The 72,089-nt window shown below is 35.5% G+C and overlaps 1 pseudogene; it reads left to right on the top strand.

Moving 5' to 3' along the window:
- Positions 1-23,430: 23,430 nt before the first annotated feature.
- LOC149214918 (trans-cinnamate:CoA ligase, peroxisomal pseudogene) lies at positions 23,431-25,486 on the top strand (annotated as a pseudogene).
- Positions 25,487-72,089: the final 46,603 nt, after the last annotated feature.

Raw genomic sequence — 72,089 nt, 5'->3', positions numbered from 1 at the left:
GAAAGATGACGTTGGTGATGATTGGCACATTCCATTGTTGTTAGAGGAAAGCACCGAGGATGAAAGAGAGCAGGAGCAGAAAGAAGAGTAGAAAGAAGAGCAAAAAGAAGAACAACAAGAAGGTGATAATGCAAGCCCAGTCATAGCAGAAGAAAACAAATTTGAGGTAAGTCCCCTACCAAGCAGGTCAGGTAGGAAGACTCAATTACCGCTAAAATTGAGAAACTATGCTTTGATGTCAAAGGTTTTGAACATTGTAGAACCCTCTAATTACAAAGAAGCTAGTCAATTTAAGGAATGGAGAGCTGCAATGAATGAAGAAATGGAATCAATTCTTAGAAATGATACTTGGGATTTAGTTGAGCTGCCTAAGAATAAAACACCCATAGGATGCAAATGGTTGTTTAAACCAAAAATGAATGCAGACGGAAGTATAGAAAAGTTAAAAGCTAGGCTGGTTGCAAAAGGATATTCACAGCAGGAAGGTATAGATTTTGATGATACTTTTGCACTTGTAGCAAATTTAAATACAATCAGAATGCTTATTTCTTTAGCTACTAAATGTAATTGGGAATTACACCAGTTTGATGTTAAATCTGCATTTTTAAATGGTGATTTAAAAGAGGAAATTTACTTAGTACAACTAGAAGGATTTGTAAAGCAGGGGCAGGAACATCTTGTTTGCAGATTGAAAAAGGCTTTATATGGTTTAAAGGAAGCACCCAGGTCTTGGTAGGAAAAGGTTGATTCTTTCTTTGTAGAGCATTCTTTCCATAGAAGTTTAAATGACCCAAATTTGTATACCAAGTACAATACTAGGATTAGTTCCTAAAGTTTAGGGGTTTGGGTGCAACTTCCTAATTCCTAGTATTGTATTTAATGATGTAATCTTTCATTGATGAGTAATAGAGTGTATGAGAGTGATCTCTCTGTTTTGGCGAGTGTAGTCTCCAGGTGCAGACCACACCTGAGAGCTACATCTCTTTCTTTTCAATTATGTTCACATTTTATCTTTCCCTTTGCCTCGGAACTGCTCGGGTTATTCTTCATATAAAAACTAAAGTTTTTCCACTCGAAGGAGGGTAGGTATGACGATTTATTTCTGATAACCTTGAAATCCAACTCTTCCAGGACTGATTTCGAAATTTCCTTTAGTATCTTCTATTGTTGTGCGTTGGCGTTTGGCCTCAACTCGATTTCTTTCATTCTGTGAGCCTTCTTGTTGATCCCCAGCTCATAGTTCCAAATCCAACAATCGTTCCAGCTCCTTGCAGGACTCCATAGATACAGTATATGTGCTTCATCAAATTTCAAGCATAAAATGGATAGTGATAGATAGAACATCCTACCCATTGCTGCATCGTCCATAGCCAGCAAGTATGACACTCAAATCACATTAAAATCCTCATACAGAACAATCTATACCTGTGTTTCCATTATAAGGAATAGTTTACATAAGCCGCAATGATAGAAATAACTTATTAAAAAATGAAAGAACAATTTACATCTGTTTTTCCATTATAAGGATTAACTTAATGTAAGCCACAAGGGTAGAAATACTATGGCACTCGTTGTTGCTTCCGTGAAAAACTGTAAGCTTTCCACAGCTGTGTTCTTTCTTTTTCGAGAAAAACGTACACTCTCACATAGAAATCAAAAAGTTAAAACACTATAGCGAAGGAGCATGTTCTTGATAGAAGGAATTCAAAAATAAACTGTTCAAGCAAAATTGCAGGTTTTCCAACCTTGTCCTCGTCTTGAACAGATTCGGCCAGAAATTGCAGGTCCTATGGATGATTATCAACGCACATGTTATGTGCAGGGCAGTGTAGATATATGCATGCCAGTGTACAGTATCGTAGTGGAGGTAGAAGTTGGAGGGACGAATCTTAGGCGGGTAAGGCTGGGATGGTCTGTGGCAGTCATTCGACGTTCAGCCCAATCAATCAAATGTCGTCGAGTACACTTATATTATCGAATCACGACCATCCATCGTTTTTTTTTAGCTTTTAACACATGTATTATCCAAATGCTTAGTCTATTAAGATAAGATTGGGATAAAATTCTGTAGAAATTTTGAGACATTTAGGTACACTTTTAGAGTTTCAAAATTTTTAGTGTCTAGAATTAGTGATTAATGCTAAATCCATTTCAACTATCAAAATAAAATTCAAACATTTTTATTGTCAAACCTTTTAAAGAGATAACCACGAAATTCTAGTAATTTTCTAGAAAATTTGTTGTGCATAAATAAATAACGCCTTATCTAACTCAAACTAATGTCAAACCATGGGAATGTGATAAATGCATCATTTTAGGTCACCGTTTTCTACTCATAAGTCCACCAAAAATACATCAAGATTTGAGTAACGAATCTTTATTGTACCTTTGTATGAGCTCATGAACCATGATCCGGCTGCTGAAGTTTAAAACAAGTCTGTATAATATGCATATTATACAATTATCTAGGTGGTTGCGTGACATTTAATGCGCAACTGATATACATAAGTATTGCAATTATCTAGCCTATGTTCATTGTATAAGTATTGCAATTATCTAGGATAGGTTTATTGTTGAATTTAAGTGAGTACATTTGTTGTAGGACCTAACATTGAGCTTTATTGTTGAATTTAAGTGAGTACATTTGTTGTAGGGACTTAAAATTAAGCTTATTAACTTCCTTATATTGAGCTTATTAACTGCGTTATAACATATTGGATAATTGTTGAGCTTATGTTGGGTCCCTATAATACTAGTGATTACCCCATTACTATTGTAGTTATACTCCTTATTAATATTGTTGTGCCCCTATTGTCCCCATATTGTTATTATTGTGCCCCATATAATCCCTCTATTGTTATTTTTGTGGCTTTATATTATTATTGTTAGGTTGGCTGGATTATATTGTGACTCCTTAGACTCCTATACATAGAAAGGAGGTTTTTTCATTTGAATCATCCAATACTTGTTCATTTATGTAATGTAAAGGAGGTTGCTCCCTCGAAGAGGCTGAATTCTAAGGCGTTGATTTATCTTTTCTTGAGCTAGTTTCATAACATTTGGTATCAGAGCTTTGGATTCTAGGGTTTCGCTGCTCCAAATAGGTCATCGTGGAATTTTCCCTATAAACTTTTTTTTGCGACGTTTCATAAGTTGTAAAAAAACCCATTTGAGAAGAAATCGCGTTGAACCTTGGGTCCGAATTTTAGAGCTTTTCGCACTATATTTGTGGAGATATGATCTGAGGAGATTGGTATTTTTGCGGACTCCTGAATTACATTCCAAACAGTTGACCTAGGGAAAGTCGTCATAACTTTCTTTCTGAGCATCGGATTGAAATTTGGTCAGAAGGTAAAAAATAGGATGGACTGTAGCTTTCTTGTATATATTTTTCAGAGTCAAAGGTCGAAACAGTGACACGTGGCCCTTCATACAAGTTCGCTCTACTGAACTAGTCTATAATCAGGTCACTGTGGGAGATTGTGCATAACTCTTTCTTGGAGAATCCAATTTGGATCAGACTAGTGGCATTAGAAATAGGACACAGAAGGCTACTACAGGTCACAATTTCAGAACTAGATGATTCAAAATTACAAAGATACATCAGATTCAATATCAGGCTTCTACAAAGTGAAAAAAGGTGTGTAGTTTTTTTTATATTTTTGCGTAAGCTTGGTTTGAAGGAATTCAAAGGGCATAGTAAAGCATTATTATCGGTAATTGATGCCCCGAGGAAAGAAAATGCAAACACCTAGTAAGAAACCTGAAAGCTCTAGCATGACTTATGAAGAAGAGGAAGAAATGCAACATGATATAGCAAAATTACGAGACCAAGTGCAACAAGTGTTACTTGCACAAAAAGGAACAGAATCTAAGATGGATGGTTTAAAGAAAGATGTAGAAGCTAATATGGATGGTTTAAAGAAAGGCGTAGAAGCTAAGATGGATTGTTTAAAGAAAGGTGTAGAAGCTAAGATGGGCGATTTGAAGATAGATTTGAAGACAGACATGGAAGAATTGAAGAAGTTGCTACAAGAAAGGGTCACTAATGGTGAAAGTGTAGTAAAGGAAACTCATGATGAGAACAGAAGAAATGTTAATCATGATTCCATAAACTCTAATGTTGGATCGAAGACCCACCATATTCCAAAAATCGATATGAGGAAGTTTGATGGCAAGGATCCCGCAACATGGATATTACAGATGGAGCATTTCTTCGATCTCAACAATGTGAAAAACACACAAAAGGTACGTATGAAAACTTTATATTTGGAACCAAATCAATTTGTATGGTATCAATGGCTTTGCTCTCATAAACAATTTATCACTTGGGCAATTTTTACAGAAGAATTGATAACACATTATGAGGATACAAAGCGCAAAACTTTTTTTAGCCAATTGATAAGTCTCAAACAAAAGGGTTCAATAATGGAGCACATTGAGGAGTTCCAAAAATTGAACATAAGGGTAAAAGATATTCCAGAGGAGCATAGGATTGATGTGTTCATAGGGTCTTTAAAGGATAATATCCAACATGATGTTCGCCTTTGGGAACTTGATTCATTAGAGAAGGCATTCAGGTTAGCAAGAAAAATGGAAAGAAAAATTATGCCAACCAGGAAGCATACCACTCACAACTATAAAGACGGAAGTGTTGTTGCCCCTAGTCTTCCAAAACCTATAAGGTTGACACCAAAACAATTGGAAGAAAAAAGAGCAAAAGGGCTTTGTTACAGTTGTGATAGAAAATACACTAAAGGTCATAATTGTACTAAGAAAAAATTATTCTACATAGATTGTGAAGAGGAAGAAGAGAAGGAGAAAGAAAGGTTAAAAGAAGAGGATATACTCCAGGAACAAAGCCTAGATGAAGAACAAATAAACCCGACCATATCTTGTAATGCATTAGCGGGGATTACCACTCCTCAAACCATCAAGATAGAAAGACAAATCAAGAAAAAAAAGGTAATATTGTTGATTGATTCAGGAAGCACCCACAATTTTATTCATTGTAAGGTAGCAAAAGAATTGAATTGCTTCCTATATCCAGCACCAGAGTGTCAAGTGATGACTGCAAATGGAGGAACAATAAATTGCTCTGGAAAGTGCCATAGTATCAAGCTATCCATGGGAGAATATGTATTGACTAGCCCAATGCTTCCCATTCCAATGGGAGGTGCTGATGTTGTACTAGGAGTCCAATGGCTACAATCCTTGGGTACAATAGCTTTTAATTTTCAAGTACTTTTCATCAAATTTTCTATGGAAGGAAAGGAAGTTGAATTAAGGGGTATTGTAGGGAAACCAGGAAAGATAACCAGCTCTAATGGTATGACAAAGCTTCTAAAAAAGGAGCAAGGAGGTGTAATTGCACAATTATATTCGCTAGATGTTTCCACATTGGAATCATCTATTTCTCCATATCTCCAAAAAGTCCTGGACAATCATTCCAAGGTATTTGAGATTCCCAAAGGTCTCACACCTATGCGTGCTCATGATCATTCTATTCATCTGATTCCAGGAAGTGTTCCTCCAAACATCAGGCCGTACAGATATCCCTATGTCCAAAAGATTGAAATTGAACGTATGGTTGCAGAAATGCTAAAGGTTGGTATAATTCAACCGAGTCAAAGTTGTTTCTCTGCTCCAATAGTATTGGTGCACAAGAAGGATGGATCATAGCGCATGTGTCCGGATTATAGGGAGCTCAACAAGCTCACTATTAAAGATAAGTTCCCCATTCATGTCATTGATGAATTATTTTATGAATTGCATGGATCAATTTACTTCACCAAGTTGGATCTTCGTTCAGGATATCATCAAATCAGAATGAAGACTGAAGACATTCCGAAAACAACATTTAGAACTCATGAGGGTCATTATGAATTTTTGGTCATGCCTTTTGGCCTTACCAATGCACCTTCAACATTTCAAGGTTTGATGAATTCAATTTTCAAACCATTCCTTAGAAAAATTGTGTTAGTATTTTTTGATGATATACTAATCTACGGTAAGTTTTGGAAGGATCATGTTGAAAATGTTAACAGGGTGCTACAACTATTGGAGGAGAAACAATTTTATGCAAAAAAGATCCAAATGTTTCTTTGGAGTCCTGGAGGTGGAATGTCTGGGTCATATTGTATCTCATGAAGGAGTTAAGGTAGACCCTAGCAAAATTAAAGCCATTAAGGAATGGAAAATCCCTACATCCATAAAGCATCTACGAGGATTTCTCGGGTTGACAGGGTATTATCGCAAGTTTTTTAAGAATTATGGGAGAATAGCAGCACCTCTAACAACATTATTGAAGAAAGATGCATTTTCATGGACTCCGGAAGCAACAAAGGCCTTTGAACATCTTAAAGAGGCAATTTTCCAAGCATTAGTCTTAGCTACACCAGACTTCACAAAAACCTTTATTGTGGAATGTGACGCTTCAGGAAATGGAATTGGTGTTGTTCTAATGCAAGATGAAAGACCCATTGCTTTTGAAAGTCGTCTAATCAAGGGAAAGTTTTTAAGAAAATCTATTTATGAGAAGGAAATGTTGTCAATACTCCATGCACTTAAGAAATGGCGACCCTACCTAATGCGAAGACACTTCAAGGTAAAAATGGATCATGATAGCCTTAAATACTTTTTAGAACAAAGATTATCCTCTGAAGAGCAACAAAAGTGGGTCACAAAGATGTTGGGTTATGACTTTGAAATCATCTACAAAAAAGGGAAGAAAAATGTGGTGGTAGATGCACTCTCGAGAAAGGATGAGGATGTGGAAGCATTGTTGTGCGTCATTTCTATTATCCAACCAGATTGGATAAATGAATCAAGGGAGGAATGGAAGTATGACGAAGAAGTGTGGGCACTTATTCGAAAGTTACAACAAGATTCCAGTACATCTGATACATTTAGCTGGCAAAATGATTCGTTATGGTACAAAGATCGCTTATACCTCTGTAAGAATTCCCAGCTAAAACAAAAGATTCTTATGGAATTGCACACTTCTCCCTTAGGAGGCACTCAGGATTTCTAAAAACTTACCACAGGGTTAAGAAGGAATTTTTTTTGGATGGCCTTAAATCAGATATTCAAAAGTTTCTGGCGGAATGTTTGGTTTGCCAACAAAATAAAGTTGGAACAATTAAGACACCAGGTCTATTGCAACCTTTATCCATTCCAATCCAATGCTGGGAGGAGGTTTCAATGGATTTTATCACAGGTTTACCCAAGTTTGAAGGAAAGAGTGTCATCATGGTGGTAGTTGACAAACTTACCAAGTATGCACACTTTTGTGCATTATCACATCCATTTAAAGCCAGTATAGTTTCTACTTCATTTATGGAAACAAATCAAAAGCTACATGGAAACCCAGAGATTATTGTAAGTGATAGAGATCCCATTTTTACTGGAAATTTTTGGACAAAATTATTTTCTTGTCTTGGTACTCATTTAGCTCATAGCTCATCTTATCATCCTCAATCTGATGGGAAAACTGAGATAGTAAACAAATGTTTGGAAGGATATCTTCGTTGCTTTGTATCTGATAAACAAACACAATGGGTCAAATGGTTTCCTTTGGCTGAATGGTGGTATAACACTTCCTTCCATACAGCAACAAAAATGACCCCATTTATGGAACTTTATGGGTATCAACCACCATCCATCACATCATATTTAAGAGAAAACTCTAAGGTTCAGGCAGTGGAACATCACATTGCACATCAACAACAATTCCTCGAACTCTTAAAGGATAACCTCGTGTTGGCACAGAATAGAATGAAACAACAGGCAGATCAACATCGCAGTGAAAGAAGATTTGATGTAGGTGATTGGGTATTCCTACGGCTACAACCATATAAACAAATGTCCCTCAAGCAAGCTAATAAGGATAATAAATTATCACCAAAGTATTATGGTCCGTACAAGGTGTTGCAAAAGATTGGTGCTATGGCATACAAATTGGAGCTTCCTGCAGCTTCTCGATTGCACCTAGTTTTCCATGTTTCATGTTTAAAGAAGGTTATAGGTGACAAGCTCCCAGTTCAAACAATATTGCCAGAACTTGACGAGGAAGGAAAAATTATATTGGAATTGGAAGCAGTCACAGAAACAAGAACTCGACAGCTACGAAATCGATCAATTTCAGAGTATCTTATCAAGTGGAAGAACTTATCCGCTGAAGATTCCACATGGGAGGATGAAAATTTTATGCAGAAGTATCCAGAACTACTCAAGTGTTGAGGACAACACTTTTTTGAAGGAGAGGGGCATGTTGGGTCCCTATAATACTAGTGATTACCCCATTACTATTGTAGTTATACCCCTTATTAATATTGATGTGCCCCTATTGCCCCCATATTGTTATTACTGTGCCCCATAGAATCCCTCTATTGTTATTTTTGTGGCTTTATATTATTATTGTTAGGTTGGTTGGATTATATTGTGACTCCTTAGACTCCTATATATAGAAAGGAGGTTTCTTCATTTGAATCATCCAAGAATTGTTCATTTATGTAATGTAAAGGAGGTTTCCCCCTCGAAGAGGCTGAATTCTAAGGCGTTGATCTATCTTTTCTATCTTTTCTTGAGCTGGTTTCATAACAGCTTATTAGTTGAAGTTTAAAACAATTCGTATAATATACAATTATCTAGCTTGTTGCGTGGCATTTAATGTGAAACTACAGTGTATGCACAAGTATGTCAATTATCTAGCTAATACTCATTGTTGAATTTAAGTGAGTACATTTGTTGTAGGGATCCAACTATGAACTTATTAACTTCCTCACAACACACTTGACAACAGACTCGCTAATGGTTGCCCTATATACATAGCCATTGACTGTCACAAGGGTCTATGCACAAGTATGTCAATTATCTAGCCTATTCTCATTATTGAATTTAAGAAAGTACATTTGTTGTAGGGATCCAAGTATGAGCTTCTTAACTGCCCCACAACTGACTAGATAATTGTTGCCTTATGTACATAGGTGTTGACACAGGGGCCTTTTCCTTAACAAATAGATTCCAAGCAACAAAACTCCAAAGGTCAGAGTTAGTGCTGGGGCTTTTTTTCATTGCTTGAATATCCTATCTATGGGCTTATGGGTGAAGCCTCCAAGCCTCCAAGAGTTGAACACAGGTCTTTTACTTGCAAATCGATTCCAAATAGAAAAACTACAGATGGACTTGGTGATGAGACTTGCTTTCATTGTTGTTATATCCTATCTACGGGCTTATGGGTGAAGCCTCCAAGAGTTGAGCTTGGGTCATTTACTAGAAAATCGATTCCAAACACAAAAACTCCAGAGAGAGGAGTTAGTGATGGGACTTGCTTTAATTTCTTATATATCCTATCTACGCACTTATGGATCTTTCATCTAACATCATCTCATGATGATACAAAGGCGAGTTAGCTATGCGAGGTTTGATGCTAATTGCATTTTCTTTCATTTTGGATAACGTTTGTGTCAGTACATATTTGTGTGTGTGTGTGTGTATATATATATATATATATATATATATATATAATCTTTCTTTGGTTTTGGATAACGTTGATGTGAGTACGTTCTTGTATATATATATATATATATATATATATATATATATATATATATATATATATATATATATATATATGTTTTTTGCTTTTGGATAATGTTTGTGTGAGTAAGTTTTTGTATATATATATAATTTTTGGATAGCACTTGTGTGAGAACCTTTTTGTATATATATATGTGTGTGTGTGTTGAAATTTGACATAATTTTTTCTAGAATTTGAAAATCTAAATTTTTGAAAATTAAATTTATTTTAAAAAAATAGTATTTAAATAATTAAATTTTATTAGAAAAAGATGTTCTCATGGAAAAAAACTTGGAAACAACAATATTTTTAATTTGAATAATATCTATATAGGGGAGAAACACCACTACCTGTGTGCCTTCCCGTCTACCTCACCTGCCAAAAACGTGGAGACACCATAAATGTCGTATGACAGGTGGCCAGTGGGTCCTGCCACGTGTTGCGGTAGGTGCCTAAATTAAATACTCACTGTTAGGTGGGGTTTACAGTTTCATCTGCCATGTCTTCACAACTCCATGTTATCTCACATAGGTCTGGTGTGTGGGAAATCCGTTCCGCTCGCGGTGGCTCCTCTTAGCTCCAGTACTGGTTCGCTTTGTCCACCATTATGGCACTCCTCATCAGGTGAGGTTGTTTGCAAGGGTTCTTTCATCATTTAGGGTTTTCCTATGCTTGCTTGACCATGCCTAACATCGCTGTTTGCAGTGGTTCGTTTGTGGTTTAGGATTGATGTTGTGGTTGCTTGAACTGTTTCGAGGGGGATTTATGGTTGTCGATGTTTTTGTTTGTTCTGCACTGTTGGGGGTTTGCAAATACCTTCCATGTTATTTCATCCTCTCGACCTGTTGTTTGGGAAGGAGCCAATTGGATATTGTATGTAGTTTGTGGTCGACATGCAGGTTTCGAGGTCAATGAAGGTAACTTTGCAAAATCATGGGTTTTTTTCAATTTTTATTAGGTTTTTCCCAAAATTCTAATTTTTCCCTATGTTTGCAAGTTTGTGTTGCTGGTGGCTATTGCAGAAGAAGTGTGGAGAGGTCTGCGGAACATTTGGGAATGCGGGCGGCTTTAGCGGATCTCTCAATAGGATTCTAAATCCTACCAACCACTGTGTTCTTCAATGCTTAAATTTGATGTCTCGAATTTGGGAATTTAGCTATTGTGTTCTTCAACAGTTAAATTTGTTGTCTGTAATTTGTGAAGTTAGCTCTGGTTGCACTGTTTTTGTCTAGAATTTGGGAATTTAACTATTGTGTTCTTCAACACTTAAATTTGTTGTCTGAAATTTGTGAATTTAGCTCTAGTTGCACTATTGTTGTTTGGAATTTGGGAATTTACCTATTGTGTTCTTCAACACTTAAATTTTCTATCTGGAATTTGTGAATTTAGCTTTGGTTGCACTGTTGTTGTCTGGAATTTAGGAATTTGAAAGTTTTCCCTTCTCTGGAATTCAGGAATTTTGGAATTTGAAGGTTTTCCCGGACATTAATTAAGAAACACTTAAATTCACTGTGAATTTCTTCCCTTTACTTAAATTTGCTATGAATTTTTTCCCTTTGTTACGATTTCTCAGCTTTCTTGTAGCTTATAAAGTATTTCTTGTAGGGTTTGGGGTTTGTTCATTTATTCCTTTGCTCCTTAGGGTTTAGAGTTTGCTCCTTCAATATAGTTTATTAAGATGTTTACCTCACATTTCCTCGATACTATACCCTAGCTATTTTCATTTCTAGAAACTCTTTTGTTGTTGTTTCCTGTTTCGTGTAATTGGAGACAGTGTTGTAGATGTATCTCTCTTATTTGGCGCCATGTTGACTTAGAGCCTCTTTATAGCGTGATTTATTTACATGTTCTCTTTGGAGAGAAAAATAAGTTTGAGATAAGTTTTATTACTAATTTTACATGCTTGATATGATAGGCATGGAGATTTCCTCAATACATATCATTATTGGCATCTCTTTATAAAAGTTACATCCAAGCTATCTACATGTTTTCTTTGTAGAGAAAAATATGTTTTAGTTAAGTTTGATTAGTAATTTTACATGCCTTGTATGATAAGCATCTAGATGTCCTTAATACATATATTTATTGATATCTCCTTATAAAGGTTACATTTGACTTATCTACATGTTCTCTTTGCAGAGTAAAAGATGTTTTAGCAACGTTTGATTACTTATTTTACATGCCTAGTAGGATAGGCATGTAGATGTCCATAATACATATATTTATTGGTATCTCTTTATAAAAATTACATCCCTTTCAAAAGGCTTATTCATTTCAAATTATTTATATTTTAATTAGTAATGTTTATGCCCTTTGGTGTGGGCTCTTTGTGGTCTTTTCACTTCTTGAAATTTTGTCCTTGAAATTAACTTAGGGTTGGCAAGTTGTCTCTGCCCCCTTCTTCCTAGGGGAATATTGTAATTTGTTAAGGGGCATTGAGCCCCTTTCTTTGTACCAAGATAGTGGTAGTAGCAAGTGGATCAATGAGCCCGTTGATGATATTTGATGGCTTAGTTTACAAGTTCTAGATTCATGCCTATAGAGTTAATTGTTAAACTTATAGGAATGTGAGAGATGGGTGGAGTTAACAAGTATCTTATAGTGTGACCAATGGGTGAAGTCTTTGATGGAGTGCATACCAAGATAACGGGGGTTATTGTCTATGTTGGTCAAATGTCACAAGCTAAAGATGTAGGATATTTTTTAATGTAATAAAAGTTTTGCATGTATTAAAATATTATATTACTGCATTAAGAGAAGTGAAATTGTCTTGCAATGCAGGGTGGGTAAACCTCCATGTCTGTATGACATATGTCGCTAATCTAATTAAAAAAATAACATTCAAGATGTAATATCTCAAAATAAATAAAGAAATGACCTTCCTTGTTCAGAAAGGCAGTGCGAATGATCTATCGTGTCAACCCCTCATTGATTATTACTATTTGGTTTTCTTAAAATATTGTTTATCTCCTTGGAATTAACATAGGTTGTTTCAATCAATAAGTGAACTAACAGTCATGTCTTTTATATTATTGAGAAAAAAAATCATTTATCAGGTTTCTTTTATGTTATTGAGAAATACCATCATTTATCAGGCTTAAGTAATCCTCTAAAAACATTGTTTCAAGAATGAACCAGCTCATATTATCAAGTAAGTTATGTCATTTTGCAATCCTCTAATTGATTTCTCACATACCTAGAGCATTCCTTGGCCATTGGGTCACTCTACTTTGTTTACAATCAAATTTAATCACAAGCATTACTGAGGAGAATGTCATCAATCATATCTACATAACTATTTTATAAACATGATTTATTCATTATCAATTTAATTCATGGATCACACAATAGATTACAAGTGTGAAGAATTACATACAAAGATGAATAAGAGTACCATTTAAAACCAAAAGATGTCTTCTAAACTAGTTACTGAGTGTTTCATTGCCCAATTGTTAGAATCAGCAATGAGTTGCACCTCTAATTAGGACTTTGATGTACAAGTGCAAAGGAAAGCTACTATACATCTTTAGCCTCATTATTCGTTGCAATAGATCTTTAAGCTCATTACTCAGTGCAATTCATTTCTCATGATTTAGCCAATCTGCTCTACATAAATTCTTTTAGCCCTTATCCAACCATCTAATAGATATGACACTCTTTTCCCCTTACTCTACAAAACAAGAACTATTCTCTCTATTTAAAGGTTCCTTAGGAATCTTCTTACCTTCTAGTGTTCTCAGCCATATCAACAAGAAGCATCATCCACAGTGCTTTCATAATGTTTCATCAACTCCAAGTCATGGGGGAAAATTTCCTTACCTTCTAGATTTGGAGATTTGGCATGTCACAGTCAAGGTTTATACACGATTTGGTTAACAATGATGCAAGCACAATTTATACAAATTTTAACATTTAAAGCTTTAAAGGAGAAAGAAACAAGAAGCATATGCACTATGTTTTTCTTCTAAGTTAACTTGCAGTAAATGAGCTTTCATATGTGGTGTGAGGTTAGGTACTTTTTCAGTTCACTATTTTATGCAATTTTCATATTTAAATAAGTGATTTTTTCAAGATTTCATTGTTCATTTGTTTGTCATCATTTTACAACTCATTTATAATTATTTTGTAAATCATTTGGTGTGTAGAGGTAATACAAAGCTTTATAGAAGCAATATTTGTTAGCTCTTATTTGTTTTTTTTTTTTTAACATGCAAAGCTTTAAAGAAGCAAGAAGTGAGAAGCGCATGCACTATGTTTGTCTTCTAAGTTAACTTGGAGTAAATGAGGTTTCATATGTGGTGTGAGGTTAGGTACTTTTATAGTTCACTGTTTTATGGAATTTTCATATTTAAATAAGTGACTTGTTAAAGATTTCATTGTTCATTTGTTTGTCATCATATTTACAACTCAGTTATAAATGTGTTGCAAATCATTTGGTGTGTAGAGGTAATACAAATCTTTAAAGAAGAAATATTTGTTAGCTTTTTTTTTTTTTAACATGCAAAGCTTTAAAGAAGAAAGAAGCAAGAAGCACATGCACTTTGTCTGTCTACTAAGTTAACTTGCAGTGAATGAGGTTTCATATGTGGTGTGAGGTTAGGTACTTTTATAGTTCATTCTTTTATGGATTTTTCATGTGTGACCTGTTCAAGATTTCATTGTTCATTTGTTTGTCATTATATTTACAACTCAATGATAAATGTGTTGTAAATCATTTGGCGTGTAAAGGTAATACAAAGCTTTAAATAAGCAATATTTGTTAACTCCTATTTGCTTTTTTTTAACATTCAAAGTTTTGAAGAAGTGGGAAGCAAGAAGCACATGCACTCTGTTTGTGTTCTAAGTTCACTTGCAGTAAATGAGGTTTCATATGTGGTGTGACATTAGGTAGTTTTACAATTCACAGTTTTATGGAATTTTCATATTCAAATAAGTGACTTTTTCAAGATTTTATTATTCATTTGTTTTTCATCATATTTACAACTCAAATATAAACATGTTGTAAATGAGTTGGTGTGTAGAGGTAATACAAAGCTTTAAAGAGGCGATATTTGTTAGCTCTTATTTGCTCTTTTTTTTAACATTCAACTCTTTAAAGAAGAAAGAATCAAGAAGAACATGCACTCTGTTTACCTTCTAAGTTAACTTGCAATAAATGAGGTTTCATATGTGGTGTGAGGTTAGGTAATTTTGCAGTTCACTGTTTTATGGAATTTTCATGTTTAAATAAGTGACTTGTTCAATATTTCATTACTCATTTGTTTTTCATCATATTTACAACTCAATTATAAATGTGTTGCAAATCATTTGGTGTGTAGAGGTGATACAAAGCTTTAAAGAAGCAATATTTGTTATCTCTTATTTGCGTTTCTTTTAACATTCAAAGCTTTAAAGAAGCAAGAAGCAAGAAGCACATGCACCCTATTTCTCTTCTAATTTATCTTGCATTAAATTAGGCTTCATATGTCGTGTGAGGTTAATTACTTTTACAGTTCACTCTTCTATGAAATTTTCATATTTAAATAAGTTACTTGTTCAAGATTTCATTATTCATTTGTTTGTCATCATATTCACAACTCAATTATAAATGTGTTTTACATAATTTGGTATGTAGAGGCATAACAGAAAATCCCATTTGCATTCTGAGGTAAGATTTCTACATTATAATAGACTATATATGTTCCCTGTAAAATGGATTTTGGTTACAATTCCACAAACAATATGAAATAAAACAACCTAGGTTATAAGCCAAAATCTTGTTATGACAAGAAAAAGAGATAATTCATCCAAACTCCACATCATAATGTGGTTACAACCAAAAACATATGACACCCCTATTATTTATGGCCTCGAGAATCTTCAGTGCCAAAACTCCCTCAGTTACCTACTTGAGCCAAGTAGGTTGGCCTACCTAAAAAGGGTTGATTAGGAAATGCTTGATCGCTGTCATATGATTAAGTCCAATTTTGGCCTTCCAACGACGGAGGAATTGAGTACCCATACCTCACACTTTCACTACTAACCCCTGCATTACGTGGAGGTGTGTGATGAGCATACATAGAATTGACACCTCCTCTGGTAGGAATAAAGCAAATGGGTAAACCGTCATTTTGATAGTGAGGCACTTGAATGTTTATGACGTCTTGGAAAAATGGCGTATTATCTACAATATTGTCCAATGTGATTGACATAATCCTGGTGTCATCAGCTATGCTTACATCATTTTCATCCATATTGATCATCCCTTGTTCCTTTTCAAGCATTTGTTGTACCTTTCCCGATTCCTTTTCTTGTCTTGCCATTTGCTTTTGTTGGTCCATCTCTTGCCTTTATTTATCTATTTCAAGCCTTTCATCTACTCAACGTTGTGATGCAACAATCCTTGCAACCTTCTTCTCCTCGGTTAGATCCTTCTTTTTCTGGTTTAATTCCTTCATTTCAAATTTATTTCTTTCAGACAGAGTTAAAAGGTTTATATAGTCTTTTGAGGTGAGTAATTGTGAACTTCGGCTGAAACGAAGAGTACCCAGTCTACCTTGTTTTTTTTCATTGATACTCTCTCTACTAGTAGCTTTAGGAACCGACCAAGTATATTCTCCACCCATCCCACCTGCATGTCATTGCTTGGTACTTGCATTTTAGTATCTAATACAACTGATTGAACTATATTTTTTTCTTCATTTGACGCCTCATTATGTGCTTCATCTTCTTCCATTGATATATTTTCCAAAAAAATTGAACAATTTCACTGTTCAATTATGTTCGTTGTCAAGGCATGTTCATGCTTTTTTCATTGGTTGTTGAGACACTATGTTCGTTCAAATTAATCATGGCTTCTGCCAGCCATGATGGTGGGGTTACCTGGCTTGGCAATGTCAATTAGTCATTCTCAACTACATGTTCAACAATGCCATTAACATTATCAACAACATACGTTTCATGTTCTTGAGTTGGTAGAATGACCTCCATGTTACTGTGAATTTGTTCATGATTAGACTGTGTTTCACATACAGATTCATCATCTTCACCATATAAGTGTCATTGAGAGAGGGAAATCATTACCAGTTGCAACCACATCATCCTATTCATCTACTTCTTGCAATTCATCACCTGTTTGGACATGGCCTTCTTCCTGACCATCCACAGAAAATGTCTGGGTACAAGTAGTATCATGCATAAGAGCATCATAATTCAGTGGTGAGATTTCTATCCTCCTCAAGCCAGTCTTGATATTTGATGGTGTCGGCGCCCTTTTAAATGCTTTACTTACAAGCTTTGGTAGCTGAAACTTTTCACCTCAACCCTTGGATTATTTTCCATCCATGAAACACGATATAACTTGAAATAGTTATTGAAAGGTCCAAACAAATTGGCATCAAGGGGTTGCAATCTGTGAGTGGTATGAGAGGGCAGTGTCAACAAGTTGATGCCAAAATTATTTTCTTCTTCAATTGTTTGTACAACCATGTGGCTTCCATGGCCATCTAATATCAATAAGTGTTTGTTGTTAGGTGAGGCACCACTTGGTACAAATGCAACAAAGTGATGTAGCCAATTTAAAAATAGTTCTTTAGTCATCAATAGATGGGGAGGTGTAGGCATGCATGCACCTAGTTCACAGTTTTGTATATAGTTTTTCAATCTATTTTTACCTTTGAATAGATAAAATCCTTGGATTGACGTACCAATTGCATTGAAACAACATAAAATAGTTATCCACTCCTTGCTCTTAGGCAAAATATTTGTCACATTTCGGCTCCCTCTCTTGGCAATTACCCACATGCCACAATTGCTCCCTGCCTATAACTTGTTTCATCAGAGTTCCATATATGGTTTGCACCATGATAATGTTTATCGTAAGCACTAGAAAGAGTGTCAGATAACTTACATACAACTATAGGGTTCAAATTTAATCTTTGTCTCTGTCAAGGCCCTTGGTTGTACACAATACAAGATCGGGATGCCTTTTTTTAAACCCAAACCACCATGATTTACTAGGAAACCCATCTTTGAATGGGTTTGGCCTCCCTTGACAAATTTGAGCAACTAAGGATTTGAGTTGTATCAAGTCTAGCCCATGTCCCAATTGGGACATCTCTTTACACCACTAAACCACCTCAGCCTCCTCCTCTTTAGTTGTAACTATAAGAGGCCCTCTACATTTTGTATGAGTCAGTCCATGTATCCAATAATGTATTGATGAGGGAAGAATACCATGTCTTTTTTGTATATGCCCGAATTGAGTTTCCATTAAACTCTATGTCGTCAATTGTAACTAACATTTCTTCCCTTTTCCATCCTCTTATAGCACTGATATTTTTAGTGGAACTTTCCCTTGGACTATTGCTGATGGTTTATTAGTGAGTGATGGTGTGACAACATCAACTTCTGTCACATGTTCATCCTCAATAACGTCTCTTGAGGAATTTGTGACATTGACATCACCTGTCGCGTCCTCATCTAATGATGGGCATCGAAGATGGGCACCCCTTGTCACTCTCTTGCAACTTCTCCCTGTACGAAAAACATAACTAACTCTTGCCAAAAATGCAATAGCCTGCAAAATTATTGCATGGATTCAGTTAAGAATATTTGAAAATTATGCTTTCATACAAGGAAAGAATACTTCTGCTTTATTACAATAAATTATCAACATGTATGTTAGTATCCTTGAAAAATCAAATCTACAGAATGAATTTGTTGTATGTCTTCAAAATTATCAGTGTTCATTGTTTTGATAAATTTTTGTTACACTTAAAATACCATGATTGTATTTGTACCTAGAAAACTACTACCAGTTTCCAGCTTCTTCCGACACTATGAGAAGACCCCTCTAATTATTGTTGACTCTAATTCTTCATAAACTTCTGAGTGATGCTTGTTATCTATTAGTGCTATCCGGGTTCCTTTTGTGGTTAAGATGTTTATCTGGTAATTACTATTGTTTGAATTAATTTGTTTAGCCTCATGTTTTTGTTTATTGTTATTCATAGTGACCACAAACATCCTAGGTTTGGATTGGGAAGACATGATAATTCTGGAAGCTGTTTGGCTACAGAGGGTAGCCTTAGCTATGTTCTTGGACCTAGTTATAAAGTGCACTGGCTTACTATATTTTCAATTAAAGGTAATCCTTAAATGTTGAAAACTATAAAGTCTGACACTTTTGGAGACACTCATAAACATCCTAGGAATTTCAAATGTTATTTTATAAACAATTAGTTTAGTTCTTTTGTACAAATTGTTATTTAAATTAAATTGTTTAGCCTCATGTTTGTCAATATTTTTTTGTTTCATTAGGTCTCTAAGTACAATTTCTGCCTATACTCACATATTTTCATGCTTTCAGTATTCAATTTTCCCAAAATATCATTTGGGTTTCTACATTCTTGTCATATGAGCAGAGCCATCTAGTTATTGTTGATTGTAAATCTTCATAAACTTCTGCATTGCTTGTTTTCCCTAGTTTTCCACCTTTTGGTACTATGAGTAGACCCCTATACTTATTGTTGACTGTAATGCTTTAGGTACTTCTACTTTGCTTCTTTTCTTTGGGGCTATCCTTGAATTCTCATTTGTGTTCTTTGGTAACTTAGAGACCTAATGTAAATACTGTTTTTGTTCTTATAGCTAACACTCTTCAGACATGAAGGAAGATATAAGAGGAATTTCAAATATAAAAGTTGTCACTTGGTTCCTTTTCTAGTTAAGATGTTGATCTGGTAGTTACTTTTGTTTGACTTAATTTATTTAGACTCATGTTTTTCATTATTGTTATTCATAGTGACTACATACATCCAAGGTTTAGATCGGGAAGAGATGGTAATTTTGCAAGTTGTTTGGCTGTTGAGGGTAACCTTAGCTATGTTCTTGGACCTAGTTATAAAGTGAATTGGCTTACCATTTTTTCAATTAAATTTAAACCTTAAATATTGAAAACTGTAAAGTCTAACACTCTTGGAGACACTCACAGATATCCTAGGAATTTCAACTAAACAAAGTGATCTTTTTGGTTAAGATGTTGATTGGTTTAGTTTAGTTCTTTTTTATAAACTCCTTTTCTTTTTCCTTGCATATTTGTAAAGGTAAACTACATAAACATTTGTTTCTTTGAAATGAAGTAGCATTGAAAGTGTCAAAATATGTTCCTAGGGGGATTCTTCCATAGAGTTCATTAAATGGAACATCTAAATAACCAACACTTAAAAATCTTAATTCATACAAAGTTACAAGGTATCTAGGTAGCTGACCGATTAATATATTTTTTAAGTTAGGTACATTGGACCAATGAAGTTATTAGAATAAGAAGAGAGGACTTCCATAGAAATTGGAAATCTTATTTCTAGATTTCCACTCAGTTTGCTTTCTGACACCTTTAGCCTTTGTAAAATACAACATTTACTTAAAGTTCATGGTAACGTCCTAGACAAGTTGTTTACAATTCCCTAAAGATGAAGGAATATTTCCATTCAACCTGTTTTTGGACAAATCTAACATTTGTAATCCCACACATTCGTCAATATGATCCGAGATTGGTCCCTCTAGATTTTTTTCAAATATATCTAATTGTTGAAGTGAAACCTCACAAATACTTTCAGGAATGCTCCCAAATATATTGTTTGAATTCAAAAATAATTTTGTAACATAATGAATTTTTCCTATGCCTTTTGGAATTGTAGATGTAAAATGATTGTCATTTAGAAAAGGTTGTTGAAGATGCTTTAAACTTTTTTTTTATATTTTTTTGCACATGAATTTAATTGGTTGCAAGGATTGACATGGATTGCAATGACTTCTTTTTGAATGTGTGATCTGGATTTAATTGGATGTGATCCAATGGTTGGAAATTTGTTTTTTGTTGATCCATGTTCTTTGATCTATTTTAATAAGAAATAGAATGGGTTGGATGTCATTTATTGAACATAATGGGTTTAAATGTTATTATTTTGGTTGTCATTTATTGAACAGAGTGGGTTTCAATGTTGAATAACACAACATTTATAGCTGACATGCATTCACTTTTATTAAGTGCAGGTATGGATATTTATTTTGGATACATAGCTTCAGTTATGATGAGTAGGGGTTCACTTTTATGAGTGGTTATAAATGTTGAATAACACAACATTTATGGCTGACACGAATTCACTTTTATTATGTGCAGGTATGGATATTTATTTTGGATACATAACACTTTTATTATGTGCAGGTCTGAATATTTATTTTGGATACATAGCTTTAGTTCTGATGAGTGGGGGTTAACTTTTATTATGTGCACGTATGAGCGGGGGTTCACTTTTATTATCTGCACGTATGGATATTTATTTCGGATACAATGCTTCAATTCTCATGAGTGGGGGTTGAAGTGACTGCTACTTTGTACTTCTCGAATAGACCATTTTGGAAGGATTTATGGCTTTATATGTGTTCTAGTTGGTTCAATATGATTTGTACTCTTAAGTATTAAGATATTATCTATGGTTAGTTGTGGGCCGAGCGAATGTTTAGGGAAATTTTCCACATAAATTAAAACATATTTACACTTAATGTTATTTATTTTTGTTTGAATATTAGTTGCACAAGTCTCAACTTTTGGTGGTTTGGTGGGACCAGTACTATATCAATTACGGACTTGCACAACATTAAACATCTCTCCCATACCAAACAACAAAATTTGATAGACTGTTGTTAGATAATGTGAAGTATACCTGATACGTTTGATCTGATTCTAATTGTGGACCGCTTGGCTCAATAACCAAGAAGTTCCAAGGAAAAAAGATTAATTTGACTATTCATGTGAAAAACTGGTTTTGCTAAAGTACATGGTAGAAATAGGATTTAACCAGAAATTTTTGTGTTATTATGTTTTTTTCCTTTTGATATTTCTTTCTATTTATTAATTTTGATTAGTTTAGTTAAAATTTAGTATGATTTATTATTATTTATTTATTTTGTTATTATTATTATTATTGTTTGTAAAGTAATTTTTAGTTTTAATTTTATAATGGCTAAAAATGAAATGTTTCAATTTTTTTTAGATATTAAAATTATTTATACATTAAAAATAAATTTAAGATTACTATTAATAATTAAAAAATAAAAATTCTTAGATTTGGATAATATTGGTATACCAAACAACAAAGTTTTGATTGGCCGTGGTTAGATAATACAAGTATCCGATACGTTGATGCGATTGTGGAGCGTAGATTTTTTTATAAGGTAAGAAAATTTATTATAGTTTAGTTGGAAAGATAATTATTTTTAATTATTATTCACAAATACATATTGACTCATCATTAGTATTAAAAAATACATATTGACTCATCATTGTTATTAAAAAACCATGCCATTTAGAATAATTAACTAATAATTTTTTCAGTGGGGGAGAGATCCCCGCTTAAGAATCAACATACAACATATGAGGCCGATTTTTTCAATGGGGGAGAGATCCCCTCTTAAGAATCAACATACAACATATGAGGCCGAAGCCAGCAGATATACATATCGCCGAAGCGTGAAGAGCATCATCAACATACAACATATGCCGAAACAAATGACCTCCGGCAGGAATCGAACTTGGCTGGGGTGCTAAAACCAACCGCCCCAACCACCACATCCACTCACGTGCGAATAATTAACTAATAATACGTAAGATGCAACCTTCACTTTTCTCAAATACTTCTAAATGTTAATAGATAATTACATTTTCCATCAAAAATATTTGATGCAATATTTTTAACAAACAAAATAAACTCGCTCAATTATTAAACTGCTCTTAATTTTATTTTGTTTTACGTGCCTGTACCAGTTATTATTATTCCCGTCACACAAGTAACGTGTTTGATATTTTGTTGCAAGTGCCTGTACCAGTTAATATTCCCACCACAAATGTAACGTGCTTGACACTTTGCGCAGTAGAGATGTTGACATTGATAACAGCATAAATAACGTGTTTGACAACATGGCCCAGAAAGACGATAACATTGTGGACAGTGTAAAATCCCGTGTTTAACAACATGGCCCAGAAAGACGATAACATTGTTTTTTCCAAGAAGGAGCAGATTATAATATCAGTGCATTGCGAGCGTCCTATCCAAATCAAATCAAAATGTCCGGAAAAAGAAAAACATATAGCGAGACAAAATAGAGTACCAATATAAAAAATTGGTCAAGCTCTCCATTTCTGGAAACATTTCCTGGTCAATCTTTCCGATTATTTTCCATAAAGGTCCCTACTCAATCTCTCCATTTCCGATTATTTTCCATAAAGGTCCCTCGTCAATCTTTCCACTTCTGTAAATTTTCCTTGACTTTGCCATTCTTTTTAGCTTTCCCAAAATTTTACAACGCCAAACGTGGCCCCATGTATCCGCTGGAGCAGTTGCAAGTTGTAAAAGTGGTTAATCACTCCACAACAATATTCCACATGAAATGACATTTGGAGATAAGTGCTGTCTCATTTCTATATTACAGAAAAAAAAAGTCGGAGCTGGCAGCTTCACAATGCCAGCGCAGGTTAACGCAAGGCGGCTTCCACTGTAGACCGTTTATTGCCTTATTTTATATCGGTGTTCCGTGAAGTCACTGACAGGGCTTTTGCAGCGTTTTTTTCGCTCGCACTTGCCAAGCGTTGCGTGCTTGAAAATTGTCCCCCATTCTTCTATATAAGTCAAGTTTTCCATGCACTCGTACAACCAAAACAAGAGCGTCTCTTTCATTCTTCACGCGCTCATCTCATACTCTCTCCTCTCTCTGTGTTTTCTTTAGGCTTTGCTTCGAGCACCTAGAGGGCTGTCCCTGTTCTATTCCTGACAAAGGTCGGGCCCAAGTTTCTTTAGGCTTTGCTTCGAGCACCTAGAGGGCTGTCCCTGCTCTATTCCTTACAAAGCTCGGGCCCAAGTGGAGTAGTAGTTAGTGTTAGCTATGGAGAATCTGGCAAAGTGCGGGGCGAATTACGCGCCTCTCTCACCTTTGACCTTTCTCCACAGAGCAGCAGTGGTGTATCCAAACCGGCCGTCCATGATCTATGATCAAGGAGGTGTTCGCTTCACATGGGCCGAGACCTCGGAGCGTTGCACACGAGTGGCGTCGTCTCTCGTTAATCGTTTCGAGATACAGAAAGGGGACGTGGTCTCAGTTTTGGCGCCCAATGTTCCTGCTCTTTATGAGGCGCATTTCGCCGTTCCAATGGCCGCTGCTGTTCTCAACACCATCAATTCTCGCCTCGACGCCCGCAACGTGGCCACCATTCTTTCCCACTGCCGCGCTAAGCTTTTGCTGGTCGACTACCAATTGCTGCCCCTCGCTAAGGACGCCCTCGCCCTTCTCGAATCGTCTCTCGTCATTCCTCGTTTGATTCTCATACATGATCTCGATGATGGCCTTGCAGCTGCACACATTGCTCAACTGGTGAGTCAAGTTGGGGTTGTAATCAGCAGCACCTACGAAGAACTGGTTCGAGGCGGGGATCCACGTTTCGACTCTGTAAAGCCGGCGAACGAATGGGAGGCGATCGCCCTGAACTACACGTCTGGAACGACATCGGCACCGAAAGGAGTTGTATACAGCCATAGAGGAGCATACCTGAGCTGCATGTCTATGCTGCTTCTGTGGGAAATGGGAAGAGAGCCGGTTTACCTGTGGACGCTTCCCATGTTCCACTGCAATGGCTGGACATTCACTTGGGCCATCGCAGCCAGAGGCGGAACCAACGTCTGTATTCGCAACACCACTGCGGAAGAGATATACGGAGCCATAAAAGAGCATCATGTCACTCATTTCTGCTGCGCGCCTATTATCTTCAACATCCTCCTCGAACATCCGCAACAGCAGCCCTTGCCCGGAAGAGTTGAAGTTCTCACAGGAGGGGCACCTCCAGCCCCCGCAATTCTGTCTAAGGTTGAAGACATGGGCTTCATCGTAACACATGCTTACGGCCTCACGGAAGCCACCGGTCCCGCTCTCGCCTGCGAGTGGAAGAGCGAATGGGACAATGCTCAACTCTCCCCAGCCCAACGAGGTGCCCTCAAAGGACGTCAAGGAGTTGGCGTGTTGAGCCTCGACCAGATGGACGTAAAGGATCCGGTTACCATGTCGAGCGTGCCAAGGGATGGGCAAACCATGGGCGAAATCATGTTGAGAGGCAGCAGCATAATGAAGGGGTATCTCTACGACGCCCGGGCCACCGCCGAAGCCTTTGCGGGTGGGTGGTTCCACACTGGCGATGTTGGCGTGGTACATCCAGACGGGTACGTGGAGATAAAGGATCGTTCCAAGGACGTGATAATCTCAGGAGGAGAAAACATCAGCAGTGTGGAGGTCGAGTCTGTTCTTTACACTCACCCTCTCGTTTCCGAGGCCGCCGTGGTTGCCAGGCCGCATTCCCGGTGGGGCGAGACGCCCTGCGCCTTTATCAAGACGAAGGATAACGGTGACACTATCATAAAAGAAGAGGAGTTTGTCTCGTTCTGCAGAGGTAAGCTGCCGCACTACATGGTTCCCAAGACTGTGGTATTCATGCCAGATCTTCCCAAGACATCCACAGGCAAAATACAGAAAAACCTGCTGAGAGAAAGGGCCAAAAGTCTCTCCCCGACTTCGACAGCGGGAGCGCCTGCCCGAGCTGCTGGCCGGAGCAAGCCGGCGACATCGAAACAGCAGAATCGGCCACGGGTTGACGACCATGGCAAGCACTACATTGTTGCTCAAGCCCGGCTTTAATTACAGGTCGCTCGCTGGCCACATAGATACATAATTTCGTATGGGCAGTCAATCCCAAGAATAATACAGGCCGCCACTGCGATCACCCTGAATATTATGCAAGTTTGGCCATGTGAAAGATTTTTTTATAATTAGAATATATGATTATTCCAATGGGCATTCAATACCAAGAATAATACAGTCAGCCACCGCGATCAGCCTGAATATTATTCAATTTGTTATGTGAATATTACTCAGTTGGTCAATGTGAAAGGGTTTTTACATTAGAATATAACAAAAATCATATATAATATTTAAAGAAACAAAAATTAATAATAATATTTAATTAATTTTATTCCATTTTATAAATTTTGATTTTTTTTATTTAAATATAATATCATATACATGTTTATCACTCTTGAATACCTCTAGTAAAGATTATTTGGTTTTTTTATTTAAATATAATATCATACACATGTTTATTATTTATTACTCTTAAATACCTTTGGTAAAGATTACTACAATTGATTTTTTTTTTGCATATGGTTTAGATCATGTGTTTATTCTTAAAAGGTTACAATTTTAAAGTTAAAAGAGGTAGAGTATGTATGCTTTTCTAGATTTTAGTAGTCAAACCATTGCACTAAGGTGAGTCTCTTGTCCCATAAACAGAAAAATCATACACCAATTTAGTCTCTAGCTTAACTATAAATACTTGTTTCATAAACAAAAAAATCTTATACACTAAAAATTAATTTAGTATTATTAACTAATACAAATTTATTTAAAAAAATTTAAAAAATTTCTCAATACAATAAAACTAAAATTAAACTATTAGATTGAAATCATATACAGAAGATGTCATTTGAAATTGGTTGTTTCGCTGAAACTCATATGTATTCATGTGTATACTTGGCAGGCCAATTGCTTGAATAGAACTGCTTTTTTGTTTTTTTTTTATTATTATTTTAGTTTAGAGTAAAATTTAATTATTAAATATTTTTTTGGTAATATAATTTTAATAAAAATATAAATTTTAATTATTTAAAATTTATTTTTTTAAATAAATAAATAAATAAATGTAGTATTATTGAAAATTTGTAAATCAAATTTTATGATTTAAAAAAATTTATTAAATTTTAAACCAATTTTAATTAAAAATTTCAAAGCAAACCCATCTAATATTTAAATTATATAAATTAACATGTCTAGCACCAGAAGCTGATCAATGATGGGGTAAGCCTCTTTCATAATGACATGTCCTTTATGTATATATCCATTCTACTGCAGTTTGTATTCTGAATGTGATAACGATAAACGGGCAAGTTGCAATTTATAATATAATCTGACCATTATTGGACAAGAGGAGCCAAAATATTTAGCATGCATGCGTATTTCGAACGAGTGGTGAACGAGGGTGAGGCGAATATTGCAACAATTTTCTGTAGCACCTGAATGTACATGCCATATAAGAAAGAGATCAGTGGAAAGAAAGGGAGTGTGAGCCATGCATACATCAGAAAATATCCAGCTTGGTTTTCATTGTGGATCCAGAGCCAATGTTCCAAGACAAATTGTCTCGAAGAACCAATATTTTGTTGCAACCAGGCTTCTCCAGGAATCTTAAATAATAATTGATAAATATATTAATTATTATTTAAAAAGAGTATACTTTTTGTTAGGTTACTTATTAAATCTTGAATGATTTTAGTTGGGTTGATTTTTAATAGTAATATATTTGTTGAATTTAAGATTCTATGACACAGATCAAATTTTTTGAGAAGAATTTTTAGATTATGTTAAATAGATAAAGTAGAACACCTAATGACTATGACTATATTGAACTGGTAAGTTAGATTGGATAACAACTATATTTGATTGGGAATGACTAGTTGGACTTGACCAAGGGACAGGAATAAGAGAACATAACTATATTTAAATAAAAATTAATCAATAGGATTTAATTAGTTACAGAAATTACCTATATTTAAGTAATATAGGTAAATATTTAGTTAGTTAATTGAAAGTTAGTTTAATACCAAATATAAACTAGTTAATATATGAACCAAAAGTATTAATATTAAATATATAAGTAAGCTATATAATTAAAATTAAATAATTAGTAAACTAATAGTAAATTAGTTTTACTATTAAATTAAAAGGGGTTAATATTAAATTTACATATAATTAAATAATTAATAGAAAATTAGTTTAAAACCTATATAAATAAGGTAACATATTTAATTAATATGAATCAAAACTGGTTTATATTAAATATATATAAGATTTATATAATTAAATATTTCATACTATATTAAAATTATATAATTAAATATTTAGTTATTTAATTGTAAGTTAGTTTTAAATTTATATTTAATAAAAAATATTAATAAAAAATAAAAAATCTAATTGTAAATTAATATTTTTATATTTATTACCATAACCATTAATTATTATTAAATCTATTAATCGATTTTATGAATAAAACTATAAAATAAACTTAATCCTTATCTAAAAAATAATAAAAATAATTCTTTATAAACTTAAGCATTGACAAATGCATTAGGAAATAACACATTTATTCATAATTTTAATATAGCTACCTCTCATATAATTGTAAACATAATAATAACAACAGGTATCATTGTATATCTTAATACAAAGAATTAGCATCTACCAACTATTCATGTGAAATGTATAGGTTATCGTGCCCTTTCTTTGAATTTCCACACTTGTTTGAATGGCTTCCCTTCACAACTCATATTTCAAAAAGTTCTATGCAAAATGCAAGGGTTTACATGCTACTCTCTTTCTATGCATTTCCCTCATTTTTCATTTCCAATATTTGCATTCCATATAAAAACTTATTGACAACTCATATTTCAAAATGTTCTATGCAAAGTGCAAGGGTATACCTGCTACTATCTTTCTTTGTACGCATTTACCTCATTTTCATTTCCACTATTTGCATTCGATATAAAAAATTCTGTTGTGGAATATGGAGGTTCCCAGGCTACAACATCTAACATTCCAAAAGGTTTTATGTACAAACTGGAGGCTCTAATGTGGCTTCCTTTCCTCTACATCCATCTTTCCATACAACTTCCACTATTTGCATTCCATATAAAAACTTATTCACAACTCATATTTCAAAATGTTCTATGCAAACTGCAAGGGTATACTTGCTACTCTCTTTATTTGTACGCATTTACCTAATTTTCATCTCCACTATTTGCATTCGACATAAAAAATTCTGTTGTGGAATACGGAGGTTCCCAGGCTACAACGTCTAACATTCCAAAAGGTTTTATGTACAAACTGGAGGCTCTAATGTGGCTTCCTTTCCTCTACATCCATCTTTCCATACAACTTCTCTATGGATGTTGTATCCAAAAACGTTTTTTTCAAAATGTAAAAGAGATCATATGGCCCCATTTCTGGGGTATCCATCACCTCTTTGTCTCCTTTGCCTCCCCATCTTGCGTTAAGGAACGTTCTATGTAAAATGAGAAGGATATCATGTTTCTATATTTGCTTCACATCCTTCACTTTTGCACATTGTTAGCTTTTGCATCTTTCAATCCATCATATTAATTTTTTTTTATAAGCTAATTAATCAAATAATCTCCATTATATTGGAATTATTTACTAGTAAAATTTGTTTTGTATTGATATAGATAATTGATTTAAAATATCTTAAACTTCAATAATAATTTAATTAAATACTCTTTATATTGATATACATAATTGATTTAAAATATCCTAAATTACAATAATTTTTTAATTAAAAATCATTATATTAATTTGTATATTTTGTAAAAATAACTCTAAGTGCAACATTTTAGGTAGAGGGGGTGAGTTAGTGTTATGGGAATTTTTTTTATAGAAGTATAAGGGAAAGTCATCTTTCATGAGTGTGGGATATGAGGATATATAATAGTCAGGGTTGGAATTTTGGAGTTATTATGATTTTATTTTGATGTATTAAACTTGGGGAAATTTTTCTTCACCCGAGGCAAACCTTCACCATTGAAATGAAGATATATCATGACATGTATATAATAGAATTTATGATTTCATACAATAGGAGAATGAAAACACATGTTAGGAATTGGGATAGGGAAATTGTTGGAATAACTTTTTTATGTGAAGATGTTGGTAGGTTGATATGTTTGGAGTTGTTATTAAGAGAAAACTGTTTGTTTGGTGGGGATGATAAGAAATAGGAGGTGAAAACGAGGGTATTTTAGTCAAGAAGTCCATAAATAACAGTTAAGAAATTGTAGAGAAGACTTTTTCAGTCCTCAAAATCAAACAAGAAATGTAGTGATTTCTTCCATAATGGAGGTAGTCATAGTCTCGAATAGTAAAATTTTCAAAGAGGTGAATAAGAAGGTAAATGAAATTGAATGTGATATTAGTGAAGTAAAGGGGTATGACATCCACTGTTGAAGTAGATGAGGATATATTCCTATGGGTTCAACAAAATATTTTTTCTCATTATAAAGACATGGGCTATCAATATATCGGGATAGAAATTGCTTATGTGGAATGCATAGTTATAACAACATTTTTGATATTTTGATATATGTAAGAATGGAATACTAGGATATCCTACATATAGATCATATCAAGATATTAGGGCCCTGACCATATCTAGATATCAAACAATTGGCCATATTTGGATGTCGAAGCATTGACCATATTGGGATATTCCAATATGTAACAAAGGAATACTGGGATATCATACATATCGACCATATTGAGATATCTAGGTAGTAACTATAGCAAGATATAATCTAATTAGCCATATCGACCTATCAAAGCATTGAACATATTGGGATATCATCCAAACAACCATGTTGAGATATTGGAGGATTGACCATATTAGGATATCAACCAACTAAATATATTTGGGTATCAGAGCACTGGCCATATTAAGATCTCTTCCAGCCAAAAATATTGGGATATTGGAGCATTGATTATATTGGGATATCAATATTTTTTATGGCTTATGAAGAGTTATGATATACCCATATCAAAATATCAAGACACCGATGGTCATTTACTAATGTGAAAACAATTGTTAATTGATATGTATCCTTGTCAAAATATCAAATATCAATACTTCATGGTTTTTATAGGAAATCATGTTGTAAAAAGTATTGGTATTCTAATATACACCAAATGTAGACATTATGGTGTAGATTTGCAACTTTTGATGAAGTTGTAATCAAAATCACAAGACACAAACCTACTCTACTGCTCTGCAAAATTTAGTTCACAATTTAGAACAAAAATATCAGACATGCAATAAAAAATCACACATATGCAAATAATGTTTTATCTGGGGAAAGAAAACTTCTAAAAAATCCTTCTTTCATTAATATGATGAATAGAGATGTATTACAATTTCTTTGCTCAACTAAGCACAACTTGCAAGTGAATAACCTATCTCTCTACTCAGTGAGAAGCTCTGAACCAGACTTAGTTAATTTGTCCCTCTACTTGGGCCCCTATTTCCTTGTAAAATTCCTTGAGAACTTAGGTCACTATTATTTAGGAATTCCTCGAAAACGGATTTCACAATTCCCAATGTTGATCATTTGAATGCAGGAAGCATATGTACACTTAAGAATAGTCTACAAATGATGTTACACTCCCTTGGAATCTCCACCAAGTCCGGGGAACTTGAATTCCTTGCATGAACTAGCTAATTTTGGGTTATTGATCAATTAACTCAATGATCATTGAGTTTGAATGAAGTCCCACTTCACAAATAACCTTCCACTACTTCTTCCAAAAAGTGGAATCAATTTAACTAGAAACAAATTGAGATAACTCACATTGATTGCTACAAATTATCAATCACACATTCTTAACTGAACTCTAAATTATCCAACTTAAATCTACTAAGTAAACTAGGTGACACAATCTGTGGCACACAAATTAACTACATCTTAGTTGTCTGTTGATTTGGAAATCCAAATTTTCTCAATTTAATCAACGCAAAGTCGAATTGAGAAATTCTTGCTACATTTTTCAACACTCCCTCTCAGCAAGAAAGGGATTATCAACCACCCTTTTCTTACACCTGTGGAACTTGAACTTTTCTCTCGATAAAGATTTTGTCAAAATTTGAGCATCTTGTTCCTCTATAAGAATGTATTGAAGCAACTTTATCTGCTTCTACAAATAGTCTCGTAAATGGTGATATAAGATATCTATATGCTTGGATCGATCATGAAAAACATGATTCTTAGAGAGCTTGATGCAACTTTGATTGTCATAGTAGATTACAATTGGATCCATCATGTGACCAAAAAATCCAACAAGTATCTTTCTCATCCATATTGCCTCACATGTTGCTTGAATTGCAACCATGTATTCTCCTTCTACTAACCTAAGCGCCAAAAATCTTTTCTTCCTGCTGTACCAAAAAACCACTAGGGACCCAACACTGAAAATTCCACTTGAGGTACTCTTTTAGTCTAATGGAATTCCCCCAATATTTTCACCTGTGAAGCTACATAGAGTCACTCCCTCTATCCATATGTACCATAGTCCTAACTGGGTGGTTCCTTTGAGGTACCATAAAACATACTTAGATTCCTTCCAAAATAATTTGGTTGGCCTAACCAAAACTTGGCTCAATTGGTTGAATGCATAGCAAATATTTGGTCATGTGTTCACAAGATACATGAGTGAACCCACTAGCTACTCATTAATGGTAGCATCCACTTCCTCACCCGAAATGGCATCCTCCTTCCTCTAGTTGGTCGCTAAAGGTGTCTTCATTGGTTTAAAATTATCCATGCATAATCTATGAAGTATCTTGTTCACATACATTCCTTGAGAGACAAACAGTTCCCCATCACCTTTCCATACTTCCAATCCAAGGAAGTAATGCATGAGGCCCATGTCCTTCATTCCAAATTCCCTTTCAAGGTCCTCCTTGCAAGATCTCATCAGCTATTCATCGCCAGTTAAATTCAAGTTATCAACATATAATACAATAACCAACAATTTATCTTCTATAGAGATATGATAGAGGTTTTCATCGCAACTCTTTTTGGTGAAGCCCAAACCAATGAGATATATATCAATCCTAGTGTACTAAGCACTCAGTGCTTGTTTAAGACTTTACAATTCTTGCTTGAGTCTATATACATGAGACTCTAGATCAAATGTCTCAACACCTTATGGTTTCTTGATGTACACCTCCTCCTCAATAGCACACTGAGAAATGTTATTTTTACATCCATCTCATGGATCTTCCACCCAATCTGTGTAATCAAAGCAAGAATTGATCTAATGGACGAGTACCTTGATACAAGAGAAAAGGTCTCCTCATATTCAATTCCCTCAACTTGATAGTACCCCTTAGCAACAAATCTAGCCTTATACTTCTCTATCCTTCCATTTTTTTGTCTTCTTCACCTTGAAGATCCATATCAAAACCACAACTAGTTTATCTACTAGTCATGGGACCACTTCCCAAACATTGTTCTTTACAATCAATTCATAATCCTCCACCATTGCATTAACCCATATATGTTTCTCTACTGCTTCCTTGAAAGAGGATGGCTCAGTCTTTGTAAGCTCAGTTAGTAGAGCCATGTAACCAGTGTACCCTTCAGGTGACCTTCTCTGGCTACACTGATTTGAGGGAGCACCCACATTCTCCCTCGCATCTTGCACAAGAATCTTAGCCTCCCTATTTAATTTTCGCCTTCTTTGGTTGGGTTTTCTTGAGTTTTTGTCTCCACTCTTTTCTCCTCAATTTGTGGTTCCTACACAACTTCCCGAGGTTCTTCCTTTGGAGCTAAAAGATACTCCTCTGGTTGCATATTTAGCTCCCTCTCAAGAGAACACCACATTGCTTTCTCCTCATCAAATTTTACATGCCTTTGCACAACTGTCATTTTCAGGGATCGCAAGTACAAATGGTAGTTGTGAAGAGATCTTCGTAACCAACAAATACCCCTAATTCTATTGTTGGCTCAAGCTTCCTCCTTTATTATTTGGAGACATGGAAGTAAATAGAGGCTCCAAACATCCTAAAGTGCAACACATCCTGATTCCTCCCCTAGAAATCCTCCTCAAGAATAATCTTGGCAAGAATCTAATGAGGATTCTAGTTTTTCAAATAGACTATTGTATTACCTACTTCAGCCCACAAATGGAAAGGTAGGCCTTGGGTATGTAACATCGCCCTCATTTCTCCCATAATTCTATAGTTTTTCTCTCAGCTACCTCGTTCTAGTATGGGTTATGGGGCACTATCAAGTCTCGTTGAATGCCTTCTTTTGCACATAAAATTTTAAATTCATTCGACACATACTCACCTCCATTATTTCTCCTAAGAGGCTTCACCTTCTTATCAGTTTATTTCTCAACCAATGGCTTTAATTATCTGAACTTGGAGAATGTATCATCTTTCTTCCGCATAAAGAAGATCGAGAACTTTCGTGAGAAGTCATCCATAAAAATGATAAAATATTTGTGTCTAACATTGCAGGCTATCAAGAAAGCTCCATAGACATCATAGTGGAACCTTTCAAGAACTTCATGTGCTTCTCTAGCCCAATGATGGAATTTGTATTTTGTGTACTTTCCCAAAGTACATCATTTTCATACATCTGACTTCTCAAGTTCTCTTCGGGGGAGATATGTGGTTATCTACTGCATAATCTTCTGGTTGCCATGATGTAAATGACTAACTATGAATCTATGCAAAATTTCACTCACATCACAAATCTACACCTTCTTCGCCTTTGTGCTTAATGCATGACAGTCTTCCACATCTAGCTTATATAGGTTCTTCACATGAACCCCGGTCTACTTCACTTGTCCTATGGTTATGTGTTCAAGGAATTCATTTCCTTTGCTTGAGATCACATCACATCCACGATATTTCAAAATTGCAAGAGATATGAGATTTTTCTGTAGGCCAGTAACAAACCTGACATCCTTGAGCATGACGCAGGGAGCCTGACTCCCTCTGAAAGGTTACTATGTCATCCCTGTTTGTGTTATAACTTCATTCGTCCCCCATTTCATTGTGCATATGCAAGTCCTTTTCCTCGTGGTCACTGAAAAAATATCTACACTCTTTTGTGTGGAACGATGCACCTGAGTCCAAGTCCCACATGCTCCCCATGATTGTGCTATCCATGCATGAAGTGAGGGTAGATTCAAGCTCAAACTGTGAAGCCAATGCTTCACATGCTGATCCTCCTAACGTCTTCTTTCTTTCCTTTTTTGTGTGGACACTTTGTGGCATAGTGCTTGAATTCATGACAATGGAAGCATCTAATTTGTGACAATTATTTCTTCTTTCCCCCTTGGTTTGACTCTGGTTTACATTGATATTTATTCCTTTTTCCTTTCTTTTTTTTTCTAGCCAAAACAAAGTTTTCTCCATCGTCGCCCTTGGATGAATTCCCATATTTTGCATTCCACCTTATTTCATATTGTACCAAGTCAAACCATAAGCACCCCAACTCAGTAGATCTTCCCTCCCCTTCACCAAATTTTAATAGCTATACTAGGTATTGGGAAGGCCCAGAAGTGTTAGGCTTACCAAGTCTTCTTCAGGGACATTAACACTGACCCCACCAAGTTCATCAGGACATTGTTTGAACTTACTCAGATACTTTGGAATAGTGTCATTATTTTGCAAATTGATACTTCAAAGTTTATCCTTGAGTGCCAACTTCCTGTGGTCAGTGTTATTCTTGAACAATTATATCAGTCCTTTCCACATTACAAACACAACTTGTTCCATGGATATTTGAGACAATGTGATCCTGTAATCCCCCCAATATTATTCTCCTCATCTTGATTACATGTTTCTTGCACTGAGCGAGGTTTTGGGCATCAAAATCTGGTGGTTTCACAATATATGTCTTGATGTACTCTAGCAATCCAATGTCATCCATTATCGCCTCCATGAGATCCTTCCGTGCAACAAAATTAGAGGTGCCTTCCAAGGCATACTATAGCCTTAGTCCATTCAAGGCCATCTTCTCAACTTTGAAGAGATCTTGCTACACTGACCAACAAATTTGAGCCTCCTGAGAAACAACTTCAAAATTTCCGCTCTAACGTGAATCCTGCTCCGATACAATATAGAAATTATGGTGTAGATTTTCAACTTGTCATGAAGTTTTAATCAAAATCGCAAGAAACAAACATACTCTATTGCTTTGTGGAAGTTAATTCAAAATATAGAACAAAAATCTGAGACATGCGCTGAGAAATCACACACATGGAAATAATATTTTTCCTATGGAAAGAAAACTACTAAAAACCCCAATTCCTACTTGAATTAATATGATGAATATAGATGTATTATAATTTCTTTCATCAACTGAGCACAACCTACAAGTGAATAACCCATCTCTCTGCTCGCTTAGAAGCTCTCACCTAGGCTTAGTCAATTTTCGCCTCTTCTTGAGCCCCTATTTCCTTGCGCAATTGATTGAGAAATTAGCTCCCTATTATTTAGGAATTTCTCCAAATTGGATTGCGCAATTCCCAAGGTTGATCATATGACTGCATGCGACACTTGTGCACTCAAGACTAGTCCACAACTGATGTTACACTACCTTGGAATCTCCACCAATCCTAGGGAACTCAAATTATTTGCATGGCACTAGCGATTTTTAGTTGATTCATGAGTTAGTTGGATGATCAATGAGTTTGAATGTAGTCCTACAACACAACTAACCTTCCACTAGTTCCTCCAATAGTTGGAAGTATAACTCAAAACAACTTGACATAATTGACTCTGATTGCTACAAATTAGAAATCACACATACTTAACTAAACTCTAACTCCTCCAACTCAAATTTATTGAGTAAAGTAGGTGATGCAAGACATGTCACACAAGTTAACTGCATCCAAGTTGTCTGCTAATGTGGAAATTCATTTTTTCTCAATTTAATCAAGGAAAATAAAATTAAGAATTTATTGTTGCTTTTTTCAACACCAAAATTATTACGTTTAAATATAAAACAAAGGAAGTGTCGCAAATTAAGGATTCAACATATAATATGAAAATAATGTAGGGTATTAGGATTTAAATATAACATATAAAGTATCAATATTTCCATATTAACAAAGAAAACAATGAAACAAACATGGAGTGTTTATGTTCTTTTGGGTTTCTTCGAGAATATTAGTACTTTTCAATGGATTTTGATTTTTTTACAATATTTTATGTAACAATCATAGGATAATGTAACTATGGAAATTTTAAGAAAACTCTAATAAAATTATATTTTCAAAATTAAAAGAGGGTCACACACACACACACACATTTTTTATTGTTATATATATCCGTTTTTTTATTGAAGACACAAAAAATGGTGACATAATGGAAGAAGAGGTTATCTTTATCAATATACAAAGTCTACATAAAGTAACATAAATTAAATGTGAGTAGATCATGCCTTCAAAATTTTAACATATCACTATGAATTGACTTTCAATATAGAACTTCTTAAAAAAATGAGTAATGCATTTCAAGAACTCATAACTTAAAATAATATTTTCCATAAGGGTATATTCTATGAAGTTCAAGTTTTTTCATTTTAGAAAAATATTTCAAAATTTAGTGATGAATATAACTAGAAGTTAAAATAATTTATAGAAAAAAGATTAATTAAAATATATTTGTCTTACTTTTATTTCAACAAAACACTGCTTTTCTACAAGTGAGCATCCATGACCCTCATGATACACTTATTTGTTTTATGTATCTATGCTTTCGTGATTATGTTATACATGTAGTACACTGGTTGGTTGATATTGTAAATGAGATATCCTCCCTGAATTTCTCTAAGGTATGTTGGTTTATTGGGATTTGGTTTAGCTTACATAGTATGCCTTGCAAGAAAGAGATCAAAATTACTAGAAAGGTGGTAGACTACAGAGATTCTTCCTATGAATCAGATGAGTAGTGTGGTGTTGGTCACTCTTCTAACTTAGGAGAAACATTGACAAGATTGAAGGGAGAAATAAGGAGTTGTAAGGTAGACACTGGAAAATCATGCAGGGATAAGAAATATGCAGAGGTTAATGCAATACTCCATCATAGTTTGTTTGAATTGTAGTGACAGGGACCACTTCGGATCAGCCATGGGTAGGAGGAAACAACTAATGGTGCATATGGTAGTAGGCATCATGGTGGTCACAGGTTAGACAAATATTGGAAAGTGAGAGATGACAAGTTGTTGGATACTCTGTATAGGAGAGGTGATGGACACATGTATTATTTTAGTTCTAGTTCTGACGGGTATCATTATCATCATCGTTATCGCCCTTACACGAGGAGTGATAGGGGATACTTGCAGTATGAATTTAAGAAATAAAAGCCACCTAATTTTGATGGAGACTTGAAGAAACAATAATATGCATCATCTTGGATACATGGGATGACCAAGTTCTTTGAGTTGCATGAATACGCAGAAAACATGAATGCGAAAATTGTTATCCTCAACCTGAAAGGTAAAGAATATATATGGTTGGAAGATGTGGAGTGTTTTTGAGACATCAAGATGAAGGACTTGAGTTGGCATGAGTTCAAGAGGATTTTTAGGAAGAAGTACTTTTCAAAGAGGTGCTTTGGTCGTAAGACCAAAAAATATATAAGCTAAAGATGGGATCAACGAAATATGAAGAATAAATGACTAAAATTCCTTGAGCTATTGAGCCATATACCGTATGTTAAATATGAGAACGTGAAATTTCAACGATTTATCAGTGGTTTTCCATTAGCATTTAGAGATCAGATTGAGTATGATGAGCCTCAGTCACTCGAGGAGGTTAATGTAAAATTGACACATTGTTATGAACAATCAAAGAAAAAGAATGAATCTAAAAAAGGATGGAAAGGGAAGCATAAGGATAGAGGTCAGGGTAAATTTGAACCAAAAATAGCAAGGTGTCAAAATGTAGAAGAGAAAGAAAATGTGGCACAAAAAAAAGATTCTTTTCAATGCAGCTAGATAGGGACATGGACCACAACAACAACATATAAGTGATGGTAGTGGACGGTTGGAGTGTTGTACATGCGGGAAGGAACTACTTAAGGGAAATTTTCAACAGAATCATGGAGTAGGCCTCACATCTTTAGTGCATAGCAGGCCGAAACTATTGAGGATGTTGGACAGATTATTCCTACGATTTACGCAACACTATATAATAGACAGGCATACCATTAGGCATCTACCATTTAGATGGATGGTAAGCTTTTTGATCAAGTTATTTCCATTTTGACTAACCCTGGATCTAATTATAGTTATGTTAGTCCTGACTTGGTAGATAAGTGTGGTTTGAACAAAGAAGTGCATGAAGAATCTTGTTTAGCGAAGTTGGCTATAGGTACAAATAAAATAGTTCATCAATGGGTAAGAGCTAGTGAATTTGAGTTGAATGGAATGTCAACAACAACGCACTTGAAAATATTTCCATTGGGATAATATAGTATTCTATTGGGTATGGAGTGATGATACCTTTAGAGGACCAAGGTGGATTGTGATGAGATGGAAATTGAGTGCTTGGATGACAATGGGGAACCAGAATTATTATAGGGAAAGAAGAAAGCCATGTCAGTTAGGATGGTGACAACTATGCAAACCAAGTGTTGTCATAGGAAAGGGTGTTTGTTATTTGTAGTGCATATTTCTAGTGACAAAGGTAAGTAAGTTTAGGATGCAGAATTTTTGGAAGGTACCCAATTCTAGAGTTGTTTCAGGATGTGTTTCACATAGAGATTTTAGAGTGACCACCTCATAGGGAAGCAGAATTTTCTATTCTGTTTGTGCTAGGGGAAAATCCAACATCAAAATCACCTTACAAGATGTTCACACCTAAGTTAGTAGAGTAAAAATTATAGCTGAAAGAGAGACAAGGGATACATTAGGCCAAGTGTAACGCCTTGGGGCACATCGACATTGTTTGTTAACTAGAAGGATGGTACTCTCAGATTATGAATTGGTTATAGGCAGTTGAACAAAGTGACCATCAAGAAAAGTTATATGTTTTCAAGGAATGATGACTTGTTTGATCATCTCAAAGAAGCAATAGTTGTGCTGAAGATTGATCTGAGATCTGGATATCACTAGGTATGCATTAAAGAGGAGGACATTTACAAGACAACTTTCTGGGCTAGGTATGGGAATTATGAGCTTGTTGTAGTTCCATTCGAATTAGCTAATTCTCTAGATACCTATATGTGTTTGATGAATAGTTTGTTGGATCCATATTTAGAAATGCTTATGATTGTGTTCATTGATGACATGTTGGTTATTCTAAAAAATAAGCAAGAGCATGCTGAGTATTTGGTAGCAGTGTTGAGGTTGTTGAGAGAGAATTGGTCATATGTTAATCTCAACAATTGCAGTTTCTTTCAGAATGAGGGACATTACTTGGGACATGTTGTCTCTAAGGAGGGAATAATAGTGGATCTAGAGAAGATAAGAGCTATCATGGAGTGGGTAGCTCTTAGGATTGTAGATGATTTGGCGGGTTATTACAGGAGTTTCATTAGGAACTTCTCACATATTACTTATCCTATTACATCATTACAGAGGAAAGGTAAGAATTTTGAATGGACAAAGGAGTGTGAGGGCAGTTTTGGACACATGTTCTAGTGTTAAAGATCGGAGATTCAGACAAAGAATTTGTAGCATGTACAAATGCTTGCAAGAGATGACTTGGTGGAATCCTTGTGAAAGAAGGACAAGTAGTGTGCTATGAGTCATGGAAACTGAATGAGCATGACCAAAACTACCTGACACATGATCTTGAGTTTGCAATGATCGTTCATGCAATGAAGATGTGGAGGAATTATCTTCTTGGTAGGAGGTTTGTATTGATGAGTGGTCACAGTGGATTGAGGTGTCTATTTCACTAGTCGAATCTAAATGTCAGATAAGCTAGATGGTTTGCCATGATCAATGAGTTTGATTTTGAGATCCGATTTATCAAAGGAAAGGAGAACAAGGTCGCAAATCCTCTTACTAGGTGTATACTAGTAAATCATATAGAAACTATGAGTACCTATGGGACATATCTACAGGATACAATCTTGCAAGAAGGCCAACAAGATGACAAGTATAGAGAGTTTATGCACATGTTACAATAGAGTACATGTACATGTATAGTTAGTGGTGCAAGTACACGTGCAAAAGATGTGGACTATCATCTCATGACAGAAAGATTAGATAGATTTAGGAACATGATATATGTGCCAGATATAAATGAGGTCAAGAAGGTGATATTATGGGAGTTTCATGCGAGACCATATTCAGGTCACCCAAGTTATTAGAAGGCGTTAACAATAATGAAGAAATTCACTATTGGTGAAATATAAACAAGGATGTAGTAGAGTTTATCACTAGGTGTTTGGATTGTTAACGAGTGAAGGTAGAGTGTAAGCACTACGGTGGCTTGCTTCAACTGATTGCAATTCCAAAATGGAAATGGGAGGTAATTTCCATGGACTTCATCATAGGTTTTCCTAAGACATCTAGACAACATGATTACATCATGGTTTTATGGACAAGTTGACAAAGGTTGCACACTTCATTTTAGTGAAGACTACGTATTCAACTAGTGATGTGGCACAGGTGTTCATTAGATATGTGGTTAGATTGCATGGTGTTCCAAAGAATATTATGTCACATAGGGATGAAAATTTCACTTCCAATTTTTTGAAGCAGTTGTTTGTAGGTTGTGATACAGAGTTGGCCTTCACTACAACTTATCATCCATAGAAAGATGGACAAATAGAAAGGGTCAACAGGATCTTGGAGGATACGTTGAGGATGTATGCAATGCACCAACATAGAAGATGGGAGGAGTATCTTACATTGGTTTAGTTTACATACAACAATGGTTATCAAGAGTCATTGAGCATGAATCATTTCAAGGAATTGTATAGGCGGAATTGTAATACTCCCATTAGCTGGAGTGATCTAGTTAATAGGATGTTGATTGGACTGGACAGTTGGCAGACATGGAGTTGGAAATGAAGGTAATAAAGAAGAATATGAAAGTATCATAGCATAGGCAGAAGAGCTATGCATATTGAAATAGATTGTTCAAGGAGTTCTAGGTTGGGTAACATGTGTACTTACGCATCAAACTGAAGAAGAGATCCATGCAAATTGGATCATGTGCCTAGCTGACAACCCAATTTTGTGGACCTTTTATGATTATTGAGAGGATTGGACTAGTAGCCTATCAACTTGTACTACCTCTAAAAGTGTAATTACATGATTTTTTACATGTGTCATTGCTTAAGAAGTATGTTAATGATGATGATAATGTGATTGGCTGGTCTGTATTGGAGGTGGAGCCAGATGGATAATTCAAGCTAGAGCCTCAATGTATATTGCGAAAAAGGTGCTCATGCTCGAGAACTGAGCAATTCAGTAAGATAAAGTGCAATGGAAGCACTTTGGGACTGATGAAGCTATATGGGAGATGGTGAATCAGCTGTGAGCTATGTATCCTTCATTATTCGTTGGTTGAGATGATGTTCTGGTATATGTCTTTGGTATATGTTTGGGTGATGTTTTGATATATGTACATACGTATATGGATGCAAATACTACCTGAGCTAAGTTATAAAACTCAAATAAGCGGTTTTGGTGTCATGATATTATGATGTTATGTTGTCATGTTTGTTCTTTTCAACAGTGTGATCATTACAAATACTCCATCGACCTATGTTATAAAGCTCCATGGTGAGTATCTTTCTTTTTAGTGGTTTTGTTGAGGTATAGGTGTGGTTGAACACCAAGTATGGTGTCCCCCGGGGGGGGGGGGTGGTGTGTTCTATAACAACCCTGGTGAAAACTCCATATCATAAAGTTAATAAAGGAAAAATAATAATCACTATTGATGGGACCCATATTCCAAGATGAATGTTGGGCAAGACATCCTAGTGTGGGTGTTCATTGGTTTATTATGGCTATGGAAATTGGCAAAGGAAATGGCTAAGGCTTTGCAAATGCAAAATGACAATTTGGGCACATTTATTTATGAAAATAATGGAAATTAGGAGAAAATGAAGGTGAAAGGTCATAGGTTGCATGTGAGGAGGAAATTGAAGGAAAATAACACAAGCTAAAGAAAATAGAGGCCCAATTGATGAAAATGGTTCTGAGGATGAGTTGGTACCTTTTGTCAGGTCAGTTTTAGAGCTCTCTCATTATTATCTCTCTCTCCCTCACTCTTGGACACTTAGATTTTTCTTGGATCACTTTGGCATTGGATCAAGAAAGGAAAATAAGGCAGGAGGAAGGTAGTAGAAATCAAGCAAGAGCAAGATCAATGAGCTATAGCAGGATTCTTTGCAGGTATAGATTTTTTTACATGCTAGATTTGGCTTGCATGGTCTTGCATGTCGTTCTTCCATGTTATGGCATGGATTTTTCCATGTGTGATAGTGGAGCCTAGCCTTGCCATTTTTGGATAGCATAGTGTGATAGGCTTCTCTTGTTTTGGTTGAGCTGGATCACTAGATGGATTCAAAGACGAGTGAGGTGGGTCTTCGAAGAAAGGAACACATGGCCTAGTGATCCCTAAACTAGACTATGGATTGCAGTAAAGCCACTGACCTAGTGACTTTTGAACCAGACTGTGGGTTGCGGTAAAGCCATACATTAGTTTCCTTATTGGGCCTAGGAATCCTTGACTAGTTAATGGTGGGATATATGGTAAATCCTAGAGGTGTTTTCCCTTTATTAGGACTTGGAATCCATGCCAGTGAATGATGGGATATATGTAAATCCCAGAGGGTAGAGTCTTGGTTCAGGGAATAGTGATCGATGGATCAGACTATGTATTATGGTAAAGCACGAGAGACTAGGAGACATGAAAATTCCTTACTGTGTAGGTGGAGAAATCTAGTGTCATCCATGCTTGTTTTGGCCTAGTGTTTTGGTGGAGATCATGGTAAATCATGTTATTACATGTTTATTATGTTCTCCTAGTGATCCAGTGTGGATTGTAGTAAAGCCAAGTTTCTATTGAAGAGGGTGAGGTGGTTTAGCCTCGGGCTGTCCTGGTTGGTTCTTTTGGTTTGAGTCCCACATTCATGCTTGGAATATGGTATGGGGGTGATTCGATGAAGAGATATTTGGCTCAGCCAATCTATGGTTGGGTGGAACGTGGTAGTCCCATCCCACGCTGGCTTTTGAATTCATTAATAAGAGGATATTTCCTTGACATATTTTGTGTAAATGTATTGTTTATGTGTGGATTCTATGAATGATGTATCCTTGATATTTATGTTGTTATTATGGTAGTTATAAGCATGTATTATGACAGTGATGATGTATGGCTTTCCTAATGTTTTGAATTGTAAATGAATAAATAATGTATCTATGACCTAATATACGATAATGTAACTAATGATATAAGGGAACAATGCTTCTTAGCGATTTTGAGATAAGTATGAGACCATTATGCTCAAATCTATTGTTTAAGCTTGTAGATTACATATTTGTGACATGTTTGACGAAATTCCTGTCATGGATAGTGGGGGTTGAGTCAAGTCCTTGTTCAATTACTGCATTTGTATCCTTATTTTTTTGGTATCTTTTAGTTCTAAAAATGTCATTGAGTTCTGGGTAGGGACCTGGGCTTTGGTCCTAGAAAAGTGGTAAAACACATAGAGTCACAGGCACAAGTCTGAGGAGAAAATTCCACATATGCATGCATACCCATGTTTTGGGAGCATCTGGAGCCTCCTAGATGCATACATGTCCATATTAAGGGAGCGTCAAGGAGTTTAGTGGTTTAAAATTAGTTGGTCCCAGGGGCTAGTTAGTTGAGTAGTTGGGATGGCTCCTGTGATTTCTGCTATTGATGTGGAAGGTTTTTGTGGGGTGTATTTGTCATTTCCAATTCCTTAAGGTCACTTACGAGGTTGAATCCAATTATAGTAGCCTGTCATCATATATTTAGCCCAGTTGACCATTGTTTTGGTAGATGTGGGTTGTGGTTGTTGCAGAGTGGTATCAGAGCATGGTTCACCCCTTGCACTAGTTAGGAGGTGTTTGTTAGCCATGCATTAATGTTGGTTCCTCGTGTGTTAATCATTCTTGTGGTCTATATTCTTGTCAAATATGCATGGTGTTGGTCATGGTTTTAGTGATGTTTCCATGTGAAAGAGGATGTTGTTGGTGTGATGTGTTTCATCATGAGTGTATGATTGGTTACATGTTGTTTATGCTTAAGTATTTTTAGTGTAAAATTGGTATGTGTAGTGGATATGGTCATGCCTTAATGACTAGAATCTAGCTGGAATGATTTTTATATTTTGATAGACTTATTTTTTATATGTATATATTCTTTCATGATCATGTTATACATATACTACGCTGGTTGTCTGATCTTACAGATGAGATATCCTCCCTGAATTTTGCTAAAGTATGTTGGTTTATTGTGATTTGGTTTAGTTGACATAGTATGCCTTGCAGGAAAGAGATCAAAATGATTAGCAAGATGGTAGACTACAAATATACTCCCTATGAATCATATGAGTAGCATGGTTTTGGGAACTCTTCTAACTTAGAAGACACATTGAGAAGCTTGAAGGAAGAAATAAGGAGTTGTAAGGTAGACGATGGAAAATCATGCAGGAACAAGAGAAACAAGCAAAGGTTAATGCAGTACTCCTTCATAGTTTGTACGAATTGCAGCGATAGGAACCACTTATGGATTAGCCATGGGCAGGAGGAAAACATTAATGGACAACATTGTAGTAGTTCTCATGGTGGACATAAGTCAGATAGAGATGAAAAGTTGTTGGAAACTCCATATAGGAGAGGTGATGGGAACATGTATTATTCTAGTTCTGGTTCTGATGGGCATCATCTTCATTATCTTTATCACCCTTATATTAGGAGTGATAGGGGATATTTTCTAGATGATTTTAAGAAAGAAAATATGCCTACTTTTGATGGAGACTTGAAGAAACCATAAGATGAAGATGCTTGGATACTTGGGATGAACATTTTCTTTGAGTTGTAGGAGTACATAGAAAACATCAAGGCTAGAATTGGTATCTTCAGCCTGAAAGCTAAAGAAAATATCTGGTGAGAAAATGTGAAGCAAGTCTGAGACATCAGGATGGAAGACTTGAGTTGGCATCAGTTCAAGAGGACTTTTAGGAAGAAGCACTTATTAGAGAGGTATTATGATGGTAAGACCAAAGAGTTCTATGAGCTAAAGATGGAATCGATGAGAGATGAAGAGTATAGGACTAAACTCCTAGAGCTATTGAGGTGTGTACTATATCTTAAATATGAGAAGGTGAATGTTCAACGATTAGAGATTGGATTGAGTATGATGAGCCTCGATCACTCGATGTGGTTATCAAGAAATTGAAACATTGTTATGAATAGTAAAAGCAAAAGAATGAATCTCAAAAAGGATGGAAAGGGAAGGATAAGGATAGAGGTAAGGGTAAATGTTCAACCGAAAATAGCAAGGCCTAAATGCAGAAGAGAAAGAAAATGTGGCACAACAAAAGAAGTTCAATGTAGCTAGACAAGGACATGGTTCACAACAATAGCATAGTGGTGATGGTACTGGATGGTTGGAGTGTTGGACATGTGGTAAGGAACCCCTTAAGAAATATTTTCCATAGAATCAGGGTGGTAGGCTTCATATCTATAGTACATAGGAGGCACAGACTACTGGGGATGTTGGACAAAGTATTCCTAGGATCTACACTGCCCTAGATAACAGACATGCAAACCATCAGGCATCTACCATTGAGATGGATAGTAAGAATTGTGATCAAGTTGTTTCTATTTTGAATGACCCTGTATCTAATTATAGTTATGCTAGTTTGGACTTGGTGGATAAGTGTGGTTTGAATAAAGAAGTGAATGCAGAATCTTGTTTGGTGTAGTTGGCTACAGGTACAAAAAAGAGTTCATCATTGGGTAAGATCTTGTGAATTTGAGTTGAATGGAATGTCTACAACAACGCACTTGAAAATATTGTTGTTGGGATCATATAGTATGCTATTGGGTATGGAGTGGCTATACCTTCATAGGACAAAGGTGGATTATTATGAGAAATCCATTGCGTGCTTGCATGACAATGGAGAACCAAAAGTGTTACAGGGAAAGAAGAAAGCCAGATGAGTTAGGATGGTGACATCTATGCAGACCAAGTGTAGTCGTAGGAAAGGTTGTGTCTTATTTGTAATAAGTATTTTTAGTGACAAAGGTAACGAAGTTGTTGAGATTTTTCTGTTAATTAATTTTTGGAAAAAATCTCATGTATGTGACAACAATAGGATTAGTTTCTATATTAGCTCCAGTATTTTTTGAGGAGGAGTTAATGCATCCTATATTTGTTGCGAGGGAATTTATGATTCAGTTTTATGCTCCAGCTATATAGAAATGTAATCCCATAGAGGATTGTGAGAGTGTGTGTAGAGAAAATAGGGAGAGCTGAGAGTATGTGTGAAGAATTAAAATTGTTGTAATATTCTTTGAATAATAATATTGTCGATGCCTTTGTTCTAGTGTACTTAGCCCAGATTGGTTGGATGAGCCACATTAAGTCTGTGTGTTATGGTTTTGTGTTTTTAATGTGCTGTGTATGTTTGTTTATTTTATTCCGATGCACATTGTTTAGTCTGACAAGTGGTATCAGAGTGGTGCAGTGGAAGCGTGGAGGGCCCATAACCTACAGGTCTCTGGTTGTGGAGCTGGTGCGTGTGACAAAGCTGTTGAAGTTGGAGTTTTGGCGATTGGCGCGGTTTCAACAGAGACAGTCGCGCCAATTTCTGTCAGAGATCAGGTTGGCACGTTTTATTTTGGAACAGACGTGCTAGTGGTGCAGATCCGAGTTTAATACTCGTGCCAGAGCGCTAGTACCCCGATTGGCGCGTAATCGACGGGTTTAAGTGTTCCAATTATTCGTCACTTACACCGTTTTGTTCTGGCGCAGATCGTCTGTTGTCAAAGAAGCGCCAGCGCGCCAAGCGAGGATCATTTTGGTAAAATTGCAATTTTTTATTTGTTTTTTATTTGTAATCTGCAGTTTGTACAGCAGAGGGATTGTATGATAAGGTAAAGGCAGCACAGTAGAAGGCAAAGGCATTTTTTTGTTAGATATTAACTTTATTTATTAAGTTGGAATTGGAGATTCAGTTTGATACAACATGGCAAAAACTCAAAGTGCTCGTTTTGAGATCGAGAAGTTCAATGGCAAAAATAACTTCGAAATCTCGAAAGTGAAGATGCATGATTTACTTGTGCAACAAGGCGTGGCGAAGGCACTGTTGGGAAAAACCAAACAGCCTTACACCATGACAGATAATGAATGGAATGAATTGGATGGAAGAGCTCTAAGTGGTATTCGACTGTGTTTGGCAGATGATGTTTTGTTTAGCATCGTGTCAGAGAAAACTGCTGCTAGTTTGTGGACAAAGCTTGAGAAGCTGTACATGACAAAATCCTTAACCAATAGGATTCTTCTGAAGCGAAAATTGTACAGTCTGCGCATGAAGCAAGGTACAGCTATTACTTATCATTTGAATGTCTTTAATACTCCTCTAGTGCAATTAGAAAGTATAGAAGTAAAATTTGAATCAGAAGATAAAGCTATAACTTTATTATGCTCGTTGCCCGAGTCATGGGATCATTTTTTTACATCTATAAGTCTTAGTACATCAGAAACCCTTGAATTTGATGATGTTGTTTGAGCTTTGTTTTCCAAAGAGATAAGGAAGAGGTCAAATTCAGAAACCTCTACATCAGAAGTAATGATGGCTAGAGGTCGTTCTAGAGAAAGACGCTCCGATAAGCACAGCGACTCGCGTAAGGGAAGAAGAGTAAGGTAAAGTGCTGGTTTTGTGGCAAATCGAGACATTTGAAGAAGGACTGTTGGAAGAGACAACAAGCATCCAAAGAAGACTCTTTGCCAGCAAAGCAAGAAACAAACACGACAAATACAAGTTCGGCATCCAAGACAGGTATGAGTGATGAAGTGTTATCAATTGATTTGTCTAGTCATGATCAACATTGGCTGTTAGATTCTGGTGCATCAAATCACATGTGTATTCATAGGGAATGGTTTAAAACTTATAAACCAATTAATGATGGAGTAGTTTACATGCGAAATGATGTCACATGTAACATTGTGGGAATTGGAACTGTTCAGCTTAAAATGTTTGATGGGACAAATAAAATTTTAACTGATGTAAGATATGTACCTGAACTAAGGAAAAACCTCATTTCATTAGGAGTACTAGACACAAATGGATATAAAAGCTTTGTTCAAGGTGGAGTAATGAAAATTTATAAAGGAATTTTACTAGTAATGAAAGCAAAGAAGGTTGGAAATCTTTTTCAGTTAGAAGGAAGAACAAAGTCAGATTATGTTTCTATAGTGTCTAAAAATGAAAGTAATTCTATTCGTTTATGGCATCAAGGGTTGGGCCATATGAGAAAAAGAGGTTTAGAGATTTTATCTGATTGTAAGTTACTTCCTAGTCTAAAGTCTGTTAAGTTAGATTTCTGCAAACATTGTCTGTTTGGGAAAAAAAGCAAGTAGAAGTTCAAACTGGAAAATGTACTAGTAAGGGAATCCTTGATTATATCCCTTCTGATGTTTGGGGTCCATCTCCTATAACCTCATATGGAGGTTCGTCATATTTTGTATCTTTTATTGATGATTTCTCTAGAAAAGTGTGGGTCTACATGTTAAAGAAGAAGTCTGATATGTTTATAGCTTCAAGCAGTTTAGAGCATTAGTTGAAAACATCACTGGAAGAACTATTAAATGTTTAAGAACTGACAATGGTGGTCAGTTTACTTCAAAGGAATTTGATAATTATTGCAAGGAAGCTGGGATCGAAAGACATAAAACCACTGTATATACTCCTCAGCAAAATGGATTTGTTGAACACATGAACAAGACTCTTTTAGAGAGAGCAAGAAGTATGCTGAGTAACGCCAATTTGCAGAAGGAATTGTGGACAGAAGCAGTTGCTACAGCTTGCTATTTGATAAATCGATCACCATCAACTGCAATAGGATGCAAAATTCCTCAAGAGGTATGGAGGGGTCATCCTTGTGATTATTCTAAACTGAAAGTTTTTGGTTGTGATGCATATGCCCTAGTTCCAAAACATCAGTGTTCTAAATTAGATCCTAAATCAAAAAGATATATCTTTGTTGGATATGGTGATGAGAATAAGGGATACAGATTGTGGGATCCTACTACTCACAAGATCATCATTAATAGAGATGTTAAATTTGATGAATCCTCACTTGAAAGTTCAGATGTAGATGATAAATTGAAACAGGATAATGTATCTAAGCTTCAACACATTCTGTTTGAAACCAGTCCAAATATTGATGATGATCAAGATGAACATGGTTCAGATGTAAGTCATGAACAAGTTTCAGATGCAGGTCATGAACAAGTTTTAGATGTAGATCATGAACATGTTTCAGAGGCAAATCATGAAGAAGTTCCTACAGACAATAATCATCAAATTGTGGAAGTACCAGAAACATCTTTAAAAAGGTCTAAAAGAATTAAACATCCTCCTAGAAGGTATGATGAATATGTTACTTCAGTTGCTTTAACCGCTAACGATGATGAACCTTTGTGTTATCAGGAAGTTGTAGAAGGTTCTAAAAGTGAAAAGTAGAAAGAAGTTATGAAGGACGAGATGATGGAATTACACAAGAATGACACATGGGATATGGTAGAACTTCCTAAAGACAGAAAAACTATGGGATGTAAATGGGTGTACAAATTGAAAAGGGGTGTTGATGGTTCAAAGGAAAGGTACAAAGCAAGGCTGGTCGCGAAAGGTTTTTTTCAGAAAGCAAGCATTGATTTTCATGAGATATTTTCACCAGTTGTAAAAATTGTTTCAATTAGAATAGTGTTAGCATTAGTTGCCTTACTTGATTTAGAATTACAGCAACTAGATGTTAAAAGTGCATTTTTACATGGAGATTTAGATGAGGAGATTTACATGGAACAACCGGAAGGGTTTGTTCAAGATTGCAACAAGAAATTTTTCTGCAGGCTCAAGAAATTATTGTATGGTCTGAAGCAGTCGCCTCGACAATGGTACAAGAAATTTGATTCTTTCATGTTGAGTCAAAATTATATAAGAAGTGAATATGATCATTGTGTTTACTTTAATTAATTAAGTAATGGCATGTTCATTATATTAGTTTTGTATGTTGACGATATGCTTTTAGCAAGCAAAAGAATAACATAGATCAACAGGTTAAAGGCTCAGATGGCTAGGACATTTGATATGAAAGATCTAGGAGTAGCAAGACAAATTTTGGGCATGGAGATTTTCAGAGACAGGAGCAATGGTAAGTTGTGGCTATCACAACAGAAGTTTATTGAGAAAATACTCTTGAGGTTTGGTATGAACAATGTGAAGCCTGTTTCAGTCCCTTTAGCTTTGCATTTTAAGCTTTCTTCAAGTTTATGTCCTAATACAAATGAAGAAAGGAATATATGTCTCAAATTTCATATGCCAATATAGTAGGTTGTTTAATGTATGCGATGGTTTGTAATCGACCAGATATTTCACATGCAGTTGGGGTTGTCAGTAGGTATATGGAAAATCCAGGAAAAGAACACTGGTCAGCAGTGAAATGGGTGCTTCGGTATTTGAGAGGCACAAGTGATTATTGTATCACTTATAATAGAAGTAGTGAGTTTGTTTGTGGATATGTTGATTCCGATTTTGCAGGTGATTTGGATAAGAGAAGCTCAACCTCAGGATATGTCTTTACTCTTTCAAGTGGAGCTATTAGTTGGATGTCAAAGCTACAGAATATTGTTTCTTTATCCACTACTGAAGCAGAATACATAGCTGCTTCACATGCTTGCAAAGAAGCGGTTTGGTTGAAAAGTTTGATTGGTGAGTTTGGTAGGTTACAGGACAACATCAACTTATTTTGTGATATTCAAAGTGCAATTCATTTGGCTAAGAATCCGGCCTATCATAGTAAATCAAAGAATATACCTATCAAGTACCATTTTGTAAGACAGTTAATCAATGAAAGGGGTGTTTCTCTTGAAAAGGTGCATACAAAGGAAAACTGTGCAGACATGTTCACAAAACCAGTTTTGTTAGAGAACCTACATTGGTGTCTGGTTTCTCTTGGCTTGCAGAAAAGATAAAAATAATAAATGAACAGGGTATCAGGCTAATTGTTGTCAAGGTGGAGATTGTTGAGATTTTTTTGTTAAATAATATTTGGAAAAAATCTCATGTATGTGACAACAATATGAGGAGTTTCTATATTAGCTCCAGTATTTTTTGAGGAGGAGTTAATGCATCCTATATTTTTTGTGAGGTAATTTATGATTCAGTTTTATGCTCCAGCTATATAGAAATGTAATCCCGTAGAGGATTGTGAGAGTGTGTGTAGAGAAAATAGGGAGAGCTGAGAGTATGTGTGAAGAATTAAAATTGTTGTAATCTCCTTTGAATAATAAGATTGTCGATGCCTCTGTTCTAGTGGACGTAGCCCAGATTGGTTGGGTGAACCACGTTAAATCTGTGTGTTATGGTTTTGTGTTTTTTAATGTGCTGTGTATGTTTATTTATTTTATTTCCGCTGCGCATTGTTTAGTCTAACAGAAGTTGAGGAAGCAGATGTTTTAAGAAGGTAGCCAATTCTACAGCAGTTTCAGGATGTGTTTCCCGTAGAGATTTCAGAGTTACCACCTCACAGGGAAGTAGACTTTTTTATTGATTTGGCGCCAATGGCAGTTCTAGCATCAAAAGAACCTTACAGGGTGAGAACACCTGTGTTGGTAGAGTTAAATTTGCAACTAAAAGAGGTGCTTGAAAAGGCATACATTAGGCCAAGTGTACCACCTTGGGACACACTGGTATTTTTGTGAAGTAGAAGGTTGGTACTTGAGATTATGCATTTACTATAGGTAGTTGAACAATGTGGTCATCAAGAGGAAGTATCTGTTTTCAAGGATTGCTGACTTGTTTGATCAATTGAAGGGAGTTGTAGTGTTATTGAAGATTCATCTGAGATCTATATATCATCAGGTACGCATCAAAGAGGAGGACATTTACAAGACAACTTTCTAGACTAGGTATGGGCATTATGTGTTTGTTGTATCTCTGTTTGGTTTGACTAATGCTGCAACTACCTTTATATGTTTGATGAATAATGTGTTGTGTCCCTGTTTTGACAATTTTGTGATTGTGTTCATTGATGACATATTGGTATATTCAAAAAATGAGGAAGATCATGCCATCATTTGGCAGTAGTGGTGAGGTTGTTGAGAGAGCACCAATTGTATTCTAAGCTCAACAATTGTAGTTTCTTTCAGACTGGGCTACATTACTTGGGACATGTTGTCTCCAAGGAGGGCATAATAGTGGATCTAGAGAAGATATGAGCTATCATGGAGTGGGTAGCTCCTAGGAATGTAGATGAGGTGAGATCCTTCATGGGATTGGCAGGGTATTATAGGAGGTTCATTAGGAACTTCTCACATATCACTTATCTTATTACATCATTGCAGAGGAAAGGTAAGAATTTGATTGGAAAAAGGAGTGTGAGGATAATTTTGAGCAGCTTAAGCAGTTGTTGACACATGTTCTACTTTTAAAGATCGCAGATTGAGAAAGAATTTGTAGTAGGCATGAATGCTTGGAGGATAGGACTTGGTGGAGTCCTTATGAAGGAAGGACAGGTAGTGTGTTATGAGTCATAGAAACTGAATGAGCATGAAAAAAACTATTTGACACATGATCTTGAGTTGGTAGCAATTATTCATGCAATGAAGATGTGGAGAAACTGTCTTCTTAGCAGGAGCTTTGTATTGATGAGTGATGATAGTGGAGTGAGGTATCTATGTTGGGTTGTGTTATATTCTTTCGACAACTAGCCCACATAGTTAACCGGTATTAGAAGGGGGGCAAAGACCCCCCTTCGTTTCACTGATTGTGTAGCAGGGGGAGTCACAGGGGGTTTGAGGGGTGCAGGTAACCCCACTCTATAGTGTCCGGGGCAGTGCCATGGAAAATTTTGTTTATGGAACCTATGTTAGGTTAGGCGGACTCACCTATGGTTTTGTGTATGATTTTTGCACATATTTTTGGGCGTGATGGTTTTCGGTCCATGGTATTGGATGCTTTGTCATGCATAAATATGTATTATAACATTGAAAGGAACATAATGAAAAATCAAGCTAGTAGTCCTAGTTTTGGGATCCAACAGAAAATCTCTGTGTATATGTGTTTTATGTGTTATGCTCTCACATTGTTTATTTTCTGTGTTTTAGAATTCGTAAGCAGGTAATTTCTGTACGAGGTTAAAACCTACATTTGGTATAAGAGTTTTTTTGTCTTCAAGGGGACACCTTTCTTGCTAAGGGGTTTCGCTCGAGCCTGTGGTAGACCTTATTCAGTGGGAGATCTGTGAGATCAATTCTAGTGGTGAAAGAAGATGGTGAGCAATGGAAAGATAGAGATCGATAAATTTGATGGTCAGAGTTTGACTTGTGGAAACTCAAGATGGAGGACTTGTTGGTGGATAAAGATCAGTGGATCATGGTAGATCCGGGCACTAAACTGGTGGGAGTGTTTGATGAAGAATGGAACAAATTGGATCGGAAGGCAAAGAGCATAGTACGATTATGTGTCTCAAATTCAATATTGTTGAATGTATCAGGGGAAGCTACAACGAAGGCATTCTGGGACAAGTTAGGGACTTTCTACTAATCTAAATCTCTGGTGAATAAACTGTTCCTACGGAGAAAGCTGTATAACCTAAGGATGAAAGATGGAGACTGAGTGACGGAGCATCTGAATGCATTTAATACTGTGGTAAGTCAGTTAACATCTCTTGATATTAAAATTTCAGATGAAGATAAGTGCATTAGTTTGTTATGTTCTCTACCAGATTCATTGGATAGTTTGGTTATTGCAATAGTTAGCAATGCAACAACCTTGCAGTTTGATGAAATAGAATGGTGATGTCTTGTCTGTACAAGGAAGATCCTAGAATAGAAACAAAAATAAGTCATCAAGTGGGAGATCTAAATCTCGAGGGAGATCTAAATCTCCAGGAAAATATGTAAGGGTGGTGTGCTAGAAATGTGAAAAGGAAGGGCACTACCAAAGGGACTGTAAATCTAAAGCTCCTGATAAAGGAAAGGGATCTGATGATGCTCCCTTTGTAGAGGCGAAAACCACCTCAGATGAAGGTGGGGATGTGTACTGGGCTTCTTCAAGAACACTTGTAGATCATGAGGCATGGTTGATTGACTCAGGTGCATCCTTTCACTTCACTCCCCATAAAGGGTGGTTTTGCGAGTATGAGAAATACGATGGTGGTGATCTCTTCTTGGGGGATGACATGAAGGCTAGAATCATTGGTCACAGAAAAGTAAAGTTGAAGTTGCAAGGTGGAAGGTTTAGAACACTTTTGGGTGTTCTACATATCCTACATTAGCCAAAAATCTGATTTCTGTAAGCAAGCTGGATGATGCAGGTGTAAAAGTAGTGTTTGAGAAGGATACCTACAAGATGGTTTGGGTAGCACTGGTATTGATGGGGGAGTTCAGATTGGAACTCTATACAAGCTGCAAGGTAGCACGGTTGTTGACAGGTGAAACAATTTTGTGGTTCCTGAAAATCGAGCAAAAAATCTGTTGGTCTCTAGAGAGAAGACCATGATGTGGCATCAACGGATTGGGCATATTAGAGAGAAGGGCCTTCAAATAATTCATGGTAAAGGTATGGTAGAAGGTATGAGTAATATCTCTATGGATTTTGATTTCTGTGAAAATTGTGTATATGGAAAGCAGAATCGGGTGAGCTTCCCCTCTGGTGGTAAGAGGGAGAAACAGATATTAGAGCTTGTGCACAGTGATGTGTTTGGACCTGTGAAGGCTCCATCACTAGGTAAATCTGTGTACTATGTGTCATTTATAAATGACTTCTCAAGGAATACATGGATATATTTCCTTAAAAAGAAATTTGAAGACTTTGACAGGTTTAAATAATTTAAGGCTCTAATGCAAAAGCAGACAGGGAAGAAGATAAAGGTGCTAAGGATAGATAATTGTGGAGAGTTTTGCAATAAGGAATTTGAATAATTCTGTAAGAAGTGTGGTATAGCACGACAGAAGACTACTCCATAAACACCTATGGAAAATGGAGTTGTAGAAAGAATGAACAAGATGTTAATGCAAAGGGAAGAAGAATGCTCAGTGGTGCGGGGTTAAGACAGGAATTTTGGGCAGAGGTGGTGGAGATAGCATGTTACATGGTCAATAGATCACCTTCATTAGTGTTGGAGGATAAGACTCCACAAGAGGTATGGACTGGTAAGAAACCCTCCTTTTCGCATTTGAGGGTATTTGGATGTGATGCATATGTACATGTTCCAAAGGAGAAAAGAACCAAGTTGGATAGTAAATACGAAAAGTGCATCTTTATTGGGTATAAGGATGGTTTAAAGGGATATAAGCTTTGGAACCCAGTAACAAGGAAGGTTGTGTATAGTTGAAATGTAGTGTTAAGAGAGGTGAAAGATGTTATTAAACATGAATTCCAACCAAAGGAATTTGAGAAGATAGAGTTTGAGCTAAAGGAGGAAGAATCGGACTGTACAACAGAGGAGGAATCAAAATATGAAGAGCCACAAACTCGGGTTTGAGAAGATTAGTTCGAGAATGAATGCAGCCAAAAGGGTATACTCCATCTTCTTTCTGTTCAAATTTTGCTTTATCTATCATTGATGATGATCCAAGAACTGTGAAGGAAGCAGTAGATTCAGAGGATGGAAAACTATGGAAAGAGGCCATAGTTGATGAAATGGCATCTTTGCACAAAAATGAGGCTTGGGATATGGTAGAGTTTCCGGCCGGAAGGAAACGCATTGGTAGCAGATGGGTGTTCAAGAAGAAGAAAAATGCAGAACGAATGGTGGAGAAATAAAAGCTCGGTTGGTAGCAAAAGGTTATTCCTATGTAATGTGAATTGATTTTGGTGATATTTTTCTCCTCTTGCCAAGGTAGCTTCTATTAGATTACTTTTATCTGTTGTTGCTGCTTTTGATTTTGAGGTAGAATAGATGGATGTGAAGACAAAATTTCTTCACGGGGATCTACAAGAGGAGATCTACATGAACCAACCTGAAGGTTTTGCAGTGAAGGGTAAGAAAGAAATGGTATGCAAGTTAAAGAAGTCTCTGTATGGGTTAAAACAGTTGCCAAGAATGTGGTATCAGAAATTTGATACATTTATATGGGGACTTCGCTTCACTAGAAGCAAAGAAGATCACTCTGTATATATTTTAAATTAATTGGTGACCATGTTATTTATCTGGTCTTGTATGTGGATGATATGTTTCTGGTTGGAAATGACAAAGAAATTATCCAGGACTTGAAGACCCAATTGTCCTCCAAATTTGACATGAAAGATCTTGGTGCTAAAAACTATATTTTGGGCATAGAAATTAAAAGATATCGGGCAAAGAGGAAGCTCTAGTTAAACTAGAGGTAGTATTTCGAGAAAATATTGTAGAGGTTTAATATGCAGGATAGTAAACTGGTGAAGGTTCCTATTCCTGTAGGTGTAAAGTTATTTGCTGAGCAGTGTCCCAAGACACAAGAAGAGGAAGAGGATATGTCCCATGTTCTATATTTAAGTGTAGTCGATAGCCTGATGTATGCGATGGTTTGTACTAGACCAGACATTGCAAATGCAGTGGGAGTATTGAGCAGGTTTATGTCAAAACCAGGGACGGAGCATTGGACAACTGTGAAGTGGGTTTTCAGGTATTTGCGTGACACTAGTAATTATGGTTTGTGCTACCAAGGAAGACTAGGATTGGATAGAGTTTTGGATATTTGTGGCTTTGTTGATGTGGACTAGGCTGGAGATCTGGACCAAAGAAGATCTACAAGTGGGTATGTGTTTAACCTATTTGGAGGCACAGCCAATTGGATGAGTAAGAAACAATATGTAGTGGCACTATCAACTACAGAGTTAGAATACATGGTAGCCAATGTTGCAAGAAAGGAAGTAGTTTGGTTGCAGAGATTGTGTTTAAGTATGGGGTTAGTACAGGGAGCTATAAGGATATACTGTGAGAGCCAAAGTGCAATTTTCTTGGCAAAGAACTCTGCTTACCATTTAAAGACAAAACACATTCATGTTCAGTATCACTTTGTGAGGGATATGATAGAAGAAAAAAAGGTATTGCTGGTAAAGGTTGACACTTTGAAGAATACTGCAGATGCATTGACAAAATTTGTGAGCTATGAGAAGTTCTCTTGGTGTAGAGAAACAATGGGTGTTGTAGGGCTGGATAAATGACTAAGATCTCTTGTGCCCCTCGTGGAAGGAAAGCAACAAGTGGGAGAATGTTGGGTTGTGTTATATTCTTTCCACGACTAGCCCACATAGTTAACAGGGGGGTTAGAAGGGGGGCGAGCCCCCCCTTCGTTGCACTGATTGCATAGCGGGAGTCATCACAAGGGGATTGAGTGGTGTAGGTAACCCTACTCTATGGGGTCTGGGGCAGTGGCCCAGAAAATTTTGGTTTTGGAACCTATGTTAGGTTGGGCAGACCCACTTATCGTTTTGTGCATGATCTTCGCACATGTTCTTGGATGCGATGGTTTTTGGTCCATGGTTTTGGATGCGATGGTTTTCAGTCCATGTTATTGGATGCTTTGGCATGTATAAATATGTATTATAACATTGAAAGGAACATAATGAAAAATCAAGCTGGTAGTCCCAGTTTTGGGATCCAAGGGAAAACCTCTTTATATATTTGTTTTATGTGTTATTCTCTCATATTGTTTATTTTATGTGTTTTAGAATTCATATACAGGTAATTTATGTACGGGGTTAAAACCTACAATTTGGCCAGTTGAATCTTAACGCCAGGCAATCTACGTGGTTGGCCACGATTATTGAGTTTGATTTTGAGATCAAATATATCAAAGTAAAGGAGAACGAGGTTGTAAATTCTCTTAGAAAGTATATACTAGTAAATCATATAGAAGCTATGAGTTCCTATGGGACATAACTATAGGATAAGATCTTGCAGGAAGGCCAATGGGATGACAAGTATAGAGAGATTATTCACATGTTACTGTAGAGTATAGGTACATGTACATGTATAGTTAGTGGTACAGGTACAAGTACAGGTACAAGTGCAAGTAAAAGTGCACATGATGTGGACTATCATCTCACGATAGATGGATTAGTTAGATTTAGGAGTAGGATATATGCGTTGGATAGTAGTGAGCTAAAAAGGGCGATATTGCGGTAGTTTCATTTGAAGCCCTATTCAGGTCATCCAATTTATCGAAAGACGTTAAAAACAACGAATAAATTCTATTATTGGCCAAACCTAAAGAGGGATGTAGCAGAGTTTATGGCTAGGTGTTTGGATTGTTAACGGGTAAAGGAAGAGTGTAAGCACCAATGTGGACTGCTATAGCCGATTGCGATTCCAGAATGGAAATGGGAGGTAATTTCCATGGACTTCATCACATGTTTTCCTAAGACATCTAAACAACATGATTCCATCATGGTTGTTGTGGACAAGTTGACAAAGGTTGTTCACTTCGTTTCAGTGAAGATAATGTATTCAACTAGTGATGTGGCACAGGTGTTCATTAGAGATGTGGTTAGATTGCATGGTGTTCCAAAGAATATTGTGTCACACAGAGATGAAAAATTCACTTCCAAGTTTTTGAAAGAGTTTTTTGGAGGTTTGGGTACAAAGTTGGCCTTTTGTAAAACTTATCATCCGGATAAAGATAGACAAAAAAAGAGGGTCAACAAAATCTTAGAGGATATGCTAAGGATGTACACGATTCACTAGAAGAGAAGATGGGAGGAGTATCTTCCATTGGTTTAGTTTTCATACAACAATGGTTATCAAGAGCCATTGAGGATGAGTCATTTCAAGGCATTATATGGGAGGAATTCTAATAATCCCATCAATTGGAGTGATCTAGTTAACATGGTGTTGATTGGACCAGACATGTTGGCAGATATGGAGTGGGAAATGCAGGTAATCAAGAAGAATCTGAAAGCATCAAAGGAAAAACATAAGATCTATGCATATAGAAATAGGTTGTTCAAGGAGTTCTAGGTTGGGGAACATGTGTACTTGCGCATGAAACTGACGAGGAGCTCCTTGCGGATTGGATCATGTGCCAAGATGACAACTAGATTTTGTGGACCTCTCAGGATTATTAAGAGGATTGGGTCGGTAGCCTATCAACTTACACTACGTCTGAAAGTGAAACTCCATGATTTTTTCCATGTTTCATTGCTTAAGAAGTATGTTAAACATGATGACCATATGATTGACTGGTCTATATTGGAGGTGGATCCAGATGGAGAATTCTAGCTGGAGCCTCAATGTATGTTGCAAAAAAATGCGTTCATGCTCGAGAACCGAGCAGTTGAGCAAGTTAAAGTGTAGTGGAAGCACTTTGGTCATGATGAAGCTACATGGGAAATGATGGATTAGATGCAAGCTATGTATCCTTCCTTATTCAATGGTTGAGCTAATGTTTTGGTATATGATTCAGGGATGTTCTTATATATGTACATATGTATATGATGTAAATACCTCCATGAGCTATGTTATAAAGCTCCAATAAATGGTATGGGTGTCATTTTATTATGATGTTATGTTGTCATGTTTGTTGCTTCTCAATAGCATTTTCATTGTAAATACTCCATTGACCTATGTTATAAAGCTCCATGGTGAGTATATTTCCTTTTTAGCAATTTTGTTGAGGTATAGGTGTGGTTGAACACCAAGTACAATGTACCCAAGGGGTGGGGGGTCTGTAACAACCCTGGTGAAAAATCCATGTAATAAAAGTTGATAAAGGAAAAATAATAACCATTGTTGATGGGACACATATTCCAAGATGAATGTTGGGCAAGACATCCTAGTGTGGTTGTTCATCGATTTATTATGGCTAAGGAAATCAGAAAAGGCAATGGCTAAGGATTTGGAAAGGCAAAATGTCAATTTTGGCACATTTATTTACGAAAATAATGAAAATTAGGAGAAAAGGAAGGTGAAACATTATAGGTTGCATGTGAGGAGGAAACTGAAGGACAATAATGGAAACTGAAGAAAATAGAGGCCTAATTTATAAAATTGCTTCTTAAGATGAGTTCCTACGATTTGTCAATTCAGTTTTTTATCTCTCTCATTATTATCTCTATCTCCCTCACTCTTTGACACTTAGATTTTTATTGGAGCACTTTAGCTCTGGATCAAGAAAGGAAAATGAGACAAGAGGAAGGTAGGAGAAAGCATGAAGAGTAGGATCAAGCATCTACAATAAGATTCTTTGCAGGTATCGATTCTCATGTGTGTTTTCCTTACTAGATTTGGCATGCATGGTGTTGCATGTGGTTATTTACTATTATGGTATGGGTTTTTCTAGGTGTGACAATGTTTTTAGTCTAGCCTTTCCATTTTCATATAGCCATGGTGTGATGGGGTTCTCATTTTTTGATTGAGTTGGATTGTTGCATGTATTTGAGGCTGAGTGACATGGATTTACGAAGGAAAGAACACATGGCCTAGTGATCCTTGAAAAAGACTATGGATTTTGGTAAATCCACTGGTGTAATGACCCCTAAACCAAATTGTGGGTTCCATTAAAGCTAGGTGTTTTGTCCCTCAGTGGGCATAGGAATCCTCAACACGATATTTCTGGATATACGGTAAATCCTAAAGGTGGTTTCCCTTTATTAGGCCTAAGAATCGTTGTCAGTGAATGGAGAGATATATGGTAAATCCTAGAGGGAGGAGTTTTGGTTTATGGTATGATGTTCCATGGATCAGACTGTGGATTATGCTAAAGGATGAGAGACTAGGAGTCGAGAAAATTCCTCACGGTGTAGGTGGGGAAATTCGATGGCTTCCATGCTTGTTTTGGCCTAGTTTTCTAGTGGATATCATGGCAAATCCTATTATTACATGTTTACTATGTTGGTCTAGTGATTCGCTATGGATTGTGGAAAAGGTTAGTTTCTATTAATGAGGGTTAGGTGGCTTAGCCTAAAGATGCACGGATTGGTCCTTTTGGTTTGATTCCCACATCCATGGTTGGAATATGGCACAGGGGTGATTGGCTAAACAGAGGTTTGGCTCAGGCAATCTATGGTCAGGTGGAATGTGGTAGTCCCGTCGCAGGTTTGATTTTTCACTCATTAATAAGAGGCTCTTTCCTTGACACCTTATGTATAAATGCACTAGTTTATATGTGTATTCTATGGCTGATGTATCCTATATATTTTTTTGTTATCATATTGGTTATAAGCATGTATTATGATAATGATGATGTATGACTCTCCTCATGTTTTGATTTGTAGATGAATGAACAATGTATCTATGACCTAATAGATGATAGCATAGCTAATGATATAAGGGAACAATTGTTCTTAGCAATTTTGAGATAAGTATGAGACCCATACGTTGAGATATGTTGTTTAACCCTGTAGATTACATATTTGTGACATGTTTGACGGAAAGTCTATCATGGCTAGTTGGGTTCCAATCAAGTCCTTTTTCATGTAATTGCATTTGTATTCTTCTTCTATTATTATCTTTCAGTTATGAAAGTGTCATTAAGTTATGGGCAGGGACCTAGGCTCTAAGCCTGAAAAGTGGAACAAATATTAGAGTTAGTGGCACATGTATGAGGAGAAGTGTCCCTAGATGCATGCATAGCCATGTTGTGGGAGTGTCTGGATCCTCTTGGACACAACATGTCCATATCAAGGGAGCGTCGGGGGGTTTAATGCTCTAAATCTTCACTTGGTCTCAGTGGCTGCTTACCTGAGTGGTTGGGATGCTCCTGGGAGTTATGTTACTAATGTGGAAGGTTTGTATGGTGTGTTTATGTGGATTCCACTTCGTTAAGGTCACCTAGGAGGTTGAATCCCATTATAGTGGCCTCCCATAGCATATTTACTCCGCTTGGCCGGTTACTTAGGTAGATATCGCTGAGGGTTTAACAACTTAATGGAAGTTAAGGCTATTAAGATGTTTTTTCTAATGCATCATTTTATCATAAGAGACAACTAGACATATTAAATACACATCCTAGTTTGGGAGGGATTATGTTACTTGTAGCCTTGTTGTTATTACGAAGTATTTACAATTTTTATTTTATATTTTATTTTTAATTATTTTTTTAGGCATTAAATATTTTATGATATACGACATTAAAATAATTTTCTTTTTACATTTTTTTTCCTTTATGTAAATATATATGAAGTTGATGTAGACATAAATCAATTAATATATAAAATTACATTAAGTCATGTGGACATTAAAATATTTTATTTATCATTAAGATGAGTGAATTATTTTTACTGCATTAGATTGTAATGTTAACACAAATTTTGTGAATTTAATATTAATAATGCCTTGTATCAATTTTAATTAAAGATAACTAAATATGCATATTCATTTTTACTTTTTAGTATATCTAACATTACATTTCTATTTAAATAATATTTTATTTTTAATTTAATAAAAATTTAGAAAAAAACACATATAAAAAGTGTGCCCAACTCTATCCTTATCATAAAAATTACTTTAACTACCTTAGTTAAAATTATATCTTAACTCAGTGGAATTGTAAATTACAAAAAAAAATGCTATTTTAAACGAGCCCATCGAAACAAAATCCTCGTTAAAACATCAAAATGGGATCTCTCATTAGAGATTCACATCTTGTAAGTGTGCAGATAATAAATCACTTACGGAGTGTGAAAACTTAAACATCTAACCATTCATAAACGACGATGCAACCATCCATCGTTGAATTTTGAGCAAAATTTAGAAGAAAAATTCACCCAAAACCACTCATTGTGGAGACGATGATAATCCTATAAAAGGGAAAAGTTTAAATCGTTTACCGTTTTATTGTTTAGCTGTTTGTTTGTTTGTTTTTTTTTTTTTTTTTATTATATTTTCGATGGAAAAAATCAAATTATTTAATATATATAATTTGATTTAAATTTATTATTTTGATTATTAATTTTAAGTAAAAGTTATTAAAAATATATAGTTAAAAGAAAACGCATAAAATATAGTGCACATAAATTAGCTTGTATGACACATCAAAAAATAAGACTATGTAAGAGTTCATATAACTAAAATCCATAAATAAGACTATATATAACTGAAAATCATTAATTTTGACCGTTGAAGTTAAATTTTATTGATGCTTTTGAAATTCTAAATGAATGGAAACTCAAATTCATTTCACTTTTCAACGATTACTATCTTCACATATTTGGAGACAGTGTTGTAGATGAATCTCTCTTATTTGGTGCTATGTTACCTAGAGCCTCTTTATGCGTGATTTATTTACATGTTCTCTTTCGAGAGAAAAATAAGTTTGAGCTAAGTTTGATTACTAATTTTACATGTTTGATATGATAGGCATCAAGATGTCCTCAATACATGTCATTATTGGTATCTCCTTATAAAAGTTACATCCAAGCTATCTACATGTTTTCTTTGTATAGAAAAATGTTTTAGCTAATTTTGATTAGTAATTTTACATGCCTTGTATGATAAGCATCTAGACGTCCTTAATGCATATAGTTATTGATATCTCCTTATAAAGGTTACATTTGACTTATCTACATGTTCTCTTTGCAGAGTAACAGATGTTTTAGCAACGATTGATTACTAATTTTACATGCCTAGTAGGATAGGCATGTAGATGTCCATAATACATATATTTATTGGTATCTCTTTTTAAAAATTACATCGCTTTCATAAGGCTTGTTCATTTCAAATGATGTATATTTTAATTAGTAATGTTTATGCCCGTTGGTGTGGTCTCTTCGCGGTCTTTTCACTTCTTGAAATTTTGTCCTTGAAATTAACTCAGGGGTGGCAAGTTCTCTCTGCCCCCTTCTTCCTGGGGAAATATTGTAATTTGTTAGGGGGCATTGAGCCACTTTCTGTGTACCCTCAGGCAAGGCACCCCCCTACACATCATGTTTGTAGCAAGATAGTGGTAGTAGCAAGTGGATCAATGAGCCCGTTGATGATATTTGATGGTCTAGATTCATGCTTATAGAGTTAATTGTGAAACTTATAGGAAAGTGAGAGATGGGTGGAGTTAACAAGTATCTTATAGTGTGGCCAATGGGTGAAGTATTTGATGGAGTGCATACGAAGATAATGGGGGTTATTGTCTATGTTGGTCAAATGTCACAAGCCAAAGATGTAGGATATTTTCTAATGTAATAAATTTTTGCATATATTAAAAAATTATATACTGCATTAAGAGAAGTGAAATTGTCTTGCAATGCAGGGTGGGTGAACCTCCATGTCTATATGGCATATCTTGCTAAGCTAATAAAAAAAATAACATACAAGATGTAATATCTCAAAATAAATAAAGAAATGGCCTTCCTTGTTCAGAAAGGCAGTGGCAATGATCTATAGGATCAACCCCTCATCCATTATTATCTATTTGGTTTTCTTAAAATATTGCTTATCTCCTAGGAATTAACATAGGTTGTTTCAATAAATAAGCGAACTAACAGTCATGCCTTTTATATTATTGAGAAACAAAATCATTTATTAGGTTTCTTTTATGTTATTAAGAAATACCATCATTTATCAGGTTTAAGTAATCCTCTAGAAACATTGTTTTAAGAATGAACCAACTCATATTATCAAGTAAGTTATGTCGTTTTGCAATCCTCTAATTGATTTCTCACACACCCAAAGCCTTCCTTGGCCATTGGGTCACTCTACTTTGTTTACAATCAGATTTAATCTTAAGCATTACCTAGGAGAATGTCATCAATCTTATCTACATAAATATTTTATAAACATAATTTATTCATTATCAATTTTATTCATGGATCACACAATAGATTACAAGTGTGAAGCATTCCATACAAAGATGAATAAGAGTACCGTTTAAAATCAAAATAAGTCTTCCAAACTAGCTACTGAGTGTTTCATTGACCAACTTTCAGAATCAGCGACGAGTTGCACCTCTAATTAGGACTTTGATGTACAAGTGTAAAGGAAAGCTACTATACATCTTTAACCTCATTATTCATCGCAATACGTCTTTAAGCTCATTATTCAGTGCAATTCATTTCTCATGATTTAGCCAATCTGCTCTACATAAATTCTTTTAGCCCTTATCCAACCATCTAATAGATATAACACTCTTTTCCTGTACGCTACACAACAAGAACTATTCTCTCTGTTTAAAGGTTCCTTAGGAATCTTCTTACCTTCTAGTGTTGTCAGCCATATCAATGAGAAGCATCATCTACTGTGCTTGTATAATGTTTCATCAACTCCAAATCATGGGGGAAAATTTCCTTACCTTCTAGATTTGGAGAGTTGGCATGTCACAGTCAACATTTATACACGATTTGGTTAACAATGATGCAAGCACAATTTATACAAATTTTAACATTTAAAGATTTAAAGGAGAAAGAAACAAGAAGCATATGCACTCTGTTTGTCTTCTAAGTTAACTTGCAGTAAATGAGGTTTCATATGTGGTGTGAGGTTAGGTACTTTTTCAGTTCACTGTTTTATGCAATTTTCATATTTAAATAAGTGATTTTTTCAAGATTTCATTTTTCATTTGTTTGTCATCATTTTACAACTCATTTATAATTATGTTGTAAATCATTTGGTGTGTAGAGGTAATACAAACCTTTAAAGAAGCAATATTTGTTAGCTCTTATCTACTTTTTTTTTAACATGCAAAGCTTTAAAGAAGCAAGAAGTGAGAAGCACATGCACTATGTTTGTCTTCTAAGTTAACTTGCAGTAAATGAGGTTTCATATGTGGTGTGAGGTTAGGTACTTTTACAGTTCACTATTTTATGGAATTTTCATATTTAAATAAGCGACTTGTTCAAGATTTCATTGTTCATTTGTTTGTCATCATATTTACAACTCAGTTATAAATGTGTTGCAAATCATTTGGTGTGTAGAGGTAATACAAATCTTTAAAGAAGAAATATTTGTTATCTCTTTTTTTTTAACATGCAAATCTTTAAAGAAGCAAGAAGCAAGAAGCACATGCACTTTGTTTGTCTTCTAAGTTAACTTGCAGTGAATGAGGTTTCATATGTGGTGTGAGGTTAGGTACTTTTATAGTTCATTCTTTATGGATTTTTCATGTTTAAATAAGTGACCTGTTCAAGATTTCATTGTTAATTTGTTTTTCATTATATTTACAACTCAATGATAAATGTGTTGTAAATCATTTGGTGTGTTGGGGTAATACAAAGCTTTAAATAAGCAATATTTGTTAGCTCCTATTTGCTTTTTTTTTAACATTCAAAGTTTTAAAGAAGCAAGAAGAAAGAAGCACATGCACTCTGTTTTTCTTCTAAGTTCACTTGCAGTAAATGAGGTTTCATATGTGGTGTGACATTAGGTAGTTTTACATTCAGAGTTTTATGGAATTTTCATATTTAAATAAGTGACTTTTTCAAGATTTTATTATTCATTTGTTTTTCATCATATTTACAACTCGGATATAAATGTGTTGTAAATGAGTTGGTGTGTAGAGGTAATACAAAGCTTTAAAGAAGCGATATTTGTTAGCTCTTATTTGCTCTTTTTTTTAACATTCAAAGTTTTAAAGAAGCAAGAAGCAAGAAGAACATGCGCTCTGTTTACCTTCTAAGATAACTTGCAGTAAATGAGGTTTCATACGTGGTGTGAGGTTAGGTAATTTTACAGTTCACTATTTTATGGAATTTTCATGTGTAAATAAGTGACTTGTTCAATATTTCATTATTCATTTGTTTTTCATCATATTTACAACTCAATTATAAATGTGTTGTAAATCATTTGATGTGTAGAGGTAATACAAAGATTTAAAGAAGCAATATTTGTTATCTCTTATTTGTGTTTTTTTTTAACATTCAAAGCTTTAAAGAAGCAAGAAGTAAGAAGCAGATGCACGTTGTTTGTCTTCTAAGTTATCTTGCATTAAATTAGGTTTCATATGTGGTGTGAGGTTAAGTACTTTTACAGTTCACTCTTCTATGGAATTTTCATATTTAAATAAGTGACTTGTTCAAGTTTTCATTATTCATTTGTTTGTCATCATATTCACAACTCAATTATAAATGTGTTTTACATAATTTGGTCTGTAGAGGCATAACAAAAAAATCCCATTTGCATTCTGAGGTAAGATTTCTATATTATAATAGACTATATATGTTCCTTGTAAAATGGATTTTGGTTACAATTCCGCAAACAATATGAAATAAAACAGCCTAGGTTGTAAGCCAAAATCTTGTTGTGACAAGAAAAAGAGATAATTCATCCAAACTCCACATCATAATGTGGTTACAACCAAAAAATATGACACCCCTATTCTTTATCGCCTCGAGAATCTTCAGTGCCAAAACTCCTTGAGTTACCTACTTGAGCTATGTAGGTTGGCCTACCTAAAAAGGGTTGATTACGAAACGCTTGATTGCTATCATATGATTGAGTCCAATTTTGGCCTTCCAACGACGGAGGAATTGAGTACCCATACCTCATATTTTCACTACTAACCCCTGCATTAAGTGGAGGTGTGTGATGAGCATACATAGAATTGACACCTCCTCTGGTAGGAATAAAGAAAATGGGTAAACCATCATGTTGATAGTGAGGCACTTGAATGCTTATGAGTTCTTGGAACAATGGTGTATTATCTACAATACGTCCAATGTGTTTGACATACTCCTGGTGTCATCATCTATGCTTGCATCATTTTCATCCATATTGATCATCCCTTGTTCCTTTAGGTGAGGCACCACTTGGTACAGATGCAACAAAGTGATAGTTAGCCAATTTAAAAATAGTTCTTTAGTTAATAGACGGGGATGTCCAGCCATGCATGCACCTAGTTCACAATTTTGTATATAGTTTTTCAATCTATTTTTACCTTTGAATAGATAAAATCCTTGGATTGATGTACCAATTGCATTGAAACAACATAAAATAGTTATCCACTCCTTGCTCTTAGGCAAAATATTTGGCACATTTCGGCTCCCTCTCTTGGCAATTACCTGCATGCCACAATTCCTCCGTGCCTATAACTTGTTTCATCAGAGTTCCATATATGGTTTGCACCATAATAATGCTTATCGTAAGCACTATAAAGAGTGTCATATAACTTACATACAACTATAGGGCACAAATTCAATCTTTGTCTCTGTCAAGGCCCTCAGTTGTACGCAATACAAGATCTGGATGCCTTTTTTTAAACCCAAACCACCATGATTTACTAGGAAACCCATCTTTGAATGGGTTTTGCCTCCCTTGAAAAATTTGAGCAACTAAGGATTTGAGTTGTATCAACTCTAGCCCATGTCCCAATTAGGACATCTCTTTACACCACTAAACCACCTCAGCCTCCTCCTCTTCAGTTGTAACTCTAAGAGGCCCTCTACATTTTGTATCAGTGATTCCATGTATCCAATAATATATTGATGAGGGAAGAATACCATGTTTTTTTATATATGCCCGATTTGGGTATCCATTAAACTCTATGTCGTCAATCGTAACTAATATTTCTTCCCTTTTCCAACCTCTTATATCACTGATATTTTTGGTGGAACTTTCCCTTGGGCTATTGCTGATGGTTTATTAGTGAGTGATGGTGTGACAACATCAACTTCAATCACATGTTCATCCTCAATAACATTTCTTGGGGCATTGTTGACATTGACATCACCTGTCCTGTCCTCATCTGATGATGCGCATCGAAGATGGGCACCCCTTGTCACTCTCCTGCCACTTCTCCTTGTACAAAAAACATAACTAACTCTTGCCATAAATGCAACAACCTGCAAAATTATTGCATGCATTTAGTTAAGAATATTTGAAAATTATGCTTTCATACAAGGAAAGAATACTTCTGTTTTATTACAAGAAATTATCAACATGTATGTTAGTATCCTTGAAAAATCAAATCTACAAAATGAATTTGTTGTTTTCTTCAAAATTATCAGTGTTTGTTGTTTTGATAAATTTTTGTTACACTTAAAATACCATGATTGTATTTGTACTTGGAAAACTACTACCAGTTTCCAGCTTCTTCCAGTACTATGAGAAGACCCCTCTAATTATTGTTGACTCTAATTTTCATAAACTTCTGAGTGAGGCTTGCTATCTATTGGTGCTATACAGGTTCCTTTTGTGGTTAAGATGTTTATATGGTAGGTTCTATTGTTTGAATTAATTTGTTTAGCCTCATGTTTGTGTTTATTGTTATTCATAGGACCACAAACATCCTAGGCTTGGATTGAGAAGACATGGTAATTCTGGAAGTTGTTTGGCTACAGAGGGTAGCCTTAGCTATTTTCTTGGACCTAGTTATAAAGTGCATTGGCTTACTATATTTTCAATTTAATGTAATCCTTAAATGTTGAAAACTGTAAAGTTTGACACTTTTGGAGACACTCACAAACATCCTAGGAATTTCAAATGTTATTCTATAAACAATTAGTTTAGTTCTTTTGTATAAATTTTTATTTAAATTAAATTGTTTAGCCTCATGTTTGTCAATATTTTTTAGTTTCATTAGGTCTCTAAGTACAATTTCTACCTATACTCACATATTTGCATGCTTTTAGTATTCAATTTTCCCAAAATATCATTTGGGTTTCCACATTCTTGTCATATGAGCAGACCCATCTATTTATTGTTGATTGTAAATCTTCATAAACTTCCGCATGGCTTGTTTTCCTTAGTTTTCCACCTTCTTCTAGTACTATGAGTAGACCCCTCTACTTATTGTTGACTGTAATGCTTCAGGTACTTCTACTTTGCTTATTTTCTTTGGGGCTATCCTTGAATTCTCATTTGTGTTCTTTGGTAACTTAGATACCTAATGTAAATATTGTGTTGTTCCTATAGCTAACACTCTTCAGACATGAAGGAAGATCTAAGAGGAATTTCAAATATAAAAACTATCACTTGGTTCCTTTTCAGTTAAGATGTTGATCTGTTAGTTACTTTTGTTTGACTTAATTTATTTAGACTCATGTTTTTCATTATTGTTATTCATAGTGACTACATACATCCTAGGTTTAGATTGGGAAGAGATGGTAATTTTGCAAGTTGTTTGGTTGTTGAGGGTAACCTTAGCCATGTTCTTGGACCTAGTTATAAAGTGAATTGGATTAACATTTTTTCAATTAAATTTAAACCTTAAATATTGAAAACTCTAAAGTCTAAACTCTTGGAGACACTCACAAATATCCCAAGAATTTCAACTAAACAAAGTGATCTTTTTGGTTAAGATGTTGATTGGTTTAGTTTAGTTCTTTTTTATAAACTCTTTTTCTTTTTCGTTGCATATTTGTAAAGGTAAACAACATAAACATTTGTTTCTTTGAAATGAAGTAGCATTGAAAGTTTCAAACTATGTTCCTAGTGGGATTCTTCCACAGAGTTCATTAAATGGAACATCTAAATAACCAACACTTAAAAATCTTAATTCATACAAAGTTACAAGGCATCTAGGTAGCTGACCCACTAATATATTTTTGCTTAAATCTAGCAGTTCAGGTTAGGTACATTGGACCAAGAAAGTTATTGGAATAAGAAGAGAGAACTTCCATAGAAATTGGAAATCTTATTTCTAGATTTCCACTTAGTTTGCTTTCTGACACCTTTAGCCTTTGTAAAATACTACATTTACTTAAAGTTCGTGGTAATGTCCTAGACAAGTTGTTTACAATTCCCTAAAGATGAAGGAATATTTCCACTCAACCTATTTTTGGACAAATCTAACATTTGTAATCCCACACATTCGTCAATATGATCCGAGATTGGTCCCTCTAGATTTTTTTCAAATATATCTAATTGTTGAGGTGAAAGAGAAGCAAAGGATAAGGTGTGAAATGTCTTCACCATGAACCCTGCATAGGCCACAATGAATCGGGCCCTAAAATCCTCTTTTGATAAGGTTTTCCCATGTTAATATCTGATTGTGAGCGATCATCCAAAGGAAGCATTTAATCTTTTGTGGCACAAGGGAATGCCATGTCCTCGAAAACCAAGGGCGGAACATGTCTAGCACTAGAACCTGATTAATGATGGAGTAAGCTTCTTTCATAATGACATGTCCTTTATGTATATATTCATTCCACTGCAGTTTGTATTCTGAATGTGATAACGATAAACGAGCAAGTTGCAATTTCATAATATAATCTGACCATTATTGGACAAGAGGAGCCAAAATATTTAGCATGCATGCGTATTTCGAATGAGTGGTGAAGGAGGGTGAGGTGGATATTGTAACAATTTTCTAGAGCACCTGAATATACATGCCATATAAGAAATATATCAGTGGAAAGAAAGGATGTGTGAGCCATGCATACCTCAGAAAACATCTAGCTTGGTTTTCATTGTGGATCCAGAGCCAATGTTCCAAGACAAATTGTCTCGAAGAACCAATATTTTGTTGCAAGCAGGCTTCTCCATGATTGGGAACTCCTTGATGGAACTGGAGCGCTTGCTCGAATCCATCCCTTAAGATCCAAATTGTGGAAATATTTGTCTTTGATGATCCCACTCCACAGAACATCCCCACTTACAGCCCGACAAAGGTGCTAGATTTAGCAGTAAAGCCACGTTGAAAAAATCCCTATTTTTGAGGCTCCAACCACCACCAACAATGACCATTTTTAGCTTTTCCAGTCTTACAAGATGATCTT

This window comes from Pinus tabuliformis, chromosome 1_1 (assembly GCF_031772625.1).
Source record: "Pinus tabuliformis cultivar Carrire ecotype Pingquan chromosome 1_1, CPIR1, whole genome shotgun sequence".
NCBI lineage: Eukaryota > Viridiplantae > Streptophyta > Pinopsida > Pinales > Pinaceae > Pinus > Pinus tabuliformis.
This window is presented reverse-complemented; position numbering and strand designations above follow the sequence as displayed.